General features: G+C 42.4%; 3 protein-coding genes across 3 annotated transcripts; 2 read left to right on the top strand and 1 right to left on the bottom strand.

Annotated features, from left to right (window-relative positions):
- The first annotated feature begins 27821 nt into the window (after nucleotides 1–27821).
- Nucleotides 27822–29510, top strand: SNRPF (small nuclear ribonucleoprotein polypeptide F). Its single transcript, XM_017804264.1, has 4 exons — nucleotides 27822–27957; nucleotides 28038–28163; nucleotides 28572–28636; nucleotides 29225–29510. Exons 1-4 carry the CDS (start codon nucleotides 27955–27957, stop codon nucleotides 29289–29291), a joined length of 261 nt encoding a protein of 86 aa, XP_017659753.1. The 5' UTR covers nucleotides 27822–27954; the 3' UTR covers nucleotides 29292–29510.
- Nucleotides 29511–34180: 4670 nt separating this feature from the next.
- Nucleotides 34181–44043, top strand: AMDHD1 (amidohydrolase domain containing 1). Its single transcript, XM_017804462.1, has 9 exons — nucleotides 34181–34355; nucleotides 35006–35112; nucleotides 36683–36747; nucleotides 37334–37611; nucleotides 40346–40571; nucleotides 41559–41683; nucleotides 42509–42602; nucleotides 43001–43161; nucleotides 43597–44043. The coding sequence occupies exons 1-9, from the start codon at nucleotides 34201–34203 to the stop codon at nucleotides 43709–43711; spliced, it is 1326 nt and encodes a 441-aa protein (XP_017659951.1). The 5' UTR covers nucleotides 34181–34200; the 3' UTR covers nucleotides 43712–44043.
- Nucleotides 44044–46867: 2824 nt separating this feature from the next.
- On the bottom strand, nucleotides 46868–60577 carry HAL (histidine ammonia-lyase). Its single transcript, XM_017804461.1, has 20 exons — nucleotides 60205–60577; nucleotides 59722–59782; nucleotides 59525–59552; nucleotides 59154–59228; nucleotides 58983–59055; nucleotides 58838–58904; nucleotides 58616–58653; nucleotides 58410–58535; nucleotides 56901–57040; nucleotides 55352–55399; nucleotides 54601–54748; nucleotides 54421–54516; nucleotides 54247–54305; nucleotides 53390–53470; nucleotides 52475–52540; nucleotides 52206–52371; nucleotides 50066–50200; nucleotides 48962–49070; nucleotides 48792–48861; nucleotides 46868–47742 (listed from the first exon to the last, which is right to left on the bottom strand). Exons 1-20 carry the CDS (start codon nucleotides 60449–60451, stop codon nucleotides 47584–47586), a joined length of 1992 nt encoding a protein of 663 aa, XP_017659950.1. The 5' UTR covers nucleotides 60452–60577; the 3' UTR covers nucleotides 46868–47583.
- Between the last annotated feature and the right edge of the window lie 371 nt (nucleotides 60578–60948).

The raw sequence follows: 60948 nt of genomic DNA on the forward strand, positions 1-60948 counted from the left end.
TGGTTTGCATATGTCCACATAACAACCGTAACATTCATGATGCTGCTGGGACACGTGCTGTCTTTATGGGCTCTTCGTGTAAGAATTTTAATTTAGCTAAAGTTGAAAGTTTAAAACTTGTGCTAGCTTGCTCCAAAGACCTTTTGTAATATTAGCTGAATTATGTCAAGTATTTTCTGTCAGGTATAAGATTTGTCATAAATCACAAGAAATCGTGTAATAATGTAGTTCTGAGCATTATGTTTCTAAAAAGCCCCTTTCATAATGGGAAATACTGTCTTATGCTTTTTAATGTCTTTCTTTCCTCCCTTCCCTTGGGCTGTGCTTTTTTCTTTCTTTTGTCCTTTCTAGGGAAATTAAAGCTTTCCTTTGGACTAACTGGAGAAGATCAACCATTTAGTTAAATTCTATGTTTGTACCTTCTTTATCTCCCTGTAACAGAGGCAATTTCCTTTCATCTGCACAAATATTTGGTACACTGGACTCCACATTTAACATTTAGTTTCTGCTCAGTAGTTTTCCACTTGAGATCTTTTAGCAAAGATGGACATGAGCGAGCTTATGGAAAAGACTTCTATATGCTGGAAACATTTGATTCAGAGCCAAACCCATCTCTTGTAAATTAACAACACCTACAAACATCCACCCCCAAATAGCATCACTGGGTAATGCTGCCTGTTGGAGCAGATTCTCCTAACATAAAGAGATCTCCTGGATGTCACTCTTCTTGTTGTATATCCTTAGGAAGCCCAGGGCAGAAGGTACCATCCCAGGATGCCCAGAGCAAAAGTAGGGAAGCTAAGTTGGGCCACATGCCCATTTTCAAAGGTTTATTCTCTTGGGCAGTGCTCACTGGTAAGCCAGGGCTGTGCTCTTTGGCCCATAATGTTGAAGGAGCATGTGAAAGAGAAGAAAGAAGATGCTGGCACTAAACAAAGCCAGCAAAGGGCTGGATAGGACCAGCTGATGGAAGAGGCTGTGTCACAGCTGACCTTACCGTCCTTCAGTGACTCCAGGCAGATGGCAGCTTTGGCTAAGCTGCACACAGTGGAGTCACTGAGAGATAGCTACTTACTCGTTTCAGATTAAACCATGAAAGCAGCAGCTGTTGCAGCATCTTCAGTTATAAGAAAAGCCTTGCAGGAGTGTGCAAGTCTTTGAGGAATATGTCTGTGCAAGGCTTGCATGCCGAGTCCCATACTGGGGACTTAGATGTATTTCTGTGGTGAACTGAGGACCCTGTTTTGATCCTGTTGCTTCACCTCTTCTGCCTTCTCCTTTCAAAGATCACTGGCCCCATCACTGGGTGGCTTTGAGGATGGTCTCACTGAGAAGCATCTGGCTCCTGCTCAGAGCCACTTCAGTGTCTGAGCCTCATCTTCCAGGAGAGACAAGTGAGCCTGAGTGAGGCCGTCAGGTCACCTCATGAGACAGAGCCAGGCACAGGAGTGCAGTGAGGCAGGAGCTGATTCTGGGGCTCTGCTCCAGAGCCTTGTGCAATGCGGATTTTAGGCCCTGAAGTACCCCTGAAATGACATGTAGCTTTGAGTAGCAATTAAGTGACAGGCAGCAGCCTAGTACCAGCCTCCTGCAGATCCCCTGATCAGAGACACTCAGGGCAGTCATGTAGCAGGGAGTGTGTAGTTTTGGGAAATGAGTCTGAAGCACTTAGGGTATTTTTTTTAAACATTAGCTGGCTATCTGGGCAAATAATTTTCCGCCTATGGGTGTCTTACAAAAAGCTGACTATCTTGTTCTACTAATGAAGCTTTGTGACTGGGGTGCCTTGTGGGTGAACCAGTATGCTTTCTAATTCTCTAGGCAAACATCAACATTCCCCAGCACGAGTAAGTTGAGTGCTGAGCAGTGACTAATGAACAGCTGGTATGAATTCCTGACACTCCTGGAATCCAGAAATATGTTGATGAATTCTGGCAGAAGTCCAAATATTTGCAAAGTAATGACTAAGGTGGTAATGAACTACAGTTGACTGGCTCATTCATGTTAAGAGGCTCAGCAGTTTATCCCAGCATACATCCAGAATCTCTGAGCCAGTTCTGGATCACCTTTTCACGTCTGGAAGAAGAGAGGTGCCTGGGGATGCTACAAGCACTGAAGTAGAACAGGGACCCACTGAATACTGGTGCTCATCTGCACTGCACACGTGCTCCATCCCAAGGCAACCAGGACTTCTGGCATGTGTGAGGGCTCCAAGCCCCTTCTTATCTGCAAGGCAAGGTGCACAAACAGCTCTAAAAATACTGGCCCAGGCGAAGTAGGTACCACAGAGAAGGAGGAAACTAAGCATCAAATTAGGAAATGTCTGTGGCCTCATCTTGCACAAGGAGCAGCGCAGAGAAGATTAAACTTGATGGAAGAGACAGAGTGACTGCCAGGCCAGCAGAGGCTGAACAATTTAGGATTAGATAATTTCAAACTGGGAAGAGGTTATTCTCTGAAAAGACAAGCCATAGTTGAACAACAGAGAAGGACAGGAAAAATCTATGTCAAAGAGCATAGATTCTGTACTGGGAGCATATGTATTTACAGATGCTAATAGGCACCAGTAAATCTTGGCCTCTTCTATAGGGTCACCTTTGAAAAAAGACCTAGGGTGACTTAGCATTTTTGAATACACTGCCTCCTGGTGAGGCATATGCTAGGTTTATGCCAAAGACCTGCACTGATTTCAATGAAGTCCCTTTTGACGTGCACAAAACCAAATATGACCAGACCATACCTTGGACAATGTCGCTGAGATAACTGAGTACATATCTCACTTATCTTCCAGCCCTCCTGTTCAGGCAGACACATTCAGTGTGTGTGGACAGGTATATTTCCCAGCATAGACTGGGAATGCTGCTCACAAATTTCCTTGAGTATATTCAAGCAGGCATCTCAAATTAAACTAAACTCAACACAACAAATAGTCTCACTTTTCCTTTCTCTTTTTTTGAAAGGGATTTATTCTAATGATAAATTAATTTAACTGGCAGGCAAAACCACAGATGGGTGAACATGACAGACTGATATAGCCAGATGGAATCATGTTTGTTCTAATCCACAATCAGTAGGCACAGCAGCAAGAGCCTTTTAAGCTACTTTATAGGAATCAAGTGCTCTGAAACTTGACTGGAATTATATCATGAGAAATAAATAGCTCAAGCCAGAGATAACAAAGGATATAAGGCAATGGTGGTGCAACATTGCTTCAGAGGAAAAATGCATCTAGAAATTGTTGAATGTAACAAACCCAAGGACTGAGAAGAATAAGCTGGCCTGGGGGGATGTTTTGGCTGTCATTGACCACTCGTCAGCCAGCGCTGGAGGTTTCCACAGCATTCAGGAGCCGTGAGAAACAGCAGAAGATATTTCTTGGCAAGTGTCACTTCTCTGCTGCTACAACTGCTGGCCTACTCTTCCTCCTCCTCAGCTCTAGACACAGACCCCACTGATGCCACAGGGACACATACCCCACCATCCATGAGCTGTCTCCACTGCACGCACACGCTGGCTGGGGCATTTCCACTGACACACAGGGGTTTTGCATTGAAGCAGGATTTTGCATTAGGGCAGGGTTTTATTTTATCCTTTTTTGGTTTGCTCACCATTGGATTTGGAAAGAAGAATCTAGACCACTGATGAAGTTCTCTCTTTTCTCCCCACCAGAGCCCCCAACACTTCTGATGTGAAAAAGCCATAGCTGTTAGTGCTTTCCAAGAAAAGCAACACTGTTTTGCTAAAAGTGCCGACTGGCAGCAGGTTGGCATTGGGTTTCTTTGTTAAAAGATAACAGAGCTTACGTTTTCCGGGAGAAAGAAAAGTCCTATTGATATAATAATATCATGCCAGGCAGACAGCCCTGCTTGTGTAATCCACTTTGAGCACAATGCTGTGTTGTGGCTCGAGCATTGTTTCCAGATGAAAAGTGGCTGTGATTTGCCTGGTCAAGGACGTTATCCTGACTGACAGGTCTACAAAAGGAGACAGCATGTGTGGTGGGCTGAGAGGCCAGGGAAGTTTACCTGAGGGGTGAGGGGGTGGGGTAGGGACTGGGAGGCAGGGACCTTCCTGTATGTGCATCTCCTTTCTGTGGGTCAAAAAGGTGCTAGGGGCATTCCATGGAGCTGGGGGAATCCCATGGTGCTGGCAGCATCCCATAGGGGTGGGCCACAAGGGGAGCACTGATAATTCTAAATCTGACAGCATTATATAAACAGAATTAGATACTGTTTGCAAAAAATGTTGATTTTCACTCTTTATTTTTTGCTGTTTACTGGCTATTGAAAAGCCCAACTGGTTGAGACTTTCAAAATGTGTGAGGAATGTGACTATGTTTCTCAACACAGAGTTCAAAGATAGTACCATGTTGTAGGTAGGAATCTGCCTTTGGTTTAGATCTGTAAATTACCCCTTTACTTTCTATCTCTTCTTGACAATTCAGGTGGAGTCAGAAGGACACCATTACTTCAAGGTGTTGATCCAGGCTTGCTTTGGATCACACATCAATTCTGTGGCAAATACGATGAACCTTGTAGGCACTTCTGTCACCTGATGGGCTGTGCTTTGTGTTTGCAATAGAACCAGGGAGCTAAAGAGTTGTTAAATCTTTGTAGCAGAAAGTCTGCTGAAAAGTTTTGCATGTACATATAATAACCCTTCTCCAGATGCAGAGTATCTGCCATTGGCAAAATAATGTCTTCTACATAAAGTGGTTTATTACAACCACTGGTGTTATAATGACCAGCCCTAAGCTTTTGTAAAGCCTTCTTAGGACTAAATTCAGCGATCGGGTGTACAGCGATAAATCTGGTTCATACTGAAGTCCTATAAAGGTCATTCATGAACCTCATGCTAGCCATTTAAACTGAGGCCAAGTTTCAGCATGGTCAAATGGGTGTAGGGATCAGATAGATAAGCCGGACAAAGAAGGCAGGAGATAAGAGAATTGTTCTCCTCTTTGGAACTTGATACCTCAACCAATATCCTTTCTCTAGCAAAAAATATTTCAGTATATTACTGATGATAAATGAGCATCTGCAGGACGCCAGCCCAAACCATCATCATTTTCATTACATATTCAGGGGATGGCACTAGGAGATAGTGCCAGGCAGATGGCCAGCACATGTGTTCTGCAGCATCAAAGTCCTTCTCTGTCTTCTGGGTAGGAATTTTGGGATTTAAATGCCAAGCAGCCCTGTGCTGCTCTTCAAAATCAGGCTGGTTTTCCCTCTCCGCATGCAAAAATGCATGTGGAGTGTTATGCACATAATCAAACCAAACTCTACTCCAGACGTTCAAAACTGCCAAGCTAAGTGTGGCTGGAACAGTAGCTGATTAGTGAGAGAAGTGCATCACCTGCAGCCTCTGAGACCACTCCTAGCTAAGACATATCATTTTTTGACAGCTTTCCATCTGGTACTGACCAGGCCTGAACATGCTTAATTAGTGAGATCTGATGAGTACTAAGCCTGAGGTTGTATTAGTCTTGCTTCTAAATTTGGACACGTGCTTTGAACTAGTAATACGGGAGTTAAAAGCATCATGTAAACAGGATTAGACTTGGCTCACAAAACTTTTGCTTAGTCCTTGTTTGAGGGAATAAGAGACAGCAAGAAAGCATACAGCAGAGCAAATGCTTCAGACAAAAATGGCTAGTAACTCTAAAAACACACCTTTCAACATCTATCTCTGAGCATGTAAGAACACGGTATGCCTGGGGTCCTATGATGGGTGTCAGCACTTCCAGGTGGGACGATGTGCCTGGGAAAGCAGTGGCACTCAGCAGCAGAAGGGAGGGGAGTCTGCCTACAGCCCCTGCTGAGCACAGGCCAGGCCATCCCGTTCAGAAAATACATGCCCATGGGATGGCATTTTGTATCTGCAGTGACTGGAGTGCTATAGAGCAGCCCATGAAGGTGCATCATGACCCAGCCTCCCCGCTGAGAGGAAGGTCAGGAAATCCAGGGCCCTTATGGAGAGCTGGCAAAAGCCATATGAGTAAAACTTCCGTGTTGAAAACAAAGGAAGTGTCCAGGGAAAGAACCTTGTAAGGTTTATCCCATGGTTGTGATGCAGCATTTATGTGGTTCCCTGAATCTAAATCTTCCATGGCTGGACTTCAGAGATCATGGACCCAGCAACCACTGCCTCCAACCAGGGTACAGTGTCAACACAGTGAACACTGAAGGAAATAGCCTTCAACAGTGGTGTGGTGCAGGCATTTATCTGGGGATTTGCTGTCTCAGCAGGAGTGCACAAAGAATACATGGAGCTTGATATGTTTGAAAATATGTCAGACAGCACTCAAACACACGTGCTGATGGAAGCACACAGCTCAGTATGTTTCCTATATCTGAAGTATAGTTTCATGAGAGAAACTGGAGCTTTAGGGAGTGCAGTAACTTTCTGGGAGAGTGTCTTCGTATGTGTAAATTCAGCCTAGAACACTAGAATCCAGATTCTGATCTGGTCTCTTGACATTTCCCAACAAAAATATTAAATGATAATTTAGCATGTCTTGTGAATATGATCACGGATGCCCACCAGTTCTGGAGTTCAGGGTGACATGAATGCTCTGAGAAATGTATGTTTATTTGTTCCTGTCCAGTATACAGTATTGCTCTCCCTGAGCAGGGATCTCCCAGGCTAGCCAGAATCTCTTAATTTGCATTTCTGCCTTCTTTTCTTTTTCTCATTTATCTGCAGATGTTTCAGGACGGGAGTAGAATGCATAGAAAAAAAATCTCACCAGCTAATAAACGAAAGACANGGATTTTAGGCCCTGAAGTACCCCTGAAATGACATGTAGCTTTGAGTAGCAATTAAGTGACAGGCAGCAGCCTAGTACCAGCCTCCTGCAGATCCCCTGATCAGAGACACTCAGGGCAGTCATGTAGCAGGGAGTGTGTAGTTTTGGGAAATGAGTCTGAAGCACTTAGGGTATTTTTTTTAAACATTAGCTGGCTATCTGGGCAAATAATTTTCCGCCTATGGGTGTCTTACAAAAAGCTGACTATCTTGTTCTACTAATGAAGCTTTGTGACTGGGGTGCCTTGTGGGTGAACCAGTATGCTTTCTAATTCTCTAGGCAAACATCAACATTCCCCAGCACGAGTAAGTTGAGTGCTGAGCAGTGACTAATGAACAGCTGGTATGAATTCCTGACACTCCTGGAATCCAGAAATATGTTGATGAATTCTGGCAGAAGTCCAAATATTTGCAAAGTAATGACTAAGGTGGTAATGAACTACAGTTGACTGGCTCATTCATGTTAAGAGGCTCAGCAGTTTATCCCAGCATACATCCAGAATCTCTGAGCCAGTTCTGGATCACCTTTTCACGTCTGGAAGAAGAGAGGTGCCTGGGGATGCTACAAGCACTGAAGTAGAACAGGGACCCACTGAATACTGGTGCTCATCTGCACTGCACACGTGCTCCATCCCAAGGCAACCAGGACTTCTGGCATGTGTGAGGGCTCCAAGCCCCTTCTTATCTGCAAGGCAAGGTGCACAAACAGCTCTAAAATTACTGGCCCAGGTGAAGTAGGTACCACAGAGAAGGAGGAAACTAAGCATCAAATTAGGAAATGTCTGTGGCCTCATCTTGCACAAGGAGCAGCGCAGAGAAGATTAAACTTGATGGAAGAGACAGAGTGACTGCCAGGCCAGCAGAGGCTGAACAATTTAGGATTAGATAATTTCAAACTGGGAAGAGGTTATTCTCTGAAAAGACAAGCCATAGTTGAACAACAGAGAAGGACAGGAAAAATCTATGTCAAAGAGCATAGATTCTGTACTGGGAGCATATGTATTTACAGATGCTAATAGGCACCAGTAAATCTTGGCCTCTTCTATAGGGTCACCTTTGAAAAAAGACCTAGGGTGACTTAGCATTTTTGAATACACTGCCTCCTGGTGAGGCATATGCTAGGTTTATGCCAAAGACCTGCACTGATTTCAATGAAGTCCCTTTTGACGTGCACAAAACCAAATATGACCAGACCATACCTTGGACAATGTCGCTGAGATAACTGAGTACATATCTCACTTATCTTCCAGCCCTCCTGTTCAGGCAGACACATTCAGTGTGTGTGGACAGGTATATTTCCCAGCATAGACTGGGAATGCTGCTCACAAATTTCCTTGAGTATATTCAAGCAGGCATCTCAAATTAAACTAAACTCAACACAACAAATAGTCTCACTTTTCCTTTCTCTTTTTTTGAAAGGGATTTATTCTAATGATAAATTAATTTAACTGGCAGGCAAAACCACAGATGGGTGAACATGACAGACTGATATAGCCAGATGGAATCATGTTTGTTCTAATCCACAATCAGTAGGCACAGCAGCAAGAGCCTTTTAAGCTACTTTATAGGAATCAAGTGCTCTGAAACTTGACTGGAATTATATCATGAGAAATAAATAGCTCAAGCCAGAGATAACAAAGGATATAAGGCAATGGTGGTGCAACATTGCTTCAGAGGAAAAATGCATCTAGAAATTGTTGAATGTAACAAACCCAAGGACTGAGAAGAATAAGCTGGCCTGGGGGGATGTTTTGGCTGTCATTGACCACTCGTCAGCCAGCGCTGGAGGTTTCCACAGCATTCAGGAGCCGTGAGAAACAGCAGAAGATATTTCTTGGCAAGTGTCACTTCTCTGCTGCTACAACTGCTGGCCTACTCTTCCTCCTCCTCAGCTCTAGACACAGACCCCACTGATGCCACAGGGACACATACCCCACCATCCATGAGCTGTCTCCACTGCACGCACACGCTGGCTGGGGCATTTCCACTGACACACAGGGGTTTTGCATTGAAGCAGGATTTTGCATTAGGGCAGGGTTTTATTTTATCCTTTTTTGGTTTGCTCACCATTGGATTTGGAAAGAAGAATCTAGACCACTGATGAAGTTCTCTCTTTTCTCCCCACCAGAGCCCCCAACACTTCTGATGTGAAAAAGCCATAGCTGTTAGTGCTTTCCAAGAAAAGCAACACTGTTTTGCTAAAAGTGCCGACTGGCAGCAGGTTGGCATTGGGTTTCTTTGTTAAAAGATAACAGAGCTTACGTTTTCCGGGAGAAAGAAAAGTCCTATTGATATAATAATATCATGCCAGGCAGACAGCCCTGCTTGTGTAATCCACTTTGAGCACAATGCTGTGTTGTGGCTCGAGCATTGTTTCCAGATGAAAAGTGGCTGTGATTTGCCTGGTCAAGGACGTTATCCTGACTGACAGGTCTACAAAAGGAGACAGCATGTGTGGTGGGCTGAGAGGCCAGGGAAGTTTACCTGAGGGGTGAGGGGGTGGGGTAGGGACTGGGAGGCAGGGACCTTCCTGTATGTGCATCTCCTTTCTGTGGGTCAAAAAGGTGCTAGGGGCATTCCATGGAGCTGGGGGAATCCCATGGTGCTGGCAGCATCCCATAGGGGTGGGCCACAAGGGGAGCACTGATAATTCTAAATCTGACAGCATTATATAAACAGAATTAGATACTGTTTGCAAAAAATGTTGATTTTCACTCTTTATTTTTTGCTGTTTACTGGCTATTGAAAAGCCCAACTGGTTGAGACTTTCAAAATGTGTGAGGAATGTGACTATGTTTCTCAACACAGAGTTCAAAGATAGTACCACGTTGTAGGTAGGAATCTGCCTTTGGTTTAGATCTGTAAATTACCCCTTTACTTTCTATCTCTTCTTGACAATTCAGGTGGAGTCAGAAGGACACCATTACTTCAAGGTGTTGATCCAGGCTTGCTTTGGATCACACATCAATTCTGTGGCAAATACGATGAACCTTGTAGGCACTTCTGTCACCTGATGGGCTGTGCTTTGTGTTTGCAATAGAACCAGGGAGCTAAAGAGTTGTTAAATCTTTGTAGCAGAAAGTCTGCTGAAAAGTTTTGCATGTACATATAATAACCCTTCTCCAGATGCAGAGTATCTGCCATTGGCAAAATAATGTCTTCTACATAAAGTGGTTTATTACAACCACTGGTGTTATAATGACCAGCCCTAAGCTTTTGTAAAGCCTTCTTAGGACTAAATTCAGCGATCGGGTGTACAGCGATAAATCTGGTTCATACTGAAGTCCTATAAAGGTCATTCATGAACCTCATGCTAGCCATTTAAACTGAGGCCAAGTTTCAGCATGGTCAAATGGGTGTAGGGATCAGATAGATAAGCCGGACAAAGAAGGCAGGAGATAAGAGAATTGTTCTCCTCTTTGGAACTTGATACCTCAACCAATATCCTTTCTCTAGCAAAAAATATTTCAGTATATTACTGATGATAAATGAGCATCTGCAGGACGCCAGCCCAAACCATCATCATTTTCATTACATATTCAGGGGATGGCACTAGGAGATAGTGCCAGGCAGATGGCCAGCACATGTGTTCTGCAGCATCAAAGTCCTTCTCTGTCTTCTGGGTAGGAATTTTGGGATTTAAATGCCAAGCAGCCCTGTGCTGCTCTTCAAAATCAGGCTGGTTTTCCCTCTCCGCATGCAAAAATGCATGTGGAGTGTTATGCACATAATCAAACCAAACTCTACTCCAGACGTTCAAAACTGCCAAGCTAAGTGTGGCTGGAACAGTAGCTGATTAGTGAGAGAAGTGCATCACCTGCAGCCTCTGAGACCACTCCTAGCTAAGACATATCATTTTTTGACAGCTTTCCATCTGGTACTGACCAGGCCTGAACATGCTTAATTAGTGAGATCTGATGAGTACTAAGCCTGAGGTTGTATTAGTCTTGCTTCTAAATTTGGACACGTGCTTTGAACTAGTAATACGGGAGTTAAAAGCATCATGTAAACAGGATTAGACTTGGCTCACAAAACTTTTGCTTAGTCCTTGTTTGAGGGAATAAGAGACAGCAAGAAAGCATACAGCAGAGCAAATGCTTCAGACAAAAATGGCTAGTAACTCTAAAAACACACCTTTCAACATCTATCTCTGAGCATGTAAGAACACGGTATGCCTGGGGTCCTATGATGGGTGTCAGCACTTCCAGGTGGGACGATGTGCCTGGGAAAGCAGTGGCACTCAGCAGCAGAAGGGAGGGGAGTCTGCCTACAGCCCCTGCTGAGCACAGGCCAGGCCATCCCGTTCAGAAAATACATGCCCATGGGATGGCATTTTGTATCTGCAGTGACTGGAGTGCTATAGAGCAGCCTATGAAGGTCCATCATGACTCAGCTTCCCTGCTGAGAGGAAGGTCAGGAAATCCAGGGCCCTTATGGAGAGCTGGCAAAAGCCATATGAGTAAAACTTCCGTGTTGAAAACAAAGGAAGTGTCCAGGGAAAGAACCTTGTAAGGTTTATCCCATGGTTGTGATGCAGCATTTATGTGGTTCCCTGAATCTAAATCTTCCATGGCTGGACTTCAGAGATCATGGACCCAGCAACCACTGCCTCCAACCAGGGTACAGTGTCAACACAGTGAGCACTGAAGGAAATAGCCTTCAACAGTGGTGTGGTGCAGGCATTTATCTGGGGATTTGCTGTCTCAGCAGGAGTGCACAAAGAATACATGGAGCTTGATATGTTTGAAAATATGTCAGACAGCACTCAAACACACGTGCTGATGGATGCACACAGCTCAGTATGTTTCCTATATCTGAAGTATAGTTTCATGAGAGAAACTGGAGCTTTAGGGAGTGCAGTAGCTTTCTGGGAGAGTGTCTTCGTATGTGTAAATTCAGCCTAGAACACTAGAATCCAGATTCTGATCTGGTCTCTTGACATTTCCCAACAAAAATATTAAATGATAATTTAGCATGTCTTGTGAATATGATCACGGATGCCCACCAGTTCTGGAGTTCAGGGTGACATGAATGCTCTGAGAAATGTATGTTTATTTGTTCCTGTCCAGTATACAGTATTGCTCTCCCTGAGCAGGGATCTCCCAGGCTAGTTAAACCCACTTAATGTGCTATTTTGCCTTCTTTTCTTTTTCTCATTTATCTGCAGATGTTTCAGGACGGGAGTAGAATGCATAGAAAAAAAATCTCACCAGCTAATAAACGAAAGACAGTATTTAATTTATTTACTTTCAAGTAAACCAGGCAAGCCATTCAGACATTTGTTGCCAAACAAGATCATCAAGGCTAAGAGGCTTGTGTATACTATTCGTATTGTTCTGGTGAGTTATTTGCTTTGTACTTAGAGCAGTCTGTAAACTGTTTCTCTCTATATAATGAGAAAGAATTTTACACATGTAAAGAATTCTCCATGCTTCAGTTTACAGATGTGATTTAACAGCTTTTGCTTTCAGAGAGCTTGATGGAGAAATATCTGAGGTATCTAAAATATTATAAGGGAGGTCAGAAATGGCACTGAGAACTCAGGACTGGCTGCTTTTCTGGGCTCATTCAGGCTGCTGCAATGAAAGAAGTGCTTTGACTTTTGGAAAGTGTGTTTAATGGACTTGGAAGGAAGTGAACAAAAGCCAAAAACAGCTTCTGGCGAGTTTTAAAAACATCCTCTATTCTTCTTTATGTGTTTGTTTTCCCACTGAAAAGTATATTCAGTGGATCGTATCAAAATGGCTTACTGTGAAGGTATTCCATTCATTATTAAAATACATTATATATAGTCTCCATATCATAATAAAGTGGGAACACTCATCTTCTGAAACCATTTTCAGCTTGTCTTTTATATTTCCATACAAATGCACACCCAAAAACTGGAGCTGTTCACACACTGGAAGAAGTAACACCAGCTCCTTCCTTTGCCCTGAGGAGTATCAGATGAGCAGCTGTTTGTTGCATTCATGGAGGTGGTGGCCTTTAGGCATCAGTTTCCTCTAAAGGATCTTCCACTCCTCTGTGGATTCCTCCTCACTATCTTCCTTCCAGACTCCTACATTTTACCAGCCACTTTCATCTTCAAACATTGACTTCACCTCACTTGCAAACCTGTGGTTCAGATCACAGTAAGGAGAATATTGGTGCAGATACTTTATTTGAGATTTTAAGACGTGTCACTGGGGGACTACAACCAACACAGCTCTGTTAGTGGCTCTGAGACACTGCTAAAATCTTTGCTCCTTTGGATTATGTCCTTTTCGCCCAGGAGAGATTCCTTCTACCTTAGTCTTGTTGAGTACAATTCAAACTCATTGCTGAAAATGAGCTTGGAAAAAAAGTGTCTTTTTCCAGTTACGGCTGTACTGTTGAAAGATGTGGCACCAGCTGGAGTCCATCCATGTGTAAGTACAGCAAACTTCAATCAACAGCCTTAAGCAAGAGTGCAACCACTTCCAAATTTGAACACAATTCAAAAATATACAGTCTTCTCCAGGAAAATCAGTATTTTCCATCCTAGAAGAAATTCTCACACCCATGAAGAACATTATTTGCAAATACTCACAGCTAAATTAATCCAACAGAATATGGATTTTCACAATCAGACAATTTTTTTTCTGCATGAGCAAATTTTTTTGTACTTGAGGAAAACTTCTTTAATATTAATTTGGTAAGACAAAGTTCCTTGGAAATAGATAATAAAGCTTGTTCTCTTCTTTGTACTGTGCACTTAAAGCAATTCAGAAATTTGAACCTGGTCCAGAAAACCGAACACTGGTGTCACTGGTGAATCTCCCAGAGGAATGTGTCCACAGGAAAGCCTCTCAGCCATACATGGCTGCCTCCCTCCCAAGGCTGTTTTATTGCATACAAAACCCCAGCTGCACTCCTGCTTATACGACTGATCATAATTCCTTCTTCCTAAATCAGAGTTTCTCCCTCTAGCAACTGAACCTTCCTTGTGGGAAGGTCCTACTTCTGTGGTTTATTCCAACAGCAGAGTCGATTTTCCTTGTCTTTGACAAAGCACACATCCACATCCATAGCCATTTCATTCCTCTACTGCTTGAGTCTCCCAAGAAAATCTTCATCTATGGTTTTTTTCACATCTTTCTCAAGATATCTGGGGAACAAATGTGTGCGTTCTTTATTTAGCAATATCTTACCGCAGCCTTAGACCATGTCAGCCAGCCTTTTAACTTGGATTAATTTAGTTTCTTTCTCTCTCTTTGCCCCTTTTGCCATCAACAGCTCTATTTCAGGCCACTGGGACAGTACCAGCTGTCACTTGCCAGCCGGTGATGTCACCTTTATGTATGTCTGCTGGGCCTCTGTTTTCACAAGAGGTCAGTTCCTCTGGATATCTGAACAGATTGCATGTTTTAGACTGCATCTGACACCTAAATCAATATATCTGACTTTCTTTTCAACAGTTATAGTTCCTGAAACTGAATGATTTGGCATCAATTTTGCCAGATCATTTTAATTTCCACATCTGTGTTTGAGCAATTTTTCTGCCTGCCACAGATGTCACTGACATGCTCCTGCCTTTCCAGTTCATTACCGAAGCTGTTAAAAACCTTTTGTTGGCCATCAATATCATTTACCACGTGTTGCTCTTTCCCATGACTAAGGTGGACTATTAGTGGGTCTGGAAGATCACCAGCATTCCTGGAATCAATCTGTATCTCCACAATTTAAGTCCTGCCTACCAGATAACCTACTTAGAAGACAGAAACAATAAAACAACACAGTTTTAGACCACTGAATGTGGATTAATTCTTTTCCATTTCCATCCCTTCTGAAACAGAAGTTACTTCTTTGTGATTTTACATACCCCCAATACTTTAGCAAAAGCAGTAAGCCTTTCCCAACCACAACACTCAAGTACTTCAAGGGCTGTGGTTCAGAAAGTCTTCATTCTTATTTCTAAAGCAGTTGAGCTATGAGAACAGCACACAGTGGTCATTCTTTTTATTTATTTACTTATTTATGGCATGAATTGTTTTTTGTTTTCTGTCACATTAGGTCTTGCTGGCATTTTCTGACTGTCTTCATTCTTGATTAATGGCATTTCTCCGCAGTAGAGGTGAAAACTGTTTCTCCTAATGAAGCCATTTCATGTTTCTGCACTAGAATTTTCAAAACGCTCATTAAAATTTCATTGTCTACCAGTATGCAGACACACAAGACCTTATAAATAAATGCTTTTGCTCTTTTTGAGTCCAGTGATTAAACCTGAAAACATCAGTTAGAGGACATATAATTCGGGGTTTCAGTTTGCATAGACAATTCCCTCAGATATCACACAAGATGTAGGTAGTAAAGGTGAAATAAGATTCCACATCTTGGTCCTGTCCCATTATAAGCAAGGGCATCTCTTGCCTGTAGTGATCAATCAACTCCACATTGCTTTTGCTGGGTGCTTTGAGCGAAGATCTCTTCTTTGCAAGCATCACTCTCCAAGCTGGAGGTGAGGTGATAGCATTCCATGATTGCCAGAAAAAAAATGGCTCATTGTGGACAGCTCTTCATACCTCTCCTACTGAACCAGGATGAGGAACTTCTAGCTGGTGATTTTCATACACAGACAAGTTATATCCAGAGCATTACTGCCAGAAGTTCCTTGTCTATCACCCCAGTGACACAGGGGAGTGGACAGGATCTCACGTGTAGTTCTTGACAGGACTAAAAGTCACAGGGCCGTTTAGTGCACCAGGATTTTAAAAGACAAACTGCAGAGAACAGTGTAAAGCAATATTTAATGGACTTCCCAGTTCTTTTCTTGGTTTCTTTTCCCGTACTGGTACCTCAATCACGAAGTCCTGGTGAAGCTGAAGGAGGAAGAGAAACAGAGCTTCAGAATCAGACCCAGGACCTCAGAGCTGAACTGCTGCCTCAAAGGCGGCCAATGTGTGCATGCCTGAGCCCAGGGCCGCCTCCATCCCTCTGAGCAGCTGTGGTTTCATTGTAGTATCATACGACCCCCTGCTGGCCTCGTTTTTCACCTCAGCACTTCTGGCATTCCAATTTTTCTGTTTTCTCCCTCCTCGGGAACCTTGAAGGAGCCACCCTCTACAGGTGCTCCTTTCTGAGGATGCAAGTAACTTTTCTGGAAAAGGATGGACCTGAAAGGGCCTGACCGATGTTGCCCAGCATTGTCCTGCTCCCTCTGCAGCAGTGGTGACAATCCTGGCAGGAACCGACCATATCTCAGGCTAATGAGTTGTCAGAAACCCGTTCCCGTCCCTCGCCTCCCGGGCAGGTTATTATTATGAGGGCTGTCAGTGGCGGGTGAGGATGGGGCAAGCAATCCATTTCTGCAGCCAGCGGGGAGCTGCGAATCTGTTCACAGGGGATCAGCGGGGTGCTGTGGGAACCGGCCTGCCCTGCAAGCGTCCACCAAGGGCTACCATTCAAGAGAGCTCTGTGGGTTCATGGCGAGCGCAGCGAGTTTGCCTCTAATGTATGCCCTAATGAGTCAGCGGAGGGTGTTCTGCCTGCCTGAATGTCTTTAGTGTGGCAAAGCGGAGTGGACATTCCCATACAATAGTGGGCTTAAATTCAGCTTCTCACCGATGTCTAATTCATGGGCGGAACGGCTTTTGTAATACCTATAGAAGAGAAGTACAGTAGGTCATTTCTCCAACTAATTGGAGTTGACAATCCCATATCTATCCATATCTCAGAACCATTTGCACGCATTTGGAAAGGGAGGCATTTTGTCTTTACTCACGTGGTCAGCCACCGAGAAGAGAAAATAATGTATGTATGGGTTTCTGCTTTAGGCAGTCACAGATTTGCAACAAAAACTAATATATCCTGGCAATGGCTTTTTCACTTCCTTAATGGCAGGTAGAGCATTAAGGGTTATCTTTCTTACCTCCATTCTCCAGCTTTTAAAGGATGCTTCCTTTCCCCCACCGACGGTTTGATATCTCTGCAGGGCACTCTTTTCATGACTGTCGGTTGCCCCGCAGCACAGAGACTCAATCATGCACGTCTTCTAGGTGCCATCATAACATCAGTGGTCAAAATAATACAAAATGTCCCTGCTCTGCAAACGGGAGTTTCACAACTTGCTGAAGGCCACTTGCTGGACCAGTAGTAGGAGTAAGACTGGTTCCCAACCCCACGTCTATAACGACAAAGTGCATCAAGGTGTCACACGGTTTAGTCTTTTTCAGCATGGCATGAACTTCTGCTGTTATCAACACTTTATCCACTGGCTGGTTCAGATACAGCAGTTATATACCCAGAGAGTATAATTTTTTCCAATTTCATCAAGCACGTAACACCTGAAGAAGAAAACTTCCAAAATTCCATGTGGAAGCCAAATGAGCACTTTGGAGTGCTGTGCCAGTTAAAATTCGACCTTTATCTTTCTTTGCTAGATCATTTTCTCCTCAAAGACATCAGCCACAGAACTAAGTCCTGTCCCTACCTATATCAGCCTTTGGGAAGAATTAACAGTAGTTTGAGCTAATTTGAGGGATTTAAACTATATATTTTTTTTTAATAAAAGTTTGGCTTAGTGTATTTGTCATGCTAGAGCCTTCAGACTTTCTCAGTGCAATCCTCAACTCTGTTAACAGTCTATGATGAAATCATATAACTAAATTAATAGCCTTTTCCATTCACTAAGTGCCACAGGGGATCCAAAATGTAGAACATGGTAAAACTGCCTGGCTGGTACTTCATGCTGAGACTGAAGGAGACTGTAACACCACTGGGATGGAGACAAATAAACTTTACACATTAATCCTATTGACTCAGAGGTGATTTGGCTGTTCTTGATTTGACATGGAAGTTTTGTAAGACGCTATAGAGCTAGGAAGCAGTATAAAGCCACACAATAAATGGAAAAAAGATGAGATAAACTGCCACTTTATTTTTCTAAATATGTTCATTAAGGATATTAATTTACTTAGGATGAAAAACTTTACTATGCTTTTGCTTTAAAAAAAATCTGCTGGAACTGTGGGAAATATGTTTTAAATAACCCAGTAAATAGAGCACACGTCAGTAAAGACAGCTCAATTTCGTTACGGTGGTGTGATCACAAAAACATTTTCTACCATGCAACTTTTAATTAGTCTCGCAAAAAATTATTCTGCTTCACTTATACAGAGTACAGTAAATGGCTACATAAATGCATAAGGAATGAAATAAATACCCTTTGTTCAAATGTGGTGACCTTTGGAAGACAAAGATGATAAGAGAATGAAGTTTCTCTCTGCTTCCCCTTGTATTTATCCTGTGGCAAGTCAATGTTCCTTCATGAAATACAGTAATTATGATAAAAAATAAACCAAAGTGAACTTCTTCACTTCACACTTCAACAATCTTCCAGCCATACAGATGCATTCATGCATGTATGGCTGTCATTTCCAATCCAGACAATTTTTGATAAGCTTTAGCTATTCTGAGGTGCTGCCAGTTTGAGTGACAACCTTGATACCTGCAACTAAACGGTTAATCTGTTCACCATTGTGAATGTAATCAGTGCTCTCAGACCCTGTAGAATCCCACATTTTTCTGATGTCTGAAATAAAGTGGTTGTTAGTAAATAATATAGAGTATATGTACATATAATGTCCAACACATAAATAAATATTAATATGCATGGTACTGTCTGCACTGTTCTGTGGTATCACATATGTGTGCATAGATATTTATATCTATATCTATATATATATAGATATATATATATACACATATATACACACATTAATATTAAATCAGAGAAAATATGGAAAAGAAAACATATTGCTTAAATTATATAAAATAGATTTGCCTTTGCTACAAATATAAAAAAAAAATTAAGTGATGTTTTTCATTACAACATTTCAGATGCACAGCTCAGGTCTGAGTCATGTGTGCTCTATGACTTTTTAGTATAATTTAGCATCCAGTTCCCATGGAACTCAGGGGCATTCTGCCCTTGAAAGCACAGTCATTACTTCCATCCTGCTGCTATTTAAACACACTTGGGGATGATGTGTACTTCCAAATGTGAAAAAAGCAAAACCAGTGAAGGCAAAGGTTATGTAGGCAAAGGGTATTCAATTTCCCTCATTTGCTAAAGACATTACAGCTCCAATCAGTCTGCTGAGCTTGCACCTTTTAGCCCATTATCTGAGACTGGGTCAACTTGGCAACAGCAAAAATGTTGTATTTTTCATTTGTATAAGCTATTATATACTCATATATTTGTTCACCATCAGAAACAATGGTCTGCAGTTGACTACTCAGGGGAAAAAAATCCAATTTCATGCAAATTTTCAGAATAAACTCCCTGAAATTCTTACAAGACTCAGAAAGAAAACATATTGTATGAATAGTGTATTAGAGGAATGGGATTCCATTATGTATGACCTCAAAGATACCTCACAAAACACAGGTTCTTAAGTCTGGTAAATGTCACTCCCCAAACATAACAAAAAGCAGAGCTTTATTATAAAGGTAATTGCCAGCATGAGCTGTGGGAAGGTCCCTCCACACACCTAAATTCAACTAATTATTAAATGGTGAACAAGTATCATGGCAGTCAGGTTTCTGGCCACTCTTATCTTCTGGATGGGTAAAGTGTTTGCCAGGGTCTCCAGTGGGAGCTGTTGTGCTGATGCTGAGAGAGAAGCACTGTCACCCTCTGCCACAGTCACATTTCTCCTCAGACACCCCAGTTTAGAGGGGCACAGGAATTGCCATCCACTTCACTCTATATTAAATTATCATATACCTAATATAAAGTCATACCTTCATTAAAATTCTTGGGGTCTCAACATGGTAGTATTGTGAATTAAACAAGACTGTTCAGCTGTGAAATTTTTGTCTGTTGCTAAATAAATCTTTAATTGTATCATTTAATCCTCTAGATCTCCTTTCCCTGAAATAGAAAATTATAAGAGCTTCTTCTTGAGCACTTAAGGCAAAACCCCACAAAACCACAGATGAGCAGAAGTGTTTTATGTCCAATTCACAGAAGCATATAAATCCATAAAGTGTCACAGGAATGAACTAGCCCTTTCCCCCTTAATAATTACGTATCTTTTACAGTCTGTCAAAACAAGTAGTCACTTGCCTTACATGAAGCATTATAAGAAAGGAACAACAATATCAGTCCATTGCAACCTACAACTGATCAAACAACCTTAAAGTCATCTAAGAAATACCACATTTGCCAGAAAATACTCAACCTTGTGTATGGCTATGCTAAATTTTTGCTTGCTGTGTAGCAAAACAAAATGGTACAAAAGTTTCATATCTAAGCTAGCATTTATTATACAAAATCCATATTAAATGCATCTGTTTATTAAGTGAAGTTGGCAATGCTATTATTAAAGTTTCATTGTTTTCCATCCTAAGCTCCTCTTTCTTAGCAGCTTATAACTCTGGCAGTCTTTAATTGTTTGTATAAACATTCACAGGAGGTAGAACTCTAGAAAAGCTTTCCTGGAAGCAGGAAATATCTGCTCCAAGCTGATATTCTTTAAGAAAATTTCATCCAAAAAGGTCATTTCCAAGAATGGCGCTTGGTTAAGAAACAGGTTCCTTTCCCCTTATTTAAAAAAAAAATTTCTTCTGGAAAAACAAAAAAGAATTTTGGAGCAAAGATTTCAGTGCTGCATCAAGTGGTCTTTGTTGAGGGTACACCTTCTGCTAAGCTTGTGAAACACGCCCACACTCTAACCCTTGAACACACCCTAATCCTCAAAATGATCGCAGTTTGCATGTGCTGGTTGAAGCGAGCCAGCTCAGGCACCAGAATATGTTTATTGGCAGACAAGTAGGCTTTTTTCAATTGTTTTTATTACCCAAACTAGCTAAGTATCTCTATCCTGCATTGCAGTAAACAATACAATCAGGGCATGATCTTCCCTTTCCTTGCCTGGTCCGTACCTACCCTTACAAGTGAGCTTGTCACTGCATTTCTGGGCAGAAGAGTGGATCCTCTATTGACCATCACTGGGTCCTATTTCAAGAACACACCCCTAGGTCCTTCCCATGACTTGTGGTGTAAATTGCCACGGAGAAGACATTGCCCTGGAGAAGGAAGGCACCAAATGGATGTAAATGCCTCTGAGACCATGCTATGCTGCCAAGGCCGCCGCTGCCAAGCGCAGACAGCAACAGTGGCTGTTATAAAAGATGCAAAGAACAGAAAAGGATCCAAAGAGAGCAGTGTGGCAGTGGGGCCAGGTCATCTTGGGCATGCAAGAAGCATCAGGAATTGACAGTGCACCATCAGAAGCACTGAAATTGCTCATAATATCTCTCCAGGGTCTTGGCACCCAAGCAGGGAAGCCCAGGGCACATCAGCTGCCTCCTCAGAAACACCTGCTGGGCAAAGAGAAGCCAGCTCTCATCCTCTGTGTACTTTGGGAAAAACCTAACAGTTGTATAATTGATCTAACAGTTTACTCAGCAAAATGAAGGCCAAACTAAATGACAATGAACAGCTTTACAGGAGGCAGTTACAAGGGAACAGCACATCAGTGACCTCCTGGCTAGAAATGAACCAGGTAGAGCTGGTCTCTGTGAGCACTGTTGTGTCCACAGTGTAGTGGAAACTTCACTGGCCAAAACTCTAACTTACTTAACTCTTAGACAATTCTGAAGAAAGGCATTTCTGTGGTGACACACTGCACCCAGCACATACAGCTGGGCACTGGCCCAAGAAGTATGAAAGTCAGGACACTGGTATTTTGGGGATGGTTGGCATAAAACCAGTGTAAACAGCTATAGCCATGCTCTCTCCCCTGGATTTGTACCAGATGACGTGTATTGAAGTATGGGATTTTCAGTTACTTTCATCCTGAGTACGCTGCAGTCTTGCTCTGTCTGCCTTGGGCATTTGGTCCTAATTAACTGACCATCCCCACGGTTAACTTCTGGTCCCTATAATCCTTCTTATCTCGGGCAGGATAAGCCTATGGGGTTCCCAAGGTTTGAGAAAAGCTTGCCCACCTACATGAGCTTGGACTCCTGCTTGTTTCAGGCAGGCAGTGAGATGCTCTGAGGTTCTGGTAGCTGACTAGAAACTATCTGCATGACAGCTTCTCCTCCACTCTGTTCCGCGGGGAAGGGTGTACACATACATTTGCCTTTACAGCGGACCCTTGGCATTCCCTACCCTGGAGAGGTCCTCACAAAGGGCCACCAGTTTAGCAGAGAGGCAGAAGCCACTGGAAGTTACTGGTCTCAGATGCAGCTGCCTCCAAGAAGAGATGTGAGCCCTGGGCTCAGGTTCAAGTCAAACAAGAAATGCAGATGTCACCTCTGGAACATTTTCAGAGCACAGGGGGTCAGGGATTTTTTCTGTCTGCAGACCCTTCCTGGAAATGAGACTTTCTGGCCCAGCTGCCTCAGGACCAGCACTGGCTCCCCTGGGAGAGGTGCAAATAACCCAGCAGTCTTTGCAGAGGCTCCAACCTCAAATCACTCTTCCCTTTACCTATCAGAAAAAAAGATGTATCTGGCCAAATTAATAAAACCACAGCACATTAAAGCCTCACAGTGTAATAGAGGGAGTTCAGGACATATTTGTCCCTACAGCCGCCAATCCCGCCAATCAGCCTTGATGACTCACAGGTTACTTTGGGACTTGGGCTCCTATTTCTCTGCCTCATCTCTCCAGAATATTGCTTGGGCTCAGACAGAGTTTTCTAAGAAATTCAAGAATCCTGGATTTAGCTCCTTCCTTTAACACAGTATAATTTCTCTCACTTACTTTCTCCTTACCAGCTAGTTTCTTACTGCTCTTTCTCTGAAACGGTGATGGAATCTGTACGATATCTAGTCTCTCCTGATCAGCAACACCCCAGTGACCCACGTACCTGTGGCTTAATAACTCTTTTCTCTTATCTTCCCCCACAAGATTCACTGCTAAAAATTGCATGAGCTTCTCTGTTACAACAGAGTTGCCACCTAATTCAGAAAGCTGCCAACACCAGCCAGACTTACTGAGCTCTGCTCAGACAGATTTCCCAAAACACCAACTCTTAAAGCACTTCTGTGATTTGGAGCCAGTTATTAGTTTCTATTAAGATGTTTGTGTGAAAGCACAGTTTCCAAATTCCTTCTGCATAATACTTATCTTCCCCTTTTTGACACACACAAGAACACCATTTTATTATTTATACAGATCACTTTGTTTTCCTCAGCACATAATTTCAATTCCAATTCATTAATGTCAAAGCATAAAAGAAGCAACCGCACATAAAGCAACAAAAGTTTGCCAAACGCAGAAGATAACAGCTGATAATTAAGGAAGTCCCATTATTTCCTGGCAAAGGAGCCTGTGTTTTCAGAGACACATTCTTAAAGGGCCTCTCTTTAGTGTAGCTGCATAATTTGCATGAACACTATTTGCACAAATAAATAAAGGTTTTCAATATGAATAAAAGGAGGCTTTAATGTTCCCATAATTTTTGTACAATACCAACCCCATGCCCCTTCTTGTTCACACAGTCCAGCCTTGTGACGGGTTCATAAATGTATATGCTAACAAAGTTCAGATCTTTTGCCCACTCTAGCAAACCTCTGGGGGAGTGGACAAAAGATCTGGGCTTTGTTAGCATATACCTGCCCCCACTCACACACCCTCAATCTCATTTCATACTGACATCACTGCAGAAAAAACCATAGTACTGATGAAACTACACATAAATCTTCTACCCAAGAATAAACCCTCCATTTCTTTCTTCCCAGGCTCACCTCTGCCTCCTGCCCCCTGAGTCTTTCACAGCATGGTCTGCTCACTGGGCAAGTCCAGCCCAAACAGACTTTTGCATGTTGTGTTTTGTCACATTACTATTTGCCAGCCACTGCCAGGCATGCAGGGCCAATGGCAAGTCTCTTGGTTTTTGTATTTCCCCCATGCTCTTCCCTTCAGCTGTTTCCAAATGTTGTTCAGCAAGACCGAGCATCTATTCTATGCTACAGTCTTATACTGAGATGAAAATTTGGCAGCATGTGGAAAGACACATGTTACTTGGATCAAACCTGAAATAGGCTATCCAGCTTTGTGCTTCCTAGGACTTGGATTGTGTATATCCACCCCTGCAGCACAGCTTGGCTTTGGTTTGGTTGATGAGGAACTCAGAGACAAATTAGATCGCTGTTCTTCTGAAGCTTGATGTCATTACCTACTGGTTCCCAGTCGTGATCCATGGTGAAGGCCTGTGGTGGATAGCTGTTGCCTCATTCATGGAGATTTGATCAAAGATGATGTTATTAAAATGACAAATCATCAGCAGAGAGGAAAGGTGTTTCACTGGCAGAGATCTCTGAAAAAGCACTGTTTGAAGTGAAACTTGTTGTGGCAAAGCCCCAAAAAGTCAGGATTATAACTCATGTGAGGGCTGTAGACAATCCACACAATACTGCTACAGCACTTCCCCAGTCACCAAGAGGTGATAAATGATACAGGTTTTTCGTGCATACAAAAAAAAAAAGATTTTTAAACAAGATACTTTCTACAGACAAATTGTGAGCAAGAGTAAGTTTTCCATTCCAGTACAATTTTTAAAGGCAAGTCTTCCATTATGCCTATTGCTGAAAGAAAAATAAATTTATTTCGTGGCAAGACTTGGCCTGAGTTCTAGATCCTCTTCACATTTAAACATCATTGCTACAGCAGCAAAACTTCCCAAGGAGTTGGCACAGAGCTTCAAAACCCTTCTAGGTCCGTGAGACTAATAGTCACTGCATCCTCAAGTCGTTACAACAGAGAGCTTGTCAGAAATGAACTCCTAGTCTGCATAAGGCTACTTAAAAACTGCTTGTCTTAGATCGAGGTACCATATCACCTAATATTTTCAAGAACCAGACTTGGTCTGGGAATCTGGCAAGGTGCAGGAAGGAGGGTGGTACATCTTCACCCAGCACAGGTTTGTATTGTGAGAGCAGCAAGTTCTTACAAGGCTTTGTCAATTGTGAACCCAACAGAACCAGAAGCTGAGGTTCATCTGCTGCAGAGCAGGGCTAACTCCGTGCTGCTACACTGGAGCTCTTTTGATGTAAACCTGTCCTTTGAAGGTACTGTCTCCTAGTGAAGCTTCCTTTCTGTTAACTCAGCTCTGCCCACTCCTAATTCAGGGCTGTGGCTTCATGGCTGCTTTAAGTTCTCTGATTGCAACTGGTGCCCATGACATGGTGTCTTTGGTGTGGTGGTGGCAAAGTTGATGCTGTTACTACTCTGGTGGAAATGACTGTGTGGTACCACAAGTAGCTCATTTGATGTGGAATAAGAGTGCAGTGGAGGAAAACCCCATTTACACTGGCATATTGCTAGGAAAAGGCGTGGGATGGTCACTAAATGTGCAGCCCAGAAGCTGGAACATGGGGCAGCTCTGACAGTTTCCTTAATAAATGTGTTTATGGCAGGCAGAAGGCGGTCATTGCAGGGAGTTCCCGTCTCAGCAAACTTGGCTCAATCAGGAAAGAGTTCTGGGCAGCTCAGCTTTCTCTCAGCGATGTGAGGGGCTCCCCTCTCTGCCTGGCACTATGGCGACACAGTGTGTTAATGATGTCAGTGAGCAATTGCACTTACACAGATAACACAATTTAACAAATCCCTCCACCAGAAATGCTGCTGCCCTTGGATATTCAGCTGCTTAATGTGTTTCCTTAGGAACAGAGAGTAGGCAGTTGTGCTAAATTCCCACTCCTGAGCTGTAAGAGAAAATCCTATCCACCCACCCAAAAGCTAAGGTTTGGATTAATCTATGACAACAACTCTTTCCTGTTCATTTCCTGTTGAGCAGCAGCCTAAATACCCTGACCCAAAGGCAGAAAAGAATGCAAATGATTACTTCCCCTATTACATGGGGAAATACAAAGAGGACAAAAGGTGAATTTCAGCCCTGTGCTGAAGGTCAGGAGACAGCCAGCATATGAAAATTGTCTCTGAGTCAGGATGATTCAGTCAATAAGGTAAACAGCAAATTCCTCACAAGGGAGAAAGAAAAACACCAGCTATTTTGTTTCCTGATTAACTGAGTTATTCAGTTAACTACATCAGATGTAGTCATGCATTCTGTGCTTTCGGTACTCCTTCCTACCCTACCACTACACGAAATTGCAGCTGATGAGATTACTGACACATGAATTCATGTACCAATTATGAAACTAGAAGTCAAGCACTCTTGCTCTCTGACTTCTACACTGGTATCTATGATCCTGGGAAATTTGTTTTTATAATTACAGGGCTGGAATATTTATTCATCTGTCAGAGGAACAGAGTGTATTAAAAACTGAATATAACTGCTCCTGTATTTTTTGGTACACAAAAAGTTTTCCCAACATGAGTAGGAGACATTGTGATCAAAATTCGTTCCATATGTAAAAATAAGAAGTGCTGTTATATTGACATCCATAGATACATGTTTATCCTTGGTAATTGTCAGAACAGTGCAAAAGTTGCTCCCACTATATGATTTTATTCAAGACACTCCCTTTAAGCTCATTGAATTCTGCCACATTATACACGTTACATGAAATCAGCTATTCTCTACTCCAAATGGAATGACAAATTTTGCTATATATACACCATTTCCCATTGTGTTCATACTTTTCCTACCTAGTCTCAATAGACTTCCTTAAAAAAATCTTGTAACTTAGTTACTCTTTCAGCTGGCCCATAGTGAGTCCTGCTACCAGAAAGACAATTAGCCTAATTTTGATGTTGTTTCTGTTGCCCATCCACCACACCCTAAAAGAAAATCACACTAATTTCTAATGATCATGGAAACAAGTACCTGAGTATTTTCACAAGCAGTTTCACCTCAACATGAGGAGGCACTTCTTTACACTCAGAGTGGCAGAGCACTGGAACAGGCTGCCCAGGGAGGTTTTGGAGTCTGCCTCTCTGGAGACCTTCAAAATCCACCTGGACATGTTCCTGTGTCACCTGCTCTAGGTGACCCTGCCTCGGCAGGGGGGTTGGACTGGAGGATCTCCAGAGGTCCCTTCCAACCCTAACAATTCTGTGATTCTGTGAGTGCACTTTTGATATACGCTAGTTAACAGGAATTACAGTTCCAGCTGTTTCACTTCTACTCATCCACAACACATGCATGGTGCCACTATGCATGACCTTCTGGACCTAAGAAAGATAGGCTGTTGAGTCAACAGCTTTAAACGTGCAGATTTAAAAGGTGATGATGGCTTTGGTTTCAACAGTAGGGCACTTGACTGACCTTTGGAAGGTAAAGTGCACAAAAAACGTAGTTTTGTTACAGAAAGATTAGTTCCTCATTCAGCAAAAACTACATTAAAGACTATAGGAATATGCTGTATGTATTATGGCATTTGATGAATTTAGATACAGAGTAGTAGAAAGCATTCGCGTGACAAATTAGTAAGTGGTATGGAAGTTGGTTCAACATGTTTGCCTGTCAAAGGTTAAGAGTCACAAATCTTGCTAGTACAGGACTGGCGTTTCACGAGTGTGAATAGGCTGATGACCTCCACAGCCAAGAAAAGCTCCAGCAACTTCTTTGCCCGGGAGTGAAATGACACTGACAGAGAACTCGCATCTATGTGTCTTATAAACTCTGAGGGTTTCTATCCATGCATGTGGAGTCACGAACACGTGCTAGTCCGCAGGTTCATTCTCATACACGGGCTGACGCCACGAAGCTTCCAGGGCCCGCCGGGCTGGCGGGTACCACGGGAGAGCGTGTCAGAGCTCCCCCGTCCTGCGCCACGGCCACGGCACGGGCCGGGTGCTGCCACCTCGTGGGGATCGGCCTGCGCAGAGGAGCAAAAGCCCGCTGTGCCGAGAGGTGCCCCTGAGAGGCAGGACAGTGACACGGACGAGCACACGGACCAGCACACGGACGGACACCCGGACCCGGGGCGGGCGCTCCCCCCACACCAGGCGCCCGCCGTCTTGCGCCAACCGCGATTGGTTGGGGCCCGGGGTAGCCCGGCATTCTGGCCAATGAGAGAGGCCCGCGGCAGCGCCGAGCCAATGGGCAGCGCCGCCTTTGCCGTGGCGTGTGAGAGGTCGGGGGTGGGAGAGCGGCGCCCCCGGAACGGGAAGCGGGAGGGGAGTTGCTTCCCATCCCATCCCCTGCTGTTGTCCCGCGGAGCGCACGAGGGGTTCCTGCGTGGGCCTGCGCTTCTCCCGACATGGTAAAGGCAACGGGGGGTGCGCGGCAGGGCGGCGGGAGGCGCGGGAGCCGGGAGGCGCTGACCATGTGCTTCCCCTGCAGAGCCTGCCCCTGAACCCCAAGCCGTTCCTGAACGGGCTGACGGGGAAGCCGGTGATGGTGAAGCTGAAGTGGGGAATGGAGTACAAGGGCTACCTCGTCTCCGTGGACGGCTACATGAACATGCAGGTGAGTGCCGGGGTATCCCCTGTGAGGTGCCTCGGGCGGGGGTGGCGCCAGGGCTCGGCCCTGGGGCGCTGAAATGAGAACAGGTTGCCAATCAGAACAGGTTGCCCGGAGAAGTTGTGGATGCCTCGTCCCTGGAAGTGCTCAAGTCCAAGTTGGACGGGGCTTTGAGCAACTTGGTCTAGTGAGAGGTGCCCCTGCCCGCGGCAAGGCAGTGGAACGCCGTGATCTTTGGGGTCCCTTCCCGCCCAAACCCTTCTGTAGTGCGGGGACTGGCGGTGCCTCGGCGGGATTGCGGGGCCGCTCGGCTGCCCCGGCCGCTGTAGTGAGCACTGGGCTGGGGCGGGGCCGATGTGTGCTTTGTGAAGCTGCTTTTATTACAGTCTCATTTTTGCTCATTTCTCTCTCAAGCTCGCAAACACAGAGGAATACATAGACGGTGCGTTGTCTGGACACCTGGGTGAAGTTTTGATAAGGTAATTGGGGTATTTATTTATGATGGAGGCAGGCTCTTTCTAAATCTTCTTACCACTTGTATTAAAACTTGTACGGGTGGGTGTTGTATTTCTTGTCTAACTAAGAGGCTAAGTGTAGGTCTTACAGTAGGGCTATGAATGTGTGTCTTTTATGTTGAGGTCCCTTTTGAGGGGAGGAAAAATGGAACTTTTGAATATATTTCATAAAGTATTTACTATCCCTTTTTTGGTGGGTAAAGCTTTAGTTTTCTGTGTTACTGTGTATCTGTTAATCCTTTGGCGTTGTACACTAGTGCGTTCCACCTGAAAACATTTCACATGCTTGGAAGTTAAACTTGACCATAACTGCTGACCCAGAAGTAAAAATTTTTTTGTGCAGCTTTGTCAACCAGTTACTACTTTTATAAGGGTTCACAATTGTAATGAACTTTGTGGAAAACCTGTACAAGGCCAACAGCAGCAATGTGTTATGCAGAATTTGGCTGCTGCCAGGCTACACACGAGCAGGAAAATGCTTAAAGCATCTTATGTGGGGAAAATGATAACATTTACAGCTAAGAACTAATAGAACTCTTGGTCTCTTTACAGGTGCAATAATGTTTTGTACATCAGAGGTGTGGAAGAAGAGGAAGAAGATGGAGAAATGAGAGAATAGATGTTTTGTATTTCTGGAAATAAACTTTTTTTTTCTTTCTGTTTTTAATACTTTTGTAATAAGGTGTTTACATTTTTCCTATTGTGTTTTAATATGGGGAAGTTAACCCTTTAAAAGGTCTTTAGTCTTATATTGGTGTCTGAAAAGCTAATGCTGGAGGAGCAACAGGTAATTATTTCATTTTAAAGCTGAAAATATTAAAATGAAAAGCGAGTATTTTAAAAATACCAGTTATCTTCCCATCTGAAACACAGGAAAACGTGGAAGTTCCTATATTTTACAGTATGTATGCAGTGACTATTTAAATACACTTCATCTTTAAACCTGTTTATAAACCATTTGGAAATAGCTGGGAAGACTTCACTTCAGGTGAGATGTAGAGATGTGTTGTACCCCAGTGTCTCTCAGAAATATTCCACTGCCTTGAGTCACAAAGCTTGAAGTGTGGCTGTACAGTCATTAAGGAAGGACAAATTTGCATCAACTTAGTAGCCAACAGCCACACAAACAAAGCTCTTGGTAGCTATAAAGGTCAATAGACTTCAAATTGATAGAGTTAAGACAACAGACTGCAAAATGGGAGTGTGCTTTGTGACTCTGCTGAAAAATGGAGATGATACTGTTCTGGGGGGTTCAGAAGTAAGAGAAGACATTCTGTTTAAAAGCTGCCCAGATTGTAGCTGTAGAAGAAAAGCTGCACGTGAAGTGCCGATCTCCAGGCCTGCCTGCTGGGATTGCACATCCTTTGAGAGACAGCTGGAGTGAACAGTGCTGGATGCTTTGGACTGCATTAGGATATAATATTGGTTGTGTAAATTGGGGGAAAAACACCAGCCTGTCAGGATAGATCCTGCAGAGAAATACTTCCCTGTTTTTTTCTCATGTTGGAAGTCATCCCTGTAGCTATGCATGTGTTCCTTTAATATTTGCATCTGTAAGTTGCCATAAAGAGTGACAAATCATTTTGGATGTACTTGTGAAGGTCTTTCATTACATAAACCAGGCCCTTCTTTTTGGCAGCTTGAGGGCTTACTTCCCAGCTCTGCTACAATCCCACTGGGAAGGGGAAAAGAGCTATTTAGATTAACATCAGTAGTATCACAAGGCTAGATAAGTACTTTTAAACTGGCAGTGAGCAACAACTAAATGTGTTCTTGGAACAGTTTTGGTGGCAGGAATGAGAGGCAAAAAAGTGTCATGTCTGATTTGTGATACAGCACAGCCTGTTAATGACTGTGTGATGCAGAACAGTGTCCTTCCTCTGCTGCCATCGATAGTTACAGTGGTATCAGTATTGGAGGAGAAAAAGCCATGACTGTCATCTTAGTATGTAATCAGTTCCTTGTCTGGAATGGGCCAGCACTGACCTGAAAGCTGCTCCTCCACATGAGGTGGAAGGGGCTGGAGGTGAGTTTAACATGTATGATCTTTGCACTGGATCAGCAGGCAGCACCATTACTGTGACAACTTACCAAGTGTTTTAGTCTTTCAGCTTTTCAGAATAACTGGGAAGGCTTAGTTTATGCTGAACCACTTTTATGTGTATAGATGAATGTGACTGGTTCCTCAACTGAACAGAGGCATACCTGTAGAAAGATGTCTGGAGTTGTGCTGTACAGCTAGAATGCTTAATTCCTGTCATGAGGGTAAAGAAAATGGTTTTGCCTTGCAGAGAGCTGAAGTCCTCCTGTGATTCATAGCACTTCCTCTGATTCCTTTCCTATGGGGTGAGAATTCTTCAATATAGAACACTGCTACTTGTTGGACAAATGTTAGTTTTTGTGCTAGGAAAATTCTTCACACAAGGAAGATCCAGTAGCAGTTTAAAATGAGTAGAAACCTTTTTTAAAAACTGGCAGCACAAAAGAAGCAAGGGAGCATTTTGTCCATGTCCTTAACATGGCAGATACTTCCTAACTTAAAAACAGGCTGCTGATATTCCAGGACAGACCTGTACTCATCATCTGGAAAGTAGCCACATCTTTTCCATTTGTTTTTGTGAGGGGCTGTTGAGAAATGAATTAAAGTACTGAGACATTTATTATGACCTTTCAAAAGACATACCTAATGTATACTATATCTAGATGAAACCATTATCTAGAAGAAAAAAAAGTGAAAATCTACATTAAGATGAATAATAGGAAAGACAAGTCGACTTACCTTTTGCAAAAGCAAGAACCCACTCAGAACTAAGAAAACAAAGATATTTTTCTCCTGTAGTCTCTCTCCCTCTTTTAAAGACTGAGATAAGCTGCTTTATAGTCTTGAGTTTTCACTCTCAGCGAAACCATGCTCCTTTCCTAAATCCTTATCATTGCTAAGAGACAAAATGCTGTGAACTCCAATTCTATATTGTGCAGGTCACTGACTGCAAAGAATGACAAGCTTTGGCCCTAAGGCCAGATGCTGGAATTGTACCAGTTCCTATGTCTGTGACAGGACACAAGTGCACACAAGCTCTCCTTCTCTTAGCTGCAGTTTTTGTGAAAAGGAAACCTAGACACCTAAGTTGGCAAGGTTACACTGCTCAGGGAAAACCAAATTGTCTCCTCTGGGGCAGATCGCGGTGTTCCCCAAAAAGGTTGACCCCATGTCACCAGAGGGTTATGGGAACCAAGCATACATAACAAATTTGCAATTTAGTTTGGATCTATTCCACATTTGCAAGTCAGTTTCGTTCGTGTGATGCAATTTCTATGTTTGATCCTGAGAGTCTAGTAACCTCTGCTGCTTTTGTAAACAGGGAAATAGCATTCAGTAAATTCCACTAACAATTACCTTTTGTTAAGGCATGCACAGCGTCTCCTTTCAGGACATTTCATCATGCTATATGTATTATTGTAAAGGACTGTTTAGCAGAAGAAAAAAACTAACACAAATTTAAGGAAAATTTAGATAATATTTGGTCTAAGACAAATATTTAACTTTGGCCCTGTTGAAAAAATTACATGTTGTTTACAAGAATAAACATTCTAATGTAACTGACAATGTATTTGAAAAGGTGTTCTTGAGGAGTAAGTGCATCATACTGTCACATAAAGCACCAGTGAGAAGAGATGAAATCTCTTAATAACCTGATACTGAACTTTTTTATTTATCTCTACTTTCACTGTTTGTTTTTTTTACTTCTCGTTATTATCATGCACTATTGAAAATGCCACATTTTAAAATTATTTTCAAAAAGCACTTTCACTGGAACATTAAGGTGATTTAAAAGCTCTAAGTTTAGAAATTTAAGCTGGGTTTTTCTAGCACCCTACAGTCCTCTGTTTACATCCAATGAATTCTGCCAACATTAAAAAAATACAGCCAAGTACTTAGAATCTTTACCTCTTGAATAAAACTAGAATTTCCTGAGGATGCAACCTAGAAACTGCTCCTGTACTAACTTCTCTGAGCAATATTCTTAAAAATAGATCAGGCACAGCATGTCAGAAACCACTGATTGCAGTGGATTAACCTTTTTCTTCATAGATTGACCTATTGCAGAGAAAAATCTTCACCAGAAAAGAACCAGGCCATACACAAGCATGGCTGTAAGTTTTCTGCAAGCAGAATGTAAGTCTTAAAATCAAATATGCTCCTATGTCACTAAGCATAAAATCTTCACCTATTCTAAGGATTTAAATTAGGATCTGCCCTTGGCTCTTGCAAGGTTCCTCTTTAATTTCTGCTTTCAAACATATTGTGGAACTGCTGGGGAAAATCAGCAGCAACTCCTGAAAGCAGTAAAGCACTCTCTACCAGCTCTCCCGTCAATCTTCTGCATGCCCAGTGAGAGTTTAGGAGGAAGACAAGGGTTATGTTGTGGTGCAGTATTGAGCTGGTGGAGAAGCATCACAAGGTAACACCCAACACGTAGTGTTACTCACTTTTCAGTTTTGATATTAAATACAAATTACTGTACTTTAGCTGCATTTTTTGCTTCATTTGCAAACAAGACTTCACCAGACAGGTTCATTCAAAGAGCTAACATATACATCTTTTTCTGCTGGATGGGAAAATGTATATGCAACAAGACTTCACCATGTATATGAAACAAGACTTCACCAGACAGGTTCATTCAAAGAGCTAACATATACATCTTTTTCTGCTGGATGGGAAAATGTATATGCACACGGATGTGTTACAAGCATTTTAAATTGATCCTCTTTCTAGAAGAAAAGAAGGTTTCTAAACAAGCTTGCCACTGCCAGAAAGGTGTTTGAGGGACCACTTGTTTAGAAAGACACTCCACTTGCCAGCTGGGAATTACTGGAGCCCTATAGACTCTGAATATTTGAAGAGAGAAGAAAACAAAAAATCCACGTTGAGAGTAAATATTTGCTCCACGACTCTTCCATCCCTGATTCTGTAGGGGGCAGCAGAATTTCGATCTTGGAATCGGATAAATTAATAGCTGCCCGGATAAATTAATGTCTGCCTGAACATCTGGTGCGGGGGAGGTGTTATGGTCCCTCAGAAGCTGTTGCTGGAATGCAGGCAAGGTGGTGGGCGCTGGAAAGGTGATGGATGCTGGTGAGATGTTGGAGTCCGGATAAAGACCATGTGGGCAAACAAACGCTCCCAAATCAGAACCTCCTATTTTTTTGGCAAAGGGTAATCTCCGGGTGGTACTGTGAGAACTGAGAGCTCTGGGAGGTCCCAGCTGGAAAACCCGGTGCTTCGGAGCTGATGGTGAACCAGAGCGATGCACGGATGCTGTCCCGTTATCCCGGACCGAATCGAGCAAGCATCCCTCCGCTGGAGCAGGCTGCTGCAAAGTTAGGACAGACCAAGCCGGGCGGAGCCAAGGCCGGGTCCGGGGTCGGGCTGAGCGCGGCCCGAGGCGGGACAGGGCGGGGGGCAGGAGGGGCTCTGTCCCGCCCGCCCCGGGGGACTTTGAGCCGAGCGGCGGCCCCGCCACTCGATGCGTGCGGTCATGGCGGGCCGGGAGCGGCAGCGGCTGCTGCTGGAGAACGCCCAGCAGCTGGTGCTGGTCTGCGGCCGGGGAGAGCGGTACCTGCGGCGGGACGGCGCCGCCGGTCTGGCCGTGCTGCGGAGCGCCAGCCTGGTGGTGGGGCTGTGAGTGCGGGGCCGGGGCGGGGGCGGCAGGGGTGGCTGCGGGAAGGGGTCACTGCGAGCTGCCCTCGCCCCCAGCGCCGGCTTCTGCCCGGCTGTTGGCTCAGCCCACCGGTGGGGTGAGGAGAAGCCCCGTGCAAGGGTGGAAGAGATCCCCCCAGTGCGGTTCAGAGTTCCCGGTACCATCCCCAAGCTCCACTGGCAGAACGCTGCTATTCAACCAAAGATCAGCCCTGAAAAGGCTGATCCCTGTGGTTTCTCAGGGCACGGGGCACAATCCAGCTCCAGGTGATGACAGTTTGATTTCCGTGAAGGGAAGAGAACCCTGCAGATAGATACCCGCTGGAGGAATGCTGTGTATTTGCTGACCCACAGGAGAAAAACAGTGTTATCTATCTGGAATTAGAGGAGTAACAAGTTGTTATCCAGAGGGATCTAAGCAGAGGACATGACAAGCATTATGGCAAACAGCTTGGAACACTTGGCGTTAGCTCATTGTTTTCTGTGCATCTGTAAAATGAGCAAACCACCTCCCCACGGGCACCTTCAGTCCTGCTCAAGGTCCTGCCTCTGTTGTTCCAGGAGCTCTGTCACTGAGCACTTGACTTTTCAACAGGCTTGTACGTTCTTTGTTTGTTGTCTCTGGTTTGCAGGGATGGTTGTATCAAAGCTGTGGGCCAGGCAGATGTAATTCGCAATCAGTTTTCAGAAGCAACATTTGAAAGGATAATTGACTGCTCCGGGAAGTGCGTGTTACCAGGTAGGTGTATTTGTTCATAATGATACTAAGGAAGAGCACTGCCAGCAGGTCAAGGGAAGTAATCCTCCCCCTCCACTCAACCCTGGTGAGGCCACATCTAGAGTGCTGTGTCCAGTTCTGGGCTCCTCAGTACAAGAGAGACATGGAGCTCCTGGAGTGGGCCCAGTGGAGGGCAACAAAGATGATTAAGGGACTGGAGCATCTCTCTTATGAGGAAAGGCTGAGGGAGTTGGACCTGTTCAGCACTCAGAAGAGATGACCAAGAGGGAATCTTATCAATGTATATGAGTGAGGGTGTCAAAAAGATGGAGCCAGGCTCTCCTCGGTGATGCCAAGCAATAGGACAAGAAGCAACAGATTAGAAACCGAAGCACAGGAAATTCCACCTGAATATGAGGAAAAACTTTTTTACTGCGCAGGTGACTGTGCACTAGAATAGGTTGTCCAGAGAGGTTGTGGAGTCTTCTGTGGAGATATTCAAGAACCATCTGGATGCAATCCTGTGCCATGTGCTCTAGGATGACCCTGATTGAGCAGGGGGGTTGGACCAGATGACCTACTGTGGCCCCTTACAACTTTACCCATTCTGTGATTCTATGAATGCTGTGTGGTGACAAGTACATGTATGTTAAATTACATGTATGTTAAATGTCACTCCATCCTTTTTCTTCTATATTCATAATGATAGAATCTTGTGCTGGGGACAGAATATCACAGTGTTCCCATCAGGTGTGCTGTAAGGAGAAAATCATGGCACTAGAGGTGATTCTTTTGGGCTTTGTGGTAGAGCTTTGACCTCTTTCTCATCTTTACATGTGTTCCTCTGTATCGTAGATCACAACAGTAACGTAGCTGGTAAAAGTAAAAGTCACCAAGTGACTTTTCAGATTCATCTCTCTTTTCTGCCCATCAGCAATTCAGCCACAAAACTCAGTTTCTCCATCCTGCCCACAGCCAGTTGGAGGCAAAAGGTATTTTAAGTCACATACTCTGCAACTTTACCTGATAAAAGCCCCCCCAAACCCTGGGCAAGCCTATTGCATGTAAAACTATGCAAGTAGTGTTAGCACATGAGCTGTTAGACCTCTGGGCACTCGTCAGCTTCACAGCATGTAGAAAAAGCTCCCTCTGTAGTAAGTGGACTGTTGCTAGAAGAAATGCTAGTGTGCTAAGCCTGGCCTAAGCAGTTTGCCTTTTTTGAAGAGCACAGGTTTAAAATCTAATTAGCTCTTTCAATGCTTGAAGTCTAATGAACTCTTTCAAAGTTTGTAATTTATCGTTTTTTCTACAGTTTGAAAATATAATCAAAATAATACAAAAAACTTAGCAACTGATGCATTTACCTGGAGACATTTTGCATAAGGTGCTGGACCTAAAAAAAAAATCGAAAGAAAATTAATAGCCTCTTAAGAAAATTCTAGATATTTGGCTGGCTGGATTTTTTTTTTCTCTAACCAATAGAGACATTGTAGGGGAGCTTCCACTGTCTATTCACTTTCCTTTCATGTTCATAATCCTTTTTCTTACACATTGAAGTAACTCAAGTGTACATTTACTTTGTTTTCTTTAGGCCTGGTAGATGCACATACACACCCAGTGTGGGCTGGTGATAGGGTTCATGAGTTTGCAATGAAGGTAATGGCATAAAATTACACAACTGGATTTTTCTTTCTCCTTTTTTTTTTTTTTTAATGTACAACTGTTTCTGCTTTCTAATGACTCCCATCTTTCCATTATAGAAAAATATATGATTTCTGTCAGACAATCTGAGGGAGGAGGGATGATTTTGAATAGTGGTAGGCTGCTAGAGGAGTGTAACTGCAACTTTTGCAGCCAGCCTTGGTATATTTTTGCATTAATTGAAGCAATGTAAAAGTGCTGCCTTCTATTACCATCTCAATATTGATTTTTTTTCACCTTTTTTTTTCCACATAAATGAATTTTGAGCTAGGGTCCAGTTTTCCCCTTGGATTCAGAGGGAAGCAAATCTTCAGAATAATTCTCTTTGTGTCACTTCTTACTTCATTTCTTCTCTTAAATGGAAGGGAGAGAGGAGGGAAAGGGAGGAGGAATTAATGGGGATTTTTTTTCTCCCCTTGTTGTCTCTCTCACTGCAAAGAGACCTCAAGGCACTTTACAGAATCCCTTGGATAGAAAATGTGCAATTCATAGCTAATTGTACGGGGGGGTTGTTTTTTGTTTTCTTTTTTTTTTCTCTAAGCTGGCAGGTGCATCCTATATGGAGATCCACCAGGCTGGGGGAGGAATCCATTTTACTGTGGAACACACCCGGAAAGCCACGGAAGAAGAGCTGTTCAGTACTTTCAAACACCGACTGGAACGCATGCTCAGAGCAGGATCCACGTTGGTTGAGTGCAAGAGTGGCTATGGCTTAAACTTGGAAACAGAGCTCAAAATGCTCAGGGTGATTGAACGTGCTAAGAGGTCCATGGATATTGGCATTTCTTCAACGTACTGTGGAGCTCATTCTGTGCCGAAGTAATGAGATTGATTTTGCTTGCTCTTGTTAAGTATTAGTGCTTTGCATTGAAAATTGGCTGTTATTTTCAGGAAGATTTCTTCTGCCCCACTCCTAAAATGCAACATACCTGAAACAAGTCAGTATTTACAGAAGGCTGTCCTAAGTTTTAGTTTGAAGGAAGATGGGGGGACATTATTTAATGACTCCTAAATACCAACAAAACTTAGCACAGAACCCCTGCATGCAGCTTCATCCAGTTGGTTCTCACACTGGATGTAACACAGATTACTGGGTTTCCTGTACAGAAAGTTCTTCTTCTTGCATTTGCTGCTATCCTTCAAGCTTAGACTCTGCCATGAGATTTTTTTTTGTCAGCTAACAACAAAAAATACTGTATTTAATCCTTATGTACCTCAGTAGACAAAGTTTAATTACACTTCCATGCAATGAATACTTGCATAGATCTTATAGCTATGAGATGAGTAGAAAACTAAACTAAATGTGTTTAATCACAATGATTTTGATAGCTGAAGTAGGCATATCATAAAAAGCCTTTCTAGCTTTGACTTTTTTTTTTCCTTATGAAAATAATGTCTTCAGGTTACCAGATTTCAGCGTATGAAAGAATTAATGAGGAGTTTTAGATAGGTAGGTGCATGTGAAACATATATATTTTGACATACTAAGCAGCAGGCTGCTGCAAGACAAGGTATGTGAGATGGAAGCAGGCCTATTATGTGGCAATATTTAAGAGATGTTCATTAAAAGAAAAAAGAATACTCCAAAAAAAGCCTTACCTCTCCCCATTCAAGAAAACATGACCTAGACATTTCTTTTTAACAATCTAATTATTTTGTATTTGGGGCAGAATGAGAAATTATCTTTTGTTAATTTAACTATTGAAAATGAATCCTGTATCATCTCCAGCAACTGGAAGATTGTAAAGAATAAAGTAACTAAAATCAGCTGAAAGCACCAACTCCTTCTTTCAAGAAGTTCCACTAAAATTTGGAGGACTTAATGGGAAAAATAATTGACATTTTACCCAAAACTATATATATTTCTTAGCCCTTCCTTTCTTCCTCCTCTAAAAAGCCTTGAGAGGATCTCAGTCAAAATCCTGAGAAATAGTCTTTCCCACCAATACTTTAAGCATTTCTACAAACTAATGGAATAAATAAATTCCAGTGTTTTTACAAACATATTAACATGTGAGAAAGACAGGTGAACCTTCTCAGTCTCTGCATGCTTCTGTCCCCACTGATGAACATCAAGCATAACAAAATACAGATAGTAAGGATACTGTATGTTAAATAAGGAGAAAAGGCAGTTGGGGATTTGAGGAAATTTCCTGAAGGAAATACTGAATTATCTGTATTTTCCAGTTTAGGTCTTCTTAAATCCTCTTCTCTTTTCAATCAAATGTTTTTGTTTGGAATATTTTGCTTGAATTTTATGCTATCCCACAAATTTTTTCTCTGGCTTGGGTTTTTATTTTGAACAGGAGGAATTATGCAATTCTTTCCTGGTCCCTCTAGTCATCATTTTGAATCAAATTCATGATTTTGGGAAAGTCTGATTTTTTTATTGTTTTCTTCAGTTGGCGAGGGTTCATTGGGCGCTTTTCATCTTTGGCAAGACATTTCAAAGTGGTGCCTGAGCAGAAGTCTCTTGCATTAAAACACCAGCAGTTTTGTTTTGCGTTTTTGGACATTATATCTTCTAAGGAGTGAAACCTAGACTTAATGTTTCCCTCTGGTTTGTTTTGGCTCTGGCCCTAATCTTTCAGACAAAATTCCTTCAAAGGCTTCTGAATAAAGGAAGAAAAAGGAGAAGCCTGAGCAACCCCAATGACTGTGTCAGTGAGGGGTGAATGAAAGAAAGGCCAGAAGCACAGTTCTGCTCTGATTTATAACTGCACATCCTTGTTTATAAATTCAAGCAGAATTTGGCTTCTTGAATTTATTGCCATTCCGTAACTCCCAGTTCAGTCCTGTGTGGCACTCTACAGGGCCAATCTCTGCACGTCTTAGAGTGCCAGAAAGGAGAATTGAGATGTCTCAGATATTTAACTGATGTACATCTATCTTTGGATATTAAAATTGCAAAATAATAACTCAACTTCATGTTCTGGGATTATTTGCTCTTTCAAAAGCATTCACTGGTTTCTCCTGGGTTATCTTTGTGTAATAGAGGATTCAAAAGTGGTTCTAACTTTGGCAATTTAAACCTTGGGAGGTCCCTCTGATTTAGAAATAGTTATCTATCCATCACTCTAAATGATATAAAAGGAGAAGAGGTAAATTAAAAATAATTACTAGTACTGCACATCCCCTTTGAGCTTTGATATTTGCATAAAAATATCACATGAATACCATTTAACATATTTAAATACTAATTTACATATTTTAAATAGTTATGTTTTAGAATACAGTATAAGGAGATCAGAATATATGAATCGGAAAGCAGAAGAATTTGTTTTAAAATGTCCCATATCTTGGTTAGCATCCAAGATGCCAACCTTATAACAAATATACAGTAGTACAGTCTAATATTCTTTGAATGGAAAGTAACTCATGTTTCAGAGTGCAGGAAGTACAGTGGGTTCACATTTTTTAATCTGAAGTTTTTTTGAGTGATTCATATTTACATCATTTCCTAAGTAATCTAGTAAATGCATGTATGGCTTGAACATGTGCCAGACTTCAAAGGTGTTACTCATATAGCTCTGTAACATTTTGTTTTCATTAGAGGGAAAACTGCTACTGAAGCCACAGAAGACATTATCAGTAACCATCTCCCTAAACTGAAAGAACTCAACCTAAGCGGTGAAATACACGTTAACAATATAGATGTGTTCTGTGAGAAGGGAGTCTTTGATCTGGAGTCTACGAGGAGAATTCTTCAAGCTGGAAAAGATATAGGGTTACAGATTAACTTCCATGGTGATGAACTCCATCCAATGAAATCTGCTGAGGTGCGCCTTTCTTACAATTCAGTTAAGCCATTTTTGCTCTTATGAGAGCTGAATCTGTGAAAGAATTGCAGCTTTCAAAACTTTCTTTTCTAAGACTTTATAAAATAGACCACTCATAGACATGTATTTGTATCAGATGATAGGAAGTGCAGTACTTGTGCAGCTTTGGAGTTAAGGACATGGGAGGAAACCTCGACCTCTGGGACTAATGTGCATTGGCTAATCAAACATTGACTTTGCTTATCTTCCACATGGGATACAGATGGGGAAGGTGGATATCCACGAACCCAAGAATGACAAAAACATGGTTTCTATACAACTTGAAAAATATTTTTTCATTAAATGTCCCATTAGCAGCGACAAGTCAAGTGTGCACTGAGCACACTCAGCGGTCTTATTACTCAGACCAGTATGTCTGAGCACACTCAGAGGGGTAGTTTAGTCAAGACTACATTCCCAAATATCTTGAAAAAGAAAGTCACTTTGAGACCATGTTTTACCATTGTTTAAACATTGCTTCCTTCCTGTGGGGTCTGGTCAAGTTATTCTATGCTGTATTTAAAAAAAAACAAAACCAAAACAAAACTTGATTGATCATAAAAGCCTTTCTGGCTTCCCCATTGAAGGCAGCAGTTGGACTTTTAGTTCTGCAACTAGTATCAGTTTTGTGAACCATTTTCTAATGTATCCTCTATGAACAGGAGTTGATAATGTTTTTATCCCTGGCTCTCCCATAGTTTGCATGGTTGGCTGTTAAAAACACCACTGAAAGTATGCTTTGGCTCTGTGGATGGCTAAAGCTTCTCCTGCAGTAAATTAACAAATATTTTGCCTCTGTACTCTGTTTGTTCTTTCAAGCATTCTTTATTATTTCTCTTCTAGTAAACTTTACGTTAATAGTGAATTGTCTCCTCTAGTTGTTTGGAAACAACTTTATTTTACTGAATTAATTGAGAATAGTGAGTAATTCTCTTGAAAATTTCTTAGCTTGGAGCTGAACTAGGAGCCCGGGCTATCAGCCACCTGGAAGAAGTTAGTGATGAAGGTATCACAGCCATGGCAAGAGCTAAGTGTGCTGCTGTCCTTTTACCAACAACTGCCTACATGCTAAGGTAAGGCCACTAGATAGAAGGAGATCTTTCATAGCAGCAAACCCATATTTGTGGGTTTAGGGTCTTTTAATGCAAAAGCGTAAGCATGTATCCATGCCTTTGGGATCAGTCTGGATCAGTGAAGACAATCACAAGCACATAGATCTGAATGAGCCTTATTTCTGGTGGAAATCCTCAAAAATCTGTTAGACTTCTGAGAAGTCTCACAATAGATTTGGAATGGCTTTACAATGATTATGACTAAAACTTCCTAGTGAGTGTATTTCATAGTGTCCACCCTTGAAAACACTTACCCAGACTGATTGAGTGGCCAAACAATTTTGAAATGTTTATTCCAGATATTGAAGATATTGAAAAGATCTTTTGCATTATAATTGCTAAGTAAGAAGATCCTCTAATGTATGCAGATTAAATTCACAGACTCAATAATCACGAAGGGACTATTGCATTGCATGTGCCACTGCTCATATTTGGGAGCCTGTCTCTGAAGATGTAAGGACTAGAAAATTAGGGTTTTTTGAGAAATGGAGATTTTCACCTTGTAAACTCTGGCTGAGGTCTGGATAAACACCAGAATTTCAGTGTCCTGGAGCCTGATGGTTGATACTGACTGCTGCCACATGCTATTACTGCAAAAGCAGTGGATCATACTTCCCATTTATGTTGTACATGGGGGGATATGTAGGGATGCAAGAGGACAATCTGGGCTTTCATCTCCAAAACCAAATGCATGAAGGTAGCCAAACCGAGTGATGACTTTTGGCTTTGTAAATCATTGTATAATAACTAACCAAATTGTACTGACAAGTGTCTTTTTCCTGATAGACTGAAGCAACCTCAAGCTCAAAAAATGTTGGAAGAAGGAGTTATAGTTGCTCTTGGCAGCGATTTTAATCCTAATGCATACTGTTTTTCAATGGTAAGCCACTCCTAATACTTATGACACTGCAAAATTACGAAATTCTTACTAGTACAACCTGTGTGTAGACCTTGGATGCTATTAACGGTCTTCGTATTCATGAAGAGAGCTGTATGCCCCACATAGGCAGCTGCTCATGCTTGTTTGTGTGTGTTGGCAGTTTTAGCCAGAAATTCTTGAAAATGGAAGGGGTTCCATTCTTTCTATGCACTGAGAGGCTTATAAAACAAGCTCTTGAATTCCTGATTTTAGAGTTCTCATTTTGGAGTTGGAAAGATTTACCTTACGTGGAACAACTCCCTCTGTTGTGCAAGGAAGAAGGAGAGTGCTTAGGGGTTTGAAGCATAAACAGCTTTGTGTTGCTGGTAACTCCCATTTTCCCCTTACTTGTCTACTAGCCTATGGTGATGCATCTGGCCTGTGTAAACATGAAGATGTCAATGAATGAAGCATTGGCAGCTGCCACCATTAATGCGGCTTATGCTCTGGGGAAATCGGACACACATGGCTCCTTAGAGATCGGCAAGCAGGGGGATCTTGTTATCATAAATTCATCAAGGTTTGTTCTTCCATTGCCATTTCAAATGTGCTTTAACATTTGGGACTTTGTTTTTCACCATGTTTGGATAGCAGAGAAATTGCCTATGCCTTAAAAAAGGGACACTGCTAGCATTTCAGACCCATTTTCATTCTCCTTACTCATTCCAATGGAAAATAGAGCCTAAGATTTTGGGACTGTTATTACAAATAATCCATGCCCAATAACAAATTATCTATTAATGCCTGTTTATTTTGTGGAAGAAATTCTCCACTGATCTGTATATCAACTCACTGCACTCATGCAGCAAGAGTCAACATGTACACATGGAATAGTGTTTTCCCATTTTCAAGCAAATATTTAAAAATTTCCGGGTATAATGGGTATGTGAACTGTTTGGGTATGTGACCTGTTTTAATGCAAGTTTGTATATTCTTAAACATTGTATCTTTTTAGGTGGGAGCACTTGATTTACCAGTTTGGGGGACATGAAACATTGATCAACTACGTCATAGTTAAAGGAAAAGTCGTCTATCAAAATGAGACCTGTGAGACATTGAGCAGTTACTGAGAGAAGACAGTTACTTACTAAGCTACTAAAATCAAATTAGCATGGAGCATTTCAAAGCAAGAGACAAAATCAGATTTGTAACTACCAGTAGATTGTTTGCCAGCTCACGTTACTCTTATTCAGATAAACTTTACCAAGCATTACCCCATTGGTACTTCTTCATGTCCATTGTCCTTCTCTCTACAGCAATAAAATAATTTCTAATTGTATCCATCTGAAATAAGACCGTTTCCAAAAATGGTTTCCTATACAATTAATCCATACAATTATTGTATTTAAAAATAACCCAAACAAACCAGCAATCAATAAATGAAGTTTGGATCCAGGTAAAAGTTATTGGGAAGTGTGATGTTAAGCAACCTGTGACAGAGGGGCCAGGGGCTCAGGCATGCACATTTGGAGTGGCCTTTGGCTATGCTGGAAGGTCACAGCATGCCAAGGCAATGTTCATAGCTCCTGGGTCTGCTCGGTCTTGAACTCAGCAGATATCAGGAACCACAGTTATGGTGGGAAACACAGCACCTCTTACCTCTCCAAAATACCAAGTCTCGATTCTGCAGCCATGAATCAGCTGCTCTGCAATATGTTCCTTTGCTGAGAATCTTACAGCTCCTTTGAGGTTTTAGGGGCACAAGAAAGAGGAGAGGAAAAGGCAATCAGGTACACCACTCTCTGGGCTGCTGAAAGCTGGGGTGCATTGTAAGTTAGAGGTTGAGCCAGGCCTGCTATTAGAAATTAGTGATGCCAAAAACCTTAAAGTTTACTCTTAGAGGCAGTTAGCCCAGTGAGGTCTGATGAGTACACCCAACCTCTCAAATTTTCAATTACCTTGAAACTTAAAAGAAGATCACATGCAGTGTCATTCAGATGTTCATTTATTCTAGGCTGAACCTGAAATAACACGAAACATATTTGCTCGTGGAAGTTTGAATGTGATGCTGATAAGTTAAGTATGACAATTCCTACTCAGAGCCACGTCAAAGTTTAAGAGTCTGATTTTTTCAAAGCTCTCTTTCTTTTTTCTTTCAGTTACTACTTTTTTTTCCAGAGTTTGTACCATCATTTGAGTATGTAGAAAAAAGGATGATACAACTCTGGAGAGTTTAAGCTTTTGCAGTATTTAAACAGAGGGTCTGGCGTAGGGAGGGTCTATGAATACACATGGACTGAGTCTTTTCTTCAAATTTTCAAATGGATGGTGGCTGCAGAAACAAAAGGGATTTGCTTTCTGAAGGTGAAGTAATAAAACTACACCTGACCAGCATGAAGAACTTCACATAAAAAATAATTATTGATATAAGCAGGTGACATAACCTGTGATACAGAGAAGAGTGTTTAGTGAACCAGATCCTAAGGGAAGGACAACAGTGTCAGTCTGATTAACAGATATCTGAAAGTCATCACAAACATATATGAGCTTTAATATGATCTTCTGATCTCCCTAAGCCTTGGGCACATCTGTTAACACCCGAAATATATAAGCCATCCCATATAATATTTTTGTTCATGCTTTATTTGAGCCAGACTAGCCAACTAAATCAGTTTTTAGAACAATGTAATGGAATTCCTGCCACCTGACGTGTTTTCCTGCAAGCAGATGTTGCACCAGATGTGGGTGTGGACCTTTGTTTTTACAAAGCTTGAAAGAACATCTCAAGTATGAAGTCACATAGTCCATTCTGCCCAAGACAGCCTTCATAAATAACATTTATCCAGGGATTTGGTAAGTCTGTCAGGGAAGGAGCACAGGCATTTCTGAAATGCAGTGTGGTGCCGGAGCGGTGCCTCTCAGCTCTGCACAGGCACGGTGCAAAGCTAAGGCCACCATGCTGCAGTGTGTGCTGGTGGTTCCTCGGTCCCAGGCAGTCAAAAGCAGAGGTGAGTGGGAAGCAAGGTCCAGAACCTCCTCTCTGAAGTGCCTAAGGCATTTGGAGCCCAAGATTGCATAAGGAAAACCTCAAATATTCTCTTTCTGGACAGGAATAGGCATTCATGGCCTGAAACTACTGAAGCGAGGGCATTCTGCTCTCATGCACAAGCTCTGATGGGAACCTCAAACTATGTGCTTGCCCGAGTAGCTCAGCTGAATCCAGTAGCCACTTGGGAGTGTGCCCCAGGGCTGCAATTAGTGGCAGTTTGCAGTTAGAGTGTGGGGTTATCCCTCAGTGGCACAGCTGGCCTGAGTGTTCCTGACAGCCAGCTATGTGGTTCTGCAGTTTACAGCACTAGTACCACTGTGGCTGTGCAGCTGCCAGGGAAGGCACATCTCTCTGGAGTGCAGGAAGTTTTTTGCTTTTAGCATCCACAGTGGCTGGGAGTGAGACATAGGTAACATGGATGTAGGAACTTCTGCTGGCTTTGCTGCTGAAGGAACTGTCAGCCTTAACACAGAGCTGAGGGCAAGTGGTTGATCCTACAAGATATAATAAGCTTGGTTGTTCACTTTCACTCATTTTTAATTAATACCTTATTCTATACAAAATGGAACAGCTTCAGGAGATTGAGATATGCCTGCTACAGAGAGCCTCAAGCTGAAAGGGTAGGGACTTTCTTGGCACATGAGGGAGAGACAGGATGGAGATGCTGCACATCAGGTGCAGATGGAAGGACCTGAACTGGGAGCTTATGTGCCATGGGTGCCCTAGTTCTCAGGTCTTCTGGCCAGGTTAGGTGTCTTCCTGGTAGCTTGCTAACAGGCATGAGCCCCCTCCTCAGGGCACATTTAACATGGCAGGTCTCAAACGCTCAAAGGTAGCCCCACACTAGTGCTTTGGCCACCCCTTGCAGCATAGCCAATAGCCTGGGAAGATTTCCAGCTCATGCTGAATGCCCCACAGCCAGCTCAGTAGTGCCATGTCATCATTGCACCATGATGTGAAATCTATGTCCTGACTCTTCCCTTGTAAAATAAAGCCTGTGCCAGAGGTCAGTGTTGTAACACAGAGAACATGTCAAAAGCCCTTGGCAGCCAGGCAGATACCTGGTGAGCCATGGGAGTGTAGTTCTTGGTGCTATTGCCTCAGCACTGGTTCACATCCACCATTCCTACACCTCCTCCTCCCCCCTTTCTGGCCCCTGTTTCACCTGTCCTCTCTATTTCCAAATTAAGCTTTTGCTTTACATTTTCATCATCACACGTGACAGGAAAATAGATTGTTATAGTCTTATGTGAAGCCTCAGTTTATTGATTGCAGATGTGAGCACATAGCTCTTGGAAAGCTGCATTAGCGTGGCTCACTTCAGTGACGACATCCACAGTGGCTGGGAGTGAGACATAGGTAACATGGACGTAGGAACTTCTGCAAGAACTTCTCCAGAATATTTGTTCTGGAGAAATAATCTCCATAGCACATTCTTATGCACTCAGCTTTTCTGACTTGTGAAGCACCTGCTCAAAAAATGCTCCTGTTATACAAGAACCTGTACTTCACATATGATCTGCAAAAAAAGAAGAATTAAATGTAAAGATAATTTTTCTTGTGGCAAAATGAAGGGGACCACAGCAGTTACACAAAGCAGAAAAAAAAAGTGAGAATACTAAATAGGTTGATAACATTGGCACAAATGAAGAGAAAACAGGCAAAGAGCTGTCAAAACAAATACAGGAGGCCCTGCATAAAACATCCACTGGCTTCAGCGGGAGTCTGAATGATTTGTGTTCAGAAGTTCAGGAAATTCAGTCAAAACCACATTATCAGGACAAAGTTATCTTTCACATGTCAGGAAAGCAGTGAGCCATTTCTTTAATATCTGTTTGTACTCCTGAGCTAGACAGTCAAGTCCCCTGAGTCACCTGGAGAAACCACATTGAGTTTGAGTAAAACAGCCACCCTCAGACAAGGTCTGGAAAGGATCTGCTCTCTACCAGAGGATTACAGCTCTTGAAGTTCATCCTGATGCTCATGGTCATGACTAACATCAGCATTCATTCTCAGCGATCCCAGGGAGAAAGCTGTAGGTGAAATGGGTCTTGATTCAGGGATATGTTCCCTCCTGTACTTTTCAATGTAAGGTTGAGCCACTTCCCACACCTGTGAAACAAGAAAGTGAAACAGCAGAGTCAGAGGCAAAACAAAAGGTCAGCTAAGACATCAACTCGCAAGTTCAGGAAGCCCTGTAGAAAAATTATTGAGGTTGAGGTAGATATGGGTAGGAGGCAGACCTGTGCAGATATACTGTATGTGATCAGCAGAATCAGAGAGGCAGAGAGAGCAAGGTTTAGGGAAGAGCATGTGGATGGAGTTGACAGGGGATGGGAAAGGATACAGCTCCAAGGGGACAAGGTGAAAGGATTCAAGGCAAAACCACTTTGCCTTGTCTTGTTAGCTGGTTAATGCTCTGTGTGCAATAGTTGGGAGAGAATTATTGTAACTTACAACAAAACCACTTGATCATGAAGGGGTTGGGGAAGTAAAACAGAAGCTGGCATGGACAAAGAAAAAGGGGAAGGATAGTTGTTGGGGTTCAAGGCAAAAAAGGAAAATGCTCTACAGTTCCCTTTGTCTCTCCTCCTGTAACACAAGAAAAAAAGGGGGAAGAGTTTCTTCTCCCATTTGCTTACTCTCCTCAATTCTTTTGTTAATTTTATTTTACAAACCAATAAAATAGATAGATCCTAAAGGTGTACACTTAGCCTAGGTTAACACATATCACCACTGCTATTCCTTCCGCCATGTCCCCTTATTGCTTTGAGACCATGCACAAAGGCCTTCAGGCTAGGGAACAATCTATGCCCCAGGAATAAGGATCACTATCTGGAGAGACTGTTGATACCTCTGGACATCTGTGGGGTTATAGGACCCTGCCCTCAAACAATTCAAAGTTGGACCTGTGTCTGGACCATGACAGATTTAGAAGTGTAAGCTACTTATAACACAGGGCAGGTTTAGGAACTGATTTCTAAACCTATCCTCCAAAACTAAGAAAAAAACAAATCTCAAAACATCTGGTGGGATTGCCCCAGGCAGAGGAGTGCTTTTAGTGAGGCCATGCAGGGCACGTATGGAGGGGTGTTTCCAGAGTAGAGCTGCAGCCTGCTCTTTGGGACAAACTACTGCGCATGCCAAAAGCCAGCACTCACCTTCTGCTCCACAAGCAGCCTGTGAGCTGCTTCGATGTCTGGGGCCATGAAGCGATCCTTCATCCAAGGCCTGTAACGAGACATATTGCAAACATTGGCCAAACATTAACCACCACCAGCAGCAGCTGCTCCCCAGGCAACCTCTGGGGAAGGCATTTATCTGATCTTACCTCACCACTGAACGCACAAGGTCATAGACCTTCTCCAATGGGGTTGTTGTCCTCAGAGGGCGCAGGAATTCAATGCCCTGGCAGGCAGCAAGAAGCTCAATAGCCAGAACTAGGGAATCAGAACAGTGAAAGGGATGTTTGACAGGCACAGCTCAAGGGGAGGTTTCCTGTATAAAGCTACCACTGGCCTTTGTTCTGGCTGATATGATATGGTTTCAGGCAATGTGAAAAAACAGTGGATCCACACACCCCAGAGAGCCACTCCAGTGACAGGAGTGTTTCATGGATGGTGCTGGGAGCAGTATCCAGCACCTCAGCAAGCAGATTTTGGGTCTCTGCTGTGCAGACCTTTCAAGTGTACCAGGAACTTCTGGTCACCAGAGTCTTAAAACTCTGGGAATCTCTTCCAGGGTGTCTTGAATACTCAAATTAACGTCCATCATAAATCAGAAAACCTTTTTAGCACTGAGAAGAGAGAGGCCTGAGCTTTAAAAGGAAGTTCTCTCTATAAAGCTTGCAAGAGCCCACGTGAAAACATCAGTAAAAATATAGCACTTTGAAAGACAGTATTCTGTCTGGAGAAGTTGGCACTGTATCTGCATACTCACACCCCATCATTATCAGTAATAGCTCCTCATTTTCATGAGTCAATTCACCCAGGAACTGAGTGAACCAACTGGATCTAGGACACTCAGTTTCTTAGCATGCTGTTGAAACATACGGTTTCCTAAACTCATTTCTTTGCACCCAAAAAGTGTATTTCTGTAAAGTAAGTCTTCAGAGCTTTCAAATGTATAAACTGGGCAAGTGAGTTCAGCATTTGTGTACTGCGTATTACTCTGTTCTACTAACAGCTGACATCTTATCTCTGCACATCATCTGGCAAATAAATAAATAAATCAAAAGCAAGAGAGCTTTTACCTCATTTCCATTCAAAAGATCTAAATGCTTGTACTTAATATGTACTTAACACAGTATTTTTAGACAGTTCTTTTAGATGCATTAACTCCCTTTTTCTTAAAATCTATCTAGAATGAATGGCACTAATATCTTCATCTGGTTACATCCCAGAGGTCTATCTGGAAGTCAGCATTTTAATTTTACCTTGTTCCACGTGTTCAATAACTCTCAAAGCTTTTCTTGCAGCCCATCCTCCCATGGACACATGATCCTCTGTAGCAGCACTAGTTGAGAGGGAATCCACAGAAGAGGGGTGGCACAAGGCTTTGTTCTCAGAAACTGCAAAAAAATCCAGCACAATGAGTGTAGGAGAGAATGGGCAGGAGACAGAAGAAGCAATGGCCAACCTGGAGCACAAAGCCTGTCTGCCACTTTGGGTCCAACTATTGCTCCTCTTTCAAGGATGCATCCATATTTTACCTGGACTGAATTATTCGTAATAACCACCTTGATAACCTTTGCCTCTATATTGCAAACAATATCAATCTTCAGATGCAAATATTAGCCAAATATAGAAACACTGCTCACTCTTCCCTCCCCCATCTTCAGGCTTGAGTTGCTCTGGCTCAAAGGCCTGATGGCATTAAAGAAAAAGAGCAGACAGCATAACCAAAACACAAGCCTGGTCTTGCCTGTTTCTCCAAGGCCTGTAAAGATCAGTGGTTCCCTCTTTTTTTTTAGGGTTACAGATATCACCATTCCCCTGCTTTCAAGAAGACAGCTAGAGATCAGCATCTGGTCTCCTCATTGGAGCTGAGGCACTCAAAGAACTTCCTCTAGAAAGATGCAGGAGTTTGATATGAATCCTCTCCCACCCTCATTTCACAAGACTGATCATGTCCCTGAGAGTGACAGCATTCCTGCTTTGAAAGCCAGGTGTGAGCCCTGGAGTAAGTCTCTCAAGCTGCACCCCAAAGCAAGGGGAATTTGGCTGCAGGAAGGGCTTTGGGCACTGTTCGATGACAATTTGAAGTTGAGAGTTGCTCTTTAGAAGAGAAAAAATGAAGTCTGCATTGACAGAGCTCTGGTTGCACTCAGGCCTTTTCCTTTTGAAGCCCAGCGGGATGCTGTGTAACGCCCTTGCCAAATTAGTGGCTTCAGAAAAGCAACAAGAGCAACGGAGAGGTGGTGACACAATTGCAAATAGGCTGGAGTGACACAGTCCAGTACCAGAGCCCAGCTGGCACATTCAAGCAGGTGATGGCAGGTCGTAGGAAGGCTGCATGTGGCCACTGCAAACAGCTCAGTTCAGCAGCATAGAGCTCTTGGAGAGGGGGCAGAGACACATCCAGTGGCATTGCAAAACGTCTGCAAATTTTTTGCAGCTTTATCTATTAATCCTGGCAGTGAACAAGATTAGCTGGTACACAAACACCCTAGAAACTGGCAGAGTGATTTAAAAAATATTAGTAGTACCTTGTTAAAAAAAAAGAAAAGGAACTCAAACTTCAGTTTAGATAAAATCCTGTCTATTTTGACCTGGAAAAGAAGGTTTTGACCCCTGGACTCCTGGTGTCAGCAGAGACCACAAACACCCCAGAAGCTGTCACTCCAGGTTGCAGAACTGTGCTGTGAAACCTGAAGCCAAGCAACAGCTGAGGCCTGGAGCCACCCTAAACTCTACCCAAACAAAAGGTAAGTTTCCAGCCCTCAAACAAGGGGACCAGATCCACTTCCCAAAATAGCCTCCAGGCTATTTAGTACATCAATTTAGTTAATTCACTTTTTTCAGCAGGATATTTATCTACTCATTTATCTGACATCCTCTGTTCCTTTGTCTGTTTGCATCTTTTAAAATTTACTGTCTTCTCAGAGCATGTTTACCTTTATATTGGCTCATGTTTTCCTGAACTGTAATATCTCAGCAGCCAGCAGGCTTTTTGTTGCCTTAGTCATGAGTGCCAGACAAAAAAATGAACTAGTGCTTAATTTCAGTGTGCTCCTCCGATAACTAGCCCTGGGAATTCCAGTCTTCTGAGGACTATGGGGTCTGATACTGATGTACTGACCCGGTCATCAAATGGAGACACTGAGGGCCTTCCACTTTTGGGGCTGCTCAGAGCATTTAACCTGCCCAAGAGTCAGTGCAGAACAAGGAAGAAACCTGAGCTGAAATAATTGCAGCTGCACTCAATGCTTAGACTTTGCACCCAAACAGCACAAAATACGTGGAGAAGAGACTGAAAACAGGAGCAAGATACCTTTGTATCTACTATTAGATTACATCTGCCCTGATAGAAATTGGTCTGTCTAGCTCTCTCAATGATACTGCTCAAGCACTCACCCAGGGCAGCTGCTGTGCAGTGTGCAATCATGAAGCCTGAGTTCAGACCTCCTTCAGTGACTAAAAATGCAGGCAGTTCACTGAGTGAGGGGTTGCAGAGCCTCTCAATTCTTCTTTCACTAATTGCAGCGAGTTCATGCACACCAATTGCCAAATAGTCCAGAGCCTACGAAAGAAAAAAACCTCATTAGACCGGATTACAGAAACAAACAAACAAACCAAAACAGAAACGAAATATTTTTTTTTCCTTTCTCCAAATGCTTAATTACCTTTGCAGGATATTCACCATGAAAATTTCCTCCAGAAATGGTCTCTGCTCTTTCAGCAAACACCATCTTTAAGGAGAAGTTAAGGCACGCACATGAGTGAAATACAGTTTACATGAAAGATATCTGCCAGTAATTGGAATATCTTAACTGAAGAAATGTTTGTGCCAATAGGCTTTTATTTGCAAGCACATTATATTACTTCTGCAATTTCGCTTTTCAGGAAATGAAGACCCAATCTCAGTTCTCCAAACTTCTAGTTTCAATTTTGACATGTTTTTTTTTTTTTTCAAATAAGCTACATAAAATGAGGTCTTTGATTGAGGGTGGGGAGGGGTGCAAAGAAACACATCTGTTTGGATGCTAGAGTAGTTTTTCAGCTCCTTGACAGATTCTTCATAGATGATATTATGCACAGCATCATTATACTGCTGACAGAAATCCAGCCTTGCTCAGTGCCAATGCAAAAACTGTGCAGTTTACCACCAGGCTGAGCCACCATGGTGCTTACCAATCACACATCTGTCTATCTTCCCTGACCAAGTGGAAATCTTGCTCTGTAGTTCAGGTTTCACTCATGCTGCACCAACAGATGCTTCATACACCAAATTACCATTCATTTGGTTGCCAAGTCCCATCTATCTGACATATTCAATCAAAGTATATGGACTCTCATCTAGGAAACATTTAACATGCACCAAAGCATATGCACACATGGTTTCCTTGCCCCAACACACACTAGCATACCTCCAATACAGTCTTGGAGAAAGGGATATAGGCTGCTCTTGCAGCCAATGGCAGTTATTGACCAAAGCCAGCTATGACTTTTTTGCCTCCTGTGCAAGTATTTATGCAGAAGAAAAGGATAAAAAAGGCCAAGAAGAATTTTACATAGTAATAAAGTTATCAAAAAGATACAGGGTTGTCCGTGGCGCTGTTGATTTCAGTTGTCATTATGTCCTTCACAAAAGCAATTGTATCATTTACAACTCCATGGACCTAGAACAAAAGACATTACACCTGAGCTTAGTATCTACAATTAGTTTATCTTCAGGATGCTAACCGAGCTGCAGGGACCCTCTTTCCCATCATCCCACTCTACATCCACACATGAAGATAGTCTTGGATTTGCATCACTGTGGGACACTGCCCATCCTGGACACTTGAAAGACTATATTTACTATTATTATGGCAGTTTTGCTGAAAGAGTAATCTGAATATGACATTCTTTACTTGTTTGGGTTGGTTTGCCCTAAATGGAAGATAAGATATTTATTCAGAGGCAGAAGTGTTATTAGGGGAGAAGTAGCCTTACAAGAACCCCACAGAAAACAAAATCTCTCATTAATTAATTACATTCCATTAATTCCACTGATTTAATAGTTTTGCTCCTGTTAAAACTCACAGGATTGAGTTCTTGCAACATGTTTGAGATACTACACTCTGTCTGCTTTTGGAAACAGTCAGTTCATGGTCTTAACACCAATGCAGAAGAAACTTCCTACAAAACCTGCAAGCATGGAAACCAGCACCTTCCCTCTGCTTCCAACACCTGGCCTCCTCCACATCTGAACACAGCTTAGTTAGACGTTGCCTGATGCGTGTGTGCATGGGATCAACAAATTATATGTCTCCATTAACACTAACTTTGAAGTGAAGAAGAAACAAAATAAAACCACTTCCTCTAGCAGAGTCAGACAGTACATAACTGACAGTATTTCTGAGGGAAACTTCACTGCCTATTGTTGGGAAAGGAGATAAAAGCCAGTTTTTACCTGAGGGCAGCAGCGCATTGTGTATGCATCCTGAACTCGGTCACAGAATCTATGGCTCTCTAGAAGGAACAAGGGAAGCAAAAGACAAATATTTCTTACACAAAAGCATTCTGTCCTGTTGAAGGACCCAGCCTGTTCCGGTAATCTGAGATGGTGAAGGTTAAGGTTGTTCACCTGCTATTTCTGATGGATGATGGTCAGAATCTAGAAGGGACCTGAATCGAAATGCCACCTCAGCCTGGCCTCGATGTGGCCGTACTGCATGGATGTCTAGTAACACAAGTTAGACTGTTAGGTTTTGCCTCTCTTGCCAAGAGCTGTTAAGGAAACAGACAGGGATGCACCAGTACCCACCAGTGTCAAAGGCCCTTGTTGTGCCCTTCAAGACTTCGAGTGTGAGGGCAGCGACTATGTCAGCCTGCCTCGCTATAGCCGCGGCTCTTTCAACCGCCTCACATCCCAGTGAGGTGATCATTTGTGTCCCATTGATGAGGGCCAGGCCCTTCAAAAAGATAGCAGATGTTAAGCAAATTCACTGCAGTTATTTCACACGCTGTGACAATTCCCCATCTCTGTGATAATTCTCTTTCTCATTTGAATGAAAGACCTTTGCTCAGCTTTCTAGACCATCCTGAAATCATAAATGCACAGCTTGATAGTGCATCTTTGCTACATAAACTGTCATTGCTCATGATGCTACTAAGTCACAGTAAGCACCTTTGGAACTCCAGCAGTTCCAAACAAGTCAGATACATGGTTCAAGTCAGTCATTTGGGCTCTGCTATGGCCAAAGGGCAGATAGGTACCTTGAAGGTGTTTTTTAGTCAGCTGTTTCAGGGTGATATAAAGTGCTTTCTGAAGAGGCCTGTCTCTCTCCACTGACCACAGAGCCAATCTAAATACCAAGTTTGGGTCTGACATTTCAAGTCAAGTAGGGTGACACTAGGAGAGGTGAATCCCACTCCCAATAACACCTCATTAATATCCTTCTGAAGTTTGAATTAAATACATTATTAATTCATTTAATGCTGTTATTGTATGCATAAAGCAACTAATGATTGACTATGCTCGTTTTCCATCAGCGGGCATCATTATACTTTATTACCTCTTTTGGTTTCAAGGTGATTGGTTTCAGTCCATGGGCTTCCAGGACCTGTGAAGGAGTTTAATGACAAGGTAATTAATGAAAAATACTTTTCGGTAATTTGATCGCTAAAAGTTTTAAATCTTAAATGTTTCCATGAACAGAAGTATTAACAAATTCCTTAAGTGATGGGGGGAAAAGAGCTTTACATCATGAACATTCAACATATTTTTTTCTGCTGGGCTAAATAAAGGATAGCATTTTTGGGCTTCCAAACTAGCACCTCATTTCCTAATGCTAGTAAAACAAGGTAGTAGGAGCACTGAAGTGAGATACTGTCACAGCCCATTAACATCTTCTGTATTTTAGATGACGGAAGAGAGTAATAGGAAAGAAGACTGGAAACGTCTTGGGAAGGCAGTTTTGCCTACACTTTGCCTCATAGCAGTTTTGGCTTGGCATAAATTATTCCTTTATAAATGATTCCCTAATCCTTTCTGTAGAAAATCTCTAGTGACAGGAGTCGTCCTACTCAGTTTATTCTATACATGACTATTCTATAGGGCAATTGCTCTTGTGGGAAATTCAGAAACAGCATAATCTTGTTTCTGAATAGAATCTCTCAACCTTTCTAGCTGAAGAGGTAATGCATCTCAGGGGTGTACAACTGTAACTTCTGGTCCTGAAGGTCCAGGACACACTGGTCTGCTTCATACCTACTCCTCAGCCTCAGTAGTCCTCAATACTTCTCCAGTCTGTAGTGATGTACAGCTATCAATCCATGAATAAGTCTGGTAATCAAATATTCATGGATAGGAGTGATAGGTGTAGTGGCACAAACTACCATGAAGGACTTTGGAGGGGCCCATTTTTGAGATACTCAACACAAGATCAATCTATTGATGTATTAGTAAGAGAAAAACAATTGATTAAAAACTAATTCCATTATAACACTGTCATCTTGTGGAGGAGGATAATATAAAGGTTCCTTGTTACCCTAGTTAATTTATCAAAAATGATAAAATGATAAATACACAAAAACCCGTGTATTTACTTAAAGCAATTATAAAATCAGTAGAAATTTTACTGCTAAATTCCTGCCTCAAATAAATCTCCAGGTACTCAGGATCTGACGTTTTGAATTTGAGAAGTGGTCTTGGATTTGTTAGAAAAGCGCTAATGTTCATGGAGCTGAAGATGCAGTAATAGTTCTTTCATAATTGGTATAATTTCCTGTCACTCTCTCTAGTTCATAAATGATGTCACTGTGGTATTTTGTATTGCAATACTATGGCATTATATTTCTTGGGACTTATTAATATGCTGCTTATTATATCTGCTCCAGTGACATGTGAGTCAGTTATTGCATTCTCATGGATCCACCTTCCTCAAGGCAGAGGATGAGTTGTTAAAGGCAGCCTAGTCCCAATTCAAACTGGTACAGAAACTCTGAAGACTTTTACATGTTATTAATCTGAGCAAAAGCTCTCTTTCTCTCAAAGCTACGTGCAATTCGGAAAATGAGTCACTAAGCAGAAAAAAAACAAACAATCAGGTGCACGAATCTTACGTATTTAGCATCAGCCCAGCCACTCTTTGGGGACCACATCTTTCCCTCTCCAATTAATCCCAGAGCAAGATGAGAGAGGGGGGCCAAGTCTCCACTGGCTCCAACTGTCCCTTTCTCTGGGATGTAAGGAAGGCACGATGCTAGAAAGAAAAAAAACCAAACAACTATTACAGCTTCACCTTGATACATGCTTTGGAAAACAGAGAAGCCAGCTCATAAGTGTGATCACAGTAACATCCTGCAATCATGGACAATGGCACCAACAGGACTACTCTTGTTGCAGTCTGGGGGACCACAGCCCAGGGTGATTGCATCTACAGCCACGTAGCCAGGCAGCTACAACATCACTCCTCTCAGGTCTCCGTCGCAGGGTGACCGCCTGGTGTGGACAAAGCTCTCTCTTAATTTCTGACTCCACTAAACACTGGGTTACTCTTAGAAACCATCTTTGAGCTCTCTTCCCCCCATCCTAATCCTCAGGGAACTGAAATGTGTGAAAATGAAAAAACGGAGCCTGGGAAACTGCAGAAAAAGCAGGGAAGGGACCAGTCCGTTCCTCTTCTTTTGCAGCTCCTTCACCTGCTGCAGGAGGAGGAGGAGGAGGGTAAAACAGAGGGCAGCACAAAGACTGTATTCTTAGGGGCTCACATAAATGAACATGGCTCTTCTCTCATATATATCTGGTCTATAGTCTCAGAACAATCTTCCAATCTACAGTTTAGGAAAAGGAGACAAGGAGAGTTGAACCTAACACTGACTATAGGGAAGGTGCTCTTTGCTCATCACTGCCATACTGTCATGCCTCACCAGAGGGACCATCAATGGTCATCAGATAATGAAGAACACAGCCACCCCTCTAGTTTCTCTGCCACAGCACCAGGCAAGGGAGGGAAGGCCACCCAGTTGGAACTGCTGTGACAGTTGTGGCTATGTGGCTGCTGACTAGCCATGTGCTTCTGTGTGGCCGCCTTGTAGCCCTTGCTTACAAACACCTCTGTAGGTCTCAGGGGGTCTACTCACAAAAACAGGTGCTGCTTAAGCTGCTCTGCTTGACAAACACTAACACATGCAGTTTTCTATATGGTAATAGCCCACTTTCCCCCGAAACCCAGTATCCCTAAAGATGGTGTCATACACATCAGCACCTGACAGGACAGAAGTTAAAGATCTGAGGCTTTGCAAAAGTGCTTGCCCAGAGTTATGTTCCAAGTCAAGCTTAATCTTGAACTAATTATTGTCTGACCTCTCAGAGGCTCATTTTCCAAACTTCTATCTGTTGCATGCCTTTCTTTCAGCCTTTCCTGTCAATTCATCTCATACTTCACGTCCTTCAACAGAGGAATGGTCTCCAGTTGTGAGCTTGTACAGCCAAGCTCTGGTCCTGATCTCTCAGAACCACCAAGTACAAAGACCAACATCTGTAGCTTGATCCATTGAGTTACACCATTTAACAAAATAGTTAAAAGAAAAAAAATGGGAAATCAGGATTTTCTTTAAACATCTTTTTACCATTAAATGCTTCAATAACTTGCTCGAGGGTTTCTAGGGATATTCCACTGTATCCTTTGGCCAGGACATTGATTCTCAATGCCAACAGCATGCGAGATCTCTCAGGGGTCAAAGGTTTCCCCACACCTGAAACGGTAACCCTCTCAGTTACTAACCCGCTACCAACAGAGGCAGAAAAGGGAAACATCAAGCCAGTCTCTCATTACCTGCAGAATGAGAACGAACCAAGTTCACTTGAAGCTCCCTACAGAAAAAAAACATGTTAAATTCCCCAAAAGTCTCATCAGGTTTTATTTTGCACAAAACAGAAGGAAATACTGAAGCAGCTCTCTCATTAAACCCCACAGTATAAAAGTATAGGGCTGAACTGCTCCCTCTTCTTCCTTTCCTGAGAAGAAAGGACAGAGAAAGCTGCACAGACAACTTACCTCAGCTTACTGTTTGGGATGACAGTCCTGGCAAACTTCCCAAACCCTGTGGTGATTCCATAAACAACTGCAAGAAATGTACTGCTGGTTAAGAAGGGAACCTGATGAAGTTTTCTAAACAATTAATAGAGGTAAAAATATTTACCTGTCTGTTCATTTACGATCCTTTCAATCACTTCTCGTGATTGTTTGACTTTAGCTACAGCTTCAGGTGTAAGCTAAAACATAAGTAGTTTAAATACCAGTTTATTTATCATTATTTAGTTGTAGAAAAATAAACATGTAATTTTTAGCTGTGTTTGTTCAGAATCTTTACCTTTATCTTGTAGAGCCCCTTTCCTAAATTGACCAAGTCCTCCGTTGTTAAGCTGTTGCCATCTAAAGAAATATACTACACCAAAAAATCACTTTTTATTTTGGGATATAGATATGTATAACATTGCTTAATAATCAGAATAAATAAAAAATACAGCCAAAACTCAGCAATGACAGGAGGCTTCTGCATGCTCATTCATAAGACAGGAACTCAGTAACAAAAACATAATAAACATATTACAATTTAGTTTCCTAGACCCAGCCAATCTAACAGCCCCTGCTCTTCTGAATGCTGCAATGGCTTAACTCTCAGCATGTTCTGGTAAGTAGCAGGATTTGTTACTGAGTTATAAAATCATTGGTGATTCCTACCTGTTCTGGTTCTCGGTATTTGCTGTATCTGAAAGTTCTGTAAAGGAAAAAGGGCAGACAAGATTTCATGGGTAGTAACCACTTGATTACAGCTGGAAATATGTTTAAAGAACAAAAGAACTCTAAAAAAATGAGGAATCTAGAGAATTATAAATCTGGAATTGTAAAAAGTTCACAAAGCACTCAAAAAAGGATACAAATGAACTCCTTCTGGCTGAGATGGTATGAAATCTGGAGACATTATATCTCCTTCTATAACTAGAAGAAATATGCAGAATAAACACAAAGAGGATTAAATTGCATTCTTTATATAAGTTGTTATTCATTACAATATACAGTGGTAAGAATTGTAATTTGCAGTTATCAACCCCAAACATATTTGTATGCTTCTGGGAAAATAACAAGTATGTATTATTTAAGGTGTTCCAAAGGTAAAAGCAGAAACAGCTTATACTATATATAACAGCATATACAGACGATGTATATAGAATCCTGTACCTTCTAAACCTTATATAGGTCTGTTTCCAAAAACTAAATATTCTTAGATGATTGGGCATTTTTCCATAAAAACTGCAGACTATCTCAGGCACAATTTTAGATGAATCTAGATAAAGCCACCGTTGGCTGACTCAGATGCCAACACAGTCACCCTGCAATACATTGCTTAAGGTTTTGCTTACCAACTTCAACAAATTCATTGTCCTCTAGAGCATCTCCCACTGTATCATCAAGATCCAACAAGCCAAGTCCCTTGCACCTTCGAATGTAAAACTTCACTTCTTCCACTGAGGCAAATCCCCCATTGTCAGGTTTGTTTTTCATGTATCGCCTCACAGCTTCCTTTCCCAGCCACTGAATGGTGTTCGTGGAGCTTAGGCACGGTACTGCCAGCCATTCTCCTCGGACATGCACTGTGTATCTCGGCATGCTTTCTCTCCAAAAATTATTCCTTGACCAAGAAGGGCTGCAGTGTGGAGCAGCCTCACATTGACCACGCGATGGCCTGAAGTGCCTGTCTGGAGTCCAGTGTTGCAATCCGAAAGAGGCAAAAATCCACCCTCAAAATCCCCACCTTTGTAAATAAGCGAGATCGATGTATTTGACTGACTTCATCCAATCAAACCAAACCCAGGGAACACACCTTCTCACGGCAGGACACAACCCCCATTTTTTTTCCAAAGATCACATCAGGAATATAGAAATGAAAATCCAGGAGCTGGAGCTAGGTACTAAGATTAGATAAATTCGACTAAGATGCAGTGCAACTGTTCTAAAAACATAAGGGTTTAACGAGAATTAAAGTTAACATCTGGTAGTAAACCACAGTAACAAGAACCTCCATGAGGGAAAGGGCTGCAAGAGAGTCACCTAAGACTATGGGTTGCTCATGACTGCCAGGATTGAAAGAAGATTGGATTATACTT

The sequence above is a fragment of the Lepidothrix coronata genome, unplaced genomic scaffold, assembly GCF_001604755.1.
Source record: "Lepidothrix coronata isolate B3197 unplaced genomic scaffold, Lepidothrix_coronata-1.0 Scaffold9, whole genome shotgun sequence".
NCBI lineage: Eukaryota > Metazoa > Chordata > Aves > Passeriformes > Pipridae > Lepidothrix > Lepidothrix coronata.

Bases quoted from the DNA above. Each gene is read 5' to 3' on its own strand.
- SNRPF (XM_017804264.1), top strand. The intron at 28,164-28,571 runs GTGAGTGCCGGG...TTCTCTCTCAAG, and splicing joins ACGGCTACATGAACATGCAG to CTCGCAAACACAGAGGAATA. The intron at 28,637-29,224 runs GTAATTGGGGTA...GTCTCTTTACAG, and splicing joins CTGGGTGAAGTTTTGATAAG to GTGCAATAATGTTTTGTACA.
- AMDHD1 (XM_017804462.1), top strand. From the start codon at position 34,201: ATGCGTGCGGTCATGGCGGGCCGGGAGCGGCAGCGGCTGCTGCTGGAG. The intron at 37,612-40,345 runs GTAATGAGATTG...TGTTTTCATTAG, and splicing joins GGAGCTCATTCTGTGCCGAA to AGGGAAAACTGCTACTGAAG. The intron at 41,684-42,508 runs GTAAGGCCACTA...TTTTCCTGATAG, and splicing joins ACAACTGCCTACATGCTAAG to ACTGAAGCAACCTCAAGCTC.
- HAL (XM_017804461.1), bottom strand. From the start codon at position 60,451: ATGCCGAGATACACAGTGCATGTCCGAGGAGAATGGCTGGCAGTACCG. The intron at 53,471-54,246 runs GTAAAAACTGGC...CTTTTGTTCTAG, and splicing joins CAATGCGCTGCTGCCCTCAG to GTCCATGGAGTTGTAAATGA. The intron at 47,743-48,791 runs GTGAGTGCTGGC...CTTGTTTCACAG, and splicing joins GGCTGCTTGTGGAGCAGAAG to GTGTGGGAAGTGGCTCAACC.